Source organism: Plecotus auritus, assembly GCF_963455305.1.
Source record: "Plecotus auritus genome assembly, chromosome: 4".
Taxonomy (NCBI): Eukaryota; Metazoa; Chordata; class Mammalia; order Chiroptera; family Vespertilionidae; genus Plecotus; species Plecotus auritus.
Genome location: NC_137775.1, coordinates 144384177 through 144456265, shown reverse-complemented (window position 1 = coordinate 144456265; position 72089 = coordinate 144384177). Strand labels below are relative to the sequence as shown.

The window sequence follows — 72089 nt, the reverse complement described above, 5'->3', positions numbered from 1 at the left end:
ACACACACACACACACACACACACACACAAAGGCATTGCGCTCTGATTGTATATGCCAAGCCTAAATTCACAGAAAATGGCAAGAAATCTGATAGAGTATGTGCCTGTATCTCAATTGCATTGAAATTGTTATTACTTGCTCTGCCTTGCGGGCATACATCTCTAAAAAACATCTGGAGGCTTTTGTTTGTCTGTTTTTGTTTTTCTGTTTTTACAGCTATTAGAGCTATGCCAACTGAAAATGGCCTCTATAAAATATATCCTTTTTGTTGTTGTTAATCCTCACTCAAAGATATTTTTTCCATTGATTTTTAGAAAGAGTGGAAGGGAGGGAGAGAGACAGAGAGAAACATTGATGTGAAAGAGACACAGGGATTGGTTGCCTCCTGCACATGCCCAGACCAGGGCTGGGATGGAACCTGCAACTGAGGTACATGCCCTTGACCATACTTGAACCCGTAACCCTTTGGTCCATGGGCCAATGCTCTAACTACTTAGCTCAACCAGCTAGGACTGATTTATTTTTTTTGAATGTAAAAATTTTCTACTTTTTCCCTAGAAGATTTAGATTATTATTTCCAATGAATGAGATTATGTATTGACTTGTATTTTGTGTGTGTGTGTGTGTGTGTGTGTGTTTGCCTGTGTAAAATAACTTTAACTTATGATCTACATATAATCCAAAGCTACTTATAGTTAAATTTTTCATGGTTCAATATTTTTTCATATCTGTATTTTAATTTGTCCTAGGAAAACCCTTAGTAAAAACAAGATTTCCCAGAGAAACTGTGATATCTGGCAACATGTGATACTGAGTAAAGAAAATGGTTTATGAAGAAAGATGAGCTTTTTTCTAAATTCATTGCTTTCACATTATGCAGATCCCGGATATTCATCTTAGGGCTTTGTAGATTTCTGTTCAAGCCTCCACTTAGATTTGAAGTAACCTCCAACACACACATTTCCTTGAGAGCACTCTTATTGAATCCACATTTCCAACTTTTATGTCCCTGGTGTTAGTGTGCCTACAATGCTGGCTCAGGATCAGGAATATGTCTTAGATATCCCTGCCACATTTTCTGAATGAATTCAGGGTTCCAGTTGTAGCTGCGTTTTCTCTGAACTGTACACATATTCAAGAAAGACCATGCCTGATAGTCAGAGAACAGGCACCAATGTCCTCTCTTCTGACAGGCACACTTCCATGAGACATAATTCATATGCCCAGTACTACTATGGAGGCTTCTGGGTTTATCAATCCCCCGGCTTGGTAAGGAGGGCAATTAGCCTTCATTCCATACCACATCCAAATGTGTAAGTAAGTCCCCAGAAGTGTTCCCTCATGGATACAGGCACAAATAATTTACTAAAGAAGAAAAGTGAGAGGGTAGACACCTGATTGGTGCTGCTTTGTCTCCATATCCAGGCTCTCTTGCCCAAGTTCAATGTAGCATTGAACTTCACATTTCAAATATCAATAATGTGAAAAGTAGGCTTCAAACACCAAACATAAATCAAACCAAAGAATAAGCTGTACACTGCATTTCTGTATTTTTGCAAAGCTGGTTTTTTTGTTTTGTTTTGTTTTGTTTTTGTCTTCACCACTCTAGCATTGACTCAACAAAAAGAGGCCTCAATTTTACTCCAACTATTCATCATTTGTGTTGGTTTCTTTCTGTTTCTGCTCTATCTGAGATGGCTTTCCAATGTGTGTATGGGTTTTGACAATACTTGTGACATATGAATAGGAGCACACACATTTCAATTTTAATTTGAAATTAAATTCACCATATAAAACAAAATTGTCAAAATAGTTTTTTAAGCCAGAAAAACTTCTGTACTTTGGAATGAATTTCAGTGTACTCCATATGTAGATAATTATTAAAAATGTTCAAGTACTTGTCATAGAAGTTTATATCTCTAGAATTCCAAGAGTTACTTATAGTTTTATAATATCTCCTGAACATTTCTATCATGGCCATTGTAAAAACAAAACAAAAATAAATTAGTACCCTGTCTTATAGAAGATTGTATTTTAAAATCCATACTTAACTTGATAAATTCAGAACCTTTACTAGAAAAAAAAACAAACAATGATCCATCCATAATTTAGGAAGCCCAAATTCCATTTCTATTAGTTTTGCTATCACTGAACTGATCATCCAGAGGGTATCTACATATTTACATTTTATTGTGGGAAGAGATAATATGGAGTATTTGCAGATTAAGAAGATTTCCAGGACCAAAAGAATTAAACTCTAATAGTGCCATTTATGAAACTGGTGCTGGCAGTTGGGCAGAGATGGTGGCAGTTAGTACATCTGCCCACTGCAAAGTTCACCCATGTCTGTTCCTTGGCAGAAAGGACTGGTTTTTTCCCTACCCCCACTCCCATTCCATAGAACCAGAGCCAGTTCCTAGGAGTCTACTAGACACTTAAAGAACAATTTCTCCATTATTATTTCAGTAGGCCACTAGCCATGAATCTAATAAATTTAAAGAAGATTTTTCCTTGGATGTATTTTAGTTCTTCCAGACTTAAACATAGACAGACAAGTAGAAATGTAGACAGTCCCCATTCAGCTAGAACATGCATGTCAAACCACAGTGAAGGGCCAGCATTGCATTCCTTTTTTGTTTGTTGTTGTTGTTTAGTGTTTTTTAAATTTATCTTTATTGTTGAAAGTATTATAAGATGACTCCTTTCCCTCCCCCATTGACCCCCTTCACCCCACACCCACCCTTCCCAGGCCTTCACCACACTATAGTCTGTGTCTATGGACTATGAATATATGCATATAGATTCCCTGGTTAATCTCTTCCCACCCATCCCGTCTTCCCTCTGAGACTCGTCTGTCTATTCCATGCTTCTATGTCTCTGGATCTATTTTGTTCATCAGTTTTTTGTTGTTGTTGTTGTTCATTAGATTTCACATATGCATGAGATCATGTGATACTTATTTTTCTCTGACTGGCTTATTTCGTTTAGCATAATACTCTCCAGGTCCCTCCATACTGTCTCAAATGGTAAGAGATCCTTCTTTTTTACTGCTGCATAGTATTGCATTCCTTTCCTAAGGGGAGCACAGGTTGGAAGACAAAGTCACACAGGCAGACACAATCCTGCCCAATGGATGCCTGATGAAGAGGTCTAACTTCCAGGCTAAAATCCTGGGAGTGACTGCTTTCTCCTGGTGCTTACTCAGCAGAGTAACCAAACTCAAGTTATGTGATGAGAAGAAAGGAGTGCTTGGTCAGTTTTAATTTATGAATATATTCATGTAAATTGAGGATGACAAAGCTATCCAGAAGGAAAAGGATGCCGAGGTTCTCTTCAAATAGGAAGGATGTGTTTTCTCCCTCTGTAGAGACTGACACAACAATGAGATACAGCATGGTAATAACCCATGGTTCAGCTTCCAGGGAGAGCCTGACTGTTTTGTCTGCCATTTCTGGGCCTCCCGTGGGGTACTTTGATGTTAGCCGCTGTCAGAAGCTAACCACATTTGATTCTCAGCAACCCATTAGAAGCGTCAAGTGATCCATAGTTTGTGTCTGTCTCCACAGGACTTGACTGTGCATGGGAGGGGCCAAGCTGCACTCGATATTCAGTTTGTTAGCAGCACGGGGCCCAGGGACAGGTCAGAAAACGTCCCCAGGTTCCCTGGACTCTGCCCTCACCCACCTTCACCTGCTGGACAGCTGTCAGTATTAATCACAGAAAAGGCTGCTTCTGAAAGGGCTTTTGGTGGAATCAGGAGTATAAGACTTCTGGATCTCCTGTGACAGGGAGATGCCATTCAGATTTCAGGGACAATGTTGGCTGTGTTTCACCATCCCACAGCTCCTCCTCTAGAATGTCCCGGAATATTTCCCTGTCCTCACTGGGCAGAGATCCTTGTATGCAGTCTAGTGGGACCTGCTGGAAACTGGGAGTTTCTATTGGCTCTCCTATTTTCTCTGAGGGGAAAGCACCAGTCAGGTTCTCAGGATAGTGGAGCAGATGGCCCCACCTTCAAGCCACTCACTGGGGCTCCCTGAAGCTGTTCAAACCTATAGGCTCGGCTTCTACTGCTGTCTCCTCTGTAGGAGTTAGGATGCAGGGTGTGGCAGGTGGGATTCCTGAGGGTAGGGGGAGCTGTATTACCTGGCGTAGAGTATTGGCCATATCTCTAGCTGAGAGGGGCCTGTGCCTCTCAGGAAAAAAAATGGCCACTTTGGTTTTGGGAAATACAACTTATTGAGGTCTCCCAGCCCCCACTTTTCCACATCTTTCCCCAATGTTTCCAACTCCAGACTCTCCTCAGGCAACTCCAGTCCACACTGTCCACTCTCCACCAAAGCCTCAGGAGAGTAGCTGCAAACAAAAATCCTGTGTTCTGGGTTTAAAGAAAAAATAATAATCTGTGGCTTTATCTGGACCAGCTCTGGTCTCCCCAGCAAATGGAAGCCCTGCTAACGAACCTCGCTTTTCCTACCAGTCTCCAGATGATTTCTGCCATTCCTTGTTATAAGTCTTCTCCTCAGCTGGCTCTCAGTTGGTAATTCCAGGTAAATGTTCCCCAATTTAGTTTGTTTCCAGTCTGGCCCTGGGAGGAGGTACAAGGAAGTTTTGCCTAGTCCACCACCATCTTCTCTTCTTTCTAGTTATGCCAGTTTCACAGAGAAAAGTATAAGAACCAGTAAATTTAAACCCTAGAGTTCTACCCTGCCTCAGTCTTCAACTTGCTCCCTCAAGACACAATCTATGGGTCACTTTTATAGGCCTGGTTCCTAAAGGAATCCTGACACCACCACCAATTTTGCATCTTTGCAATCTCTTTGGGAGCTTTGCAACCACTTGTTGTCTACATCCTGTCTAATAAAGAGGGAATATACTAATTGACCCTCACACCATCGCAAAGATGGCAGCACCCACAGCCAATAAGGAGGGAATATGCTAATTGACTGCCATGACCTCAAAGATGGCTGCTCCCACAGCCACAAGATGGCAGCGCCCAGTCCCCTCAGCCCCTCAACCTCTCAGCCGTTCCACGCGTCTGCCTCCAGAGTCCCCCAGTTCCCTCAGCGCCCCAGCCGCCCAGGGCCGGCCCAAGGTGCAGGCAAGCCTCGGATGGTGGCTGCCCAGCCACCCAGGGCCAGCCCGAGGTGCAGGCAAGCCTCAAATGGTGGCTGCCCAGTCAGCCAGGGCCGCCCGAGGCTCAGGCAACCAGGGCTGGTCGAGGCTTGCGCTGCCAGCAGTGGCAGCAGCAGAGATGTGATGGGGCATCGCCTTCCCCTGAGCACCGGGTCGCCTCCCACCCCTGAGGGCACCCGGACTGTGAGAGGGGGCAGGCAGGGCTGAGGACCGCCCACCCCCACCACCACCCGCAGTCCATGAATTTTCATCCACCGTGCCTCTAGTTCTAAAATAAAAGAAAAACTGGTAGTATCTTTCATTTTTACTTACATTGTAAATTTCAGGCAATGAAACAAAGATTCAGTTACTAAACTTGGTTTAAATGACAAGTTTAACTCAGACCTAAGTTAGTACGATATACAGAGTATGTCAATAATATTGTTCAGAATTAAGTCAAGTGGATGCGAGGGGAGTAGCACAAACCTTGTGTCTTGAACTAAATAGCTTTATAGTCCCTTGTAGTACATTCCTAATCCACTATACTTAAGTGTGATTGAAATGTCTCAAAATCCTATGAATTCTGCCAATTCTACTTCTTCATAGATTTATAACTTATTTCTATTCCATAATTAGAAAATTATAGTTCTAAATAAAAAAACATTTATCAATTTTCTTGTACCAAAATATCTACGTATAATCAAACTTCTTAGGCACCTCTAGATCTTTGCTAATCACATTAGTAAATTCTTTCTTGGTACCCTATCTTATTATGGCAACAGCATATGCTTCAAATTTTGGCCACTCAAAGTTATTTCTTGCAGGAAAAGGATGCACTGTAGATATCTAAATGATGAGCATATGTTAGCACACAGACACACACATGAACATACTTTGAGTCAAAATCTGCTAAAGAAATTATAACACATCTGGCCAATGAAAGTTATAAATGTACAATTGTTGGATAGCTATACTAATTCACATAATTAATAAAGCTTATTCAAAATGGCAGGCTCATATTGCTATATTTACTTACAGTAACTATATGTTAACTCATAAAGTCATTTACTCTTCCTCAATTCAAGTTGTGGCTTTCTGTCCCTTGAAAGTTTCAGTCTGAATCAATTACAACTTATGGTCACCATGCCCTTGCATGCTATAGCCATGGTGTCTTGATTTTTTCTTCAGATAGAGTTTCCTGAGATAGACACACACTCTTCATAGCTGATCCTGTGTGCATCTGTTCATAGACTGCATTCTGGGTGGTCTACCAATGTCAGCATGGAAATCCAAATTTCACCATATGTTTTTTTGCTCATATTGTTCCTGTTTATTTTTTAGAAATATTGATTTTTTTTTTTTTAGTTCAAGCAATTCCATTTTTGGTCACGTACCATTATTTTGCTTTAGTTGTGAAATAGGTCAGCTGTCCTCTTGACTAGTCTGTGCACACTGGTTTATGAGAATTCATCACTCAAGGTACAAGAGTACCAGCTTCCATTCAAATTGACTATGGGATTTCTAGACTCTACCTGGGTTACTCTCTCCAAGAATGAGCTGTGGCTCCATCCTGTTGTCATTTTTATCTGAGGAGGTATCTTGCTTCAAATAGGTGTTCTGGTCTTCTCATGAGAAGGTCAGGACAGGTCACCTCCTGATGCCTTGAGCCTGGATTTCTTCCTTCAAGATGTTGTTATTTTTTTCTATATTGCTTTGTCTTGAGTTTGAGCATAGTCCCTTGCTTCAATTCCCCAGAATGATGGTAAAGACTGGATTCCAACCTCTTGGGACTTTACTGAAATTTGGGGAACAAATAAGCAGAAGAAAGACTCAACAAACAACTTGTAACTATGACCAGTGGCTCCTGGACTAAGAATGGTGACATTACTACCCTGCTCACAGATGCCTATCATTTTGATTAGGCTATGTACCTCTCCCAAATGAGAATTTCTCCTGAAGTCCAATCTCAAAAACCAGGCTCCAAAACCAGGAAGAATAACACCAGCCAATTCCTTCTAGTTCTCTCTATTCCAGCCCAGCTTCTCTTATTTTATTAAATATATTTTTATTGATTTCAAAGAGGGAGAGAGATATAGAAACATCAATGATGAGAAAGAATTATTGATTGGCTGCCTCCTACATGCCCCCTACTGGGGATCAAGCTCACAACCCAGGAATGTGCCCTGACCAGGAATTAAACCAAGAACCCAAGACATCCTGGTTTATAGATCAACGTTCAACCACTGAGCCATACCATCCTGGCTCTCTTATTTTTTTTTAATGTTTTATTGATTTTTTTTTTAGAGAGAGAAAGAGAAATGGAGAGCTATAATAGAGAGAAACATCAATGTGAGAGAGAAACACTGATTGACTGCCTACCATATGAACCCTGACTGAGGATTGAACCCACAGGCTGGACATGTGCCCCCACCAGGGATCAAACTGGCAAGTTTTGGTGCATTGGACAATGTTCAGCCAACTGAGTCACACTGGCCATGACATAGCTTCTCTTGAACCAAAAACAAAAACATGTTGAAAGAGAAGCTAAAGTTTACTTCAAGTTAACCTCCTTATATGGCAACTCCTCCCTCTTTACAGGTTATCAGGCTAGAATTCTGGATTCACCTCTGAATGCTCCCTTTCTTTCAGAGACCACATCCAATGCACTTACAAATCTTGTTAGATCTATTTTTAATATATTTTCAGTATATCTTCTCCCAAACTACACTATTACCACTTGCATCAAGCATCTATTATCTTTGGCCTGGATTAATGAAAAAGCTTCCTGATTTTTCACCATTTTTATACCTTGCTTTCCTCACCACTAATAGTACATTTTTTACTTACTAGTTAAAGGGATTCTTTTAACATTTAGATACTATTATTTCACAACTCTGCTCAGAACCTTCTAAGTCTTCCCCAGTACCAGCCTTAGAGCCCAGGCTCTGGGTTAGGTCCTACATTTTCAAGCTCCTCAGCTCTAGTTTACAGCTATCTTCAGGGGCAGAAAAAAAAAAGCCAGAGTGTTCTTCTTTTACCTCATCTCCTTATCCACTGCAATTTGAGTACCTTGACCAGTAATTCTCTGACCCAATGGTCCCAGATTACTTCTCCCTCAGTGAGAGACTCTTCTCTGTCTATTATCTCTAAAATAAAATGTGTAGGACTTGCACACACCCCTAGCAAGCTTGAGGGATGGACAAGAGGTAGGGTTAAGGATGTGGCTATGAGTTTCTATTTGTCCTCTTGCCCTGGACCCAGAACTATTAGAGACTGGCCTGTGCTTCCTATGTCACTCAGAGAAAAGCCAAAGTCTTTCAAAGTCCTTCAATACCATATGGCAGCTGCCTCCTCCTTTGTCTCTCCAAGTTCATCTGTTTCAGGTCCTTCAGCCACTTTATGGTTCCTGGCACACTTAGATGACCTTGTATCTCTGGGCCTTTGCACTGGTAATTCCCTCTGACTGTAAGTCTCTTTTTTCCATCTCTTTTCCTACATGATTTTTCTTTACAGCACATATCCCCTTATAATATACAACCATAATATTTTATAAGAAATATACAGATAATGCCAATATACCGATAACGCTAATATGCAATTTTGAAAAATAAAATCATGACTCTAATACAAATATAAAATAAAAACTAGCCAAAGATTTTACTTAGTTCATTAACTGGTAAATGAGTAAGATGTTAAAATGGAATCACTGAGAATTTATTTTGCAAAGATTTCTATTCTTTACTTAACAAAATTCATTTGCAATGCCATATATAGGAAGCATTTGCATTGCTATGGGTAGGAGACTTTAGCATTCTTATCAGCTTCTACAACTTAAATTTATTCCTGCAGAGTTGTAATATAGTCTAGTCAATGAAAAACAATCAGATGCACAATTTATAGATTCAGATTATCTCTTGAGCCTCTTTTACACAAGATATTCCACTAAAAGGACACCCAGTGTGATCTCTTTTCCCCATTTTCAAGTCTTAAACACATTTAATCCTGCCAATAACTATATACTTATATTCCATATTAATATACTAACTACATAGTATATGTTCATATATGACTATATTTTCTTACTATGTTATTAAGTTCCTTGAAGGCAAAGAGTTTTACACTTTCTTTCACTGATGAATCTCTTGTATCTAGAATAATGGTTAGTCCAATGTATTTATTGAATTTTTGTTGAAGACACAACTACACTAATACATGCAATAACTGTATAAGCATAGAGGAGTCTAAATTTACATAGAGAAAAACAATGGTTAGCCCATAAAAGTAATACAGTTTGCAGAGATGTGGTTTACATATTTGCCCTCAGTTTATATTATTAAGTAGAATGCTTACCTGCATTTTGCAGCCTTCTTCAAGACTGCAGTTGCATTTTGTTTACATTATGTTTGCTTAATACATATACCCTAGTGTTGTTTGACCATATATGCGTGGTTGGGCAAAAGTAGGTTTACAGTTGCTCATATGGAAAATTATACTAATTAATAAATAATAATACAAAAATAAATTATATTTTCTGTAAGCACAACTGTAAACCTACTTTTTCCCCACCCTATAGATATATGGCCTCCCAAAGGTAAATTTAAATTTGCACCCATTGGAAACAAAAACTGCTGGCTTAGTTTTTTCTCCCGCATCTTCAAATATCTTGGGATTTAGATGGTTTAAGTGCCTAATTACATATATGCTTTTTACAAACTTTGGTGGAATTTAGGGACACAGAATATTTTCCATAAAGACACTTTTTGTTTTTTTCCTGCAGCTACCATCCTACACATTGTTGGCTATTCCGGAGGTAGGACCCATTTTTTCCTCTCTAAAAAGATGATTTAAAAAAACACACAATTCTAGTTTTTCACATATTTTATTTCTTATGAGAAGGGCTCTTCAGTTCAATTACTTTTCCTGGTCAGACTTTCAACAGATCTTTTTCCCCAATGCTTGGGTTGTCTCTAAGATATACAAATTTTCTTTACAAATCTCATTAGTATTTTTTATAAAGAAAGCAACAAACTAAGCCCTGCTTCCAAAAGCTTGTCAATGCTCTAAAAACCTCACAAATTTTAAAATCATTCCTAAAAGAAATGGTGACAGCAAATTCTTCATTCAACCAAATTGCTTGTTCATTCATTGGGTGCTACACTTAGAGATCTAGTTAGTTAAAATACTACTTTAAAAGAAGGAAATCTGGGGAGAAACCAAGATGGCGGCATAGGTAAACACCTGAACTGCTGCCTCACACAACAATTTCAAAACTACAGCTAAAAGACAAAACGGACATTATCCAGAACCACAGGAAGGCTGGCTGAGTGGAAATTCTACAACTAGAAGGAAAGAGAAAAACACACTGAGACTCACATGAGCTGCAGAAGGCAGAGGTATGGAGGCACGCACATGGAGAGGGCTGGCAATGAGTACTCGGCTGGCTTTCTCAATCAGGAGGGCGACAAAAGCTCTGAACTCCAGTTCCGGGCAAGACTCTGGGGACCCAGACTCATTCGGGGAGAAACTGGACTGTCTGGCAGCGGGCGAAACTCGAGGTCGGCTCTCTCTTAGAAGTGCTTGCAGTGATTACCGAGGGACACTGAGACCCAGGGGCCTCTTAGGGCAGGGCTGACGGGAAGCCATTGCTGTTTGCTCCATCCTGAGACTCCGCCCCATCCAAGCTGAGTACAGAGGCTTTTGCGTATGAATGGCCTGGTCCTTTGAATTCTAAACTTACCTAACAAACTGCAGCTGAGTCAGTGAGACCAGAACATCCAAAAGAAGGCCCAAGGCTCTGAAGCAGCTTGCATTGCTTCACAGCTGCACCTCATCTGGGCACCTCCAAAACCCAAACAAAGAAGAGGAATCTGCAGATCTCTCCATAGCTCCTGCTGGGTGGCCTCAGGCAGTGGCTGACTTTGCACCTCCTTGGAGACCCAAGAGCCAGTGTACCCAGGGGTCAGAGTAGGACCATCCTGATTACAACTCCTCAGATCCATAAGGGACACACTCAGGGGCAGACTCAGTGAGCACCAGACCCCAGTGAAGCAAGTCTTGTCTCATAAGGGTGTCTCCAGCACAGAGGTTCTCCCATCGTAGACACAGCTGATCCTCACAGCCAATTGGCCTGCAGGTCAATTCCTCCCAGTGATACCAACAACAATCAAGGCTTAACTACAACAAGACTGTGCACACAGTCCACAAAGGGGTGCACCAAGAGTGTCCACCTCAGGTAACTGGGGAGGCTGAGCCACTGGGCCCTATAGGACCCCTAGCACACAAAGCCACTCTATCAACTCAGGGAAGCAGCCAAAATGCAGAGACATAGAAACAGGTCACAAATGAAAGAAATGGAGGAAAGCAAATTACTGGATATAGAGTTCAAAACCACACTTATAAGGTTTTTCAAGAATTTTCTAGAAAAGGCTGATAAATTTAGTGAGATCTTCAATGATATGAAAAAGGACCAACTAGAAATTAAGCACACACTGACTGAAATAAAAAATAATATACAGAGATCCAACAGCAGACTAGAGGATCACAAGAATCAAGTCAAAGATTGAAATACAAAGAAGCAAAAAACACCCAACCAGAAAAGCAAAAAGAAAAAAGAATCCAAAAATATGAAGATAGTGTAAGGAGCCTCTGGAACAACTTCAAGCGTACCAACATCCAAATTATGGGGGTGCCAGAAGAAGAGAGAGAGCAAGATACTGAAAACCTATTTGAAGAAATAATGACTGAAAACTTCCCCCACCTGGTGAAAGAAATAGACTTACAAGTTCAGGAAGCACACAGAACCCCAAACAAAAGGAATCCAAAGAGGACCACAACAAGACACATCATAATTAAAATGCCAAGAACAAAAGACAAAGAGAGAATATTAAAAGCAGCAAGAGAAAAACAGTTAATTACCTACAAGGGAGCACCCATATGATTGTCAGCTGATTTCTCAACAGAAACTATGCAGACCGGAGTGGCAAGAAATATTCAAAGTGATGAATAGCAAGAACCTACAACCAAGATTACTCTACCCAGCAAAGCTATCATTCAAAATTGAAGGTCAGATAAAGAGCTTCACAGATAAGAAAAAGCTAAAGGAGTTCATCACTGACAAACCAGTATTATATGAAATGCTGAAAGGTATTCTTTAAGAAGAGGAAGAAGAAGAAAAAGGTAAAGATAATAATTATGAACAACAAATACATATCTATCAACAAGTGAATCTAAAAATCAAGTGAGCCGAGATCGGTTTGGCTCAGTGGATAGAGCGTCGGCCTGCGGACTGAAGGGTCCCGGGTTCGATTCTGGTCAAGGGCATGTACCTTGGTTGCGGGCACATCTCCAGTGGAAGGTGTGCAGGAGGCAGCTGATCGATGTTTCTCTCTCATCAATGTTTCTGACTCTCTATCCCTCTCCCTTCCTCTCTGTAAGGAATCAATAAAATATATTTTAAAAAAAATAAAAATAAAAATAAAAATCAAGTGAATAAAAAATCTGATGAACAGAATAAACTGGTGAATACAATAGAATCAGGGGCATAGAAAGGTTGTGGACTGACAATTCTCGGGGGGGAAAGGGTGTGGGGGGTGCGGGAAGAGACTGGACAAAAATCGTACACCTATGGATGACAGTGGGGGGGAGGTAAGGGCAGAGGGTGGGGTGGGAACCGCGTGGTGGGGAGCTATGGGGGGAGGGAAAGAGGAACAATTGTAATAATCTGAACAATAAAGATTTATTTAAAAAAGAGAGAGAGAGAAAGCAGGAAAAAAAGAACTGGGAATAAAAGATCTAAAGGAATAAAAATAAATGAAGGAAATCTGAGCTTTCTAAGACTCTACCAAAACTAGAAATTGGCACATTAATTCCAAGAAAGATATACTGAAGACAATAAGTGGGAGGAAAGAAAAGAAACAAACATATGTTTATTGAGTGTTTATTATGTCCCTTACATAGCAATTTCAAACACTATTTCATTTTATTTTCACAATATTCCTATGATATAATTATCATCCTCCTCCTCCATCTCATCACCATCTTTACTATTATGAAGTTGAGACTTAAATATCTTGGCCAAGGTCACAGAACTGGGGAGTAACAAAGGCAGGATTCAGAACCAGGTGACTCCTGTTTCCAGTCCATTATTTCACTGCAGCAGGCAGACTACAGCTCAAGTTATTTAACTCTTTTCTGCTTTAATCTGTGTTTGTAAGTTAGTAGTGAGGCTTAAAATAGTGCAGGAAGAATTACATGAAGGACAAGTTTTAATCATATTCACAGTTAAAATACAATATTCATAATTAAAATATGTATTTTAGAGTATTTAAAAATGATCCAGTGTAGATGTGTAGAAATGGTATAAGGTGAACTTCAGACTAGAGCTATGAAGTGTTTAATGGGTGCCATAATCAAAGGTTTCCTGCCTGAGGATTTCTTAATTCCTCCTTTTCAATGGAAAAGAGGAATTTGCAATTCTATTGAACTTAACCACTGTATAAAGAAGGTTCTTGACTCTAAAGAAAACAACAATGTGGCCTTGGGCAACACTTTTCTGTCATGTTTAATATTATACTTCAGTCACAGGGTAATGTTTTTTTTTTTTTTTAACCTGGCCTCACTAGGCAATTAAAAGGATATAATGAGGTAGGCAAGAAGAACATGTATTCAAATACCTGATAATAAGTTTATTGAATGATATAATAGTAAGATGTGATGGAAGACAAAAATCAGTGTTTTGAACTTGTCCTTCTCTTCAGTGGACTAGCTCTATCAGCAAGTCCCTTATTACTTACTTCCTGCAGTAAGACAGTGGTCATAAGTGAGCATAGGACTTCCTCCATCAACCTGCACAAAATCATTGAGAATCCAGTACCATTCCCATTTTCTAGGTGAGAGATCTAAAGGCCAGAAATTTCAAATGACTGGTTCAAGATCATTAAGATTAGATTCAACTTTGTATCACCTAAATTCTAAACTATATGCTTATTTTTCCATATATCCTGTGTCTCTGGAGAGTACAGGGGTTTATTCCACCCATCTATGTGTAGATAGCCTCACCTAAATTTCAGGGTTTGGAGAGAGACCCAGATGGGAGACCACCCTCCAGAGCAGTCATGCATCAAAGGTAGAGATCCCAAGGGTCCTGTAAAAGAAATTCTTTTCATTTGGAAGAGACAGCACATCAAATCTCAGGCCTTAGCTACTTAACTGAAATCAGTTTATCTTGCTTACCACTGTCTTTAAGGATAGAAAATGGCATATTTAATTTTTAACTAGCAAGAAGTTCAGAAAGGCCAGAATTTGCAATCAACTCTGAACCTCATCCAACCTTTTCTGTTACACAAGAGCCTGTGTTTACTCCTAATCTTATTAATTCATGATTGTGAGAGATGAATGCATAGGAAAACCCATGGAGAAAGAAGACTACATTGGACACTTACTGAGAGTCATTTAGTATAGACATTGAAGAAACTTTAAAAGTTGGTTTGGATGAAATCAGCTTCAAGTCTCTCTTTCCTTTATTTAAACAAATGAGTTACATGACTTAACAAGTATAGGGTCTCTAGTCATACTGGATATGCTTAAGTGTGATGAGACAAAAGAAAAAATACTATGAGTTGAGATAAAAATTTTTCCTTTCATAAAAATTACAGAGGAAACAAAGGAAAAGGAATAAAAAGCAGTTGTGGCCATTTGAAAATTTGGTTTATCTCTAGTGCCTATTCTATAAAACCCATATTTTAAAATAAATCTGAACATTTACCCAAGCCTAAATTTAGGTCCTCTATTATTTGTTCTTGCCTGTCTTTATCATGATTTAAGCTTCATATTTCATTGTGTGGAAGGAGTATGTGGCAGGCTAATGGCCTAAATACCTTAAGTCTCATTTTATAAATATTTATTGCCAACTGATGTGTTCCTTTCTTTGAAGTCATGTGAATGGCTCACTGTGAGCCTGTGTGTCCCCCCTCTGCCTGTGGAGCATAACTGCCCAGCACTTTGTTTACACGAGGATTGCTTCAACAACAAGTTAATTTTTTTAATTTACATCTTCTCACATCACTCATCTTTGCTTTGTTATATTTTCTTTCCCTCCTTCACCTCACATCTCATGTAGTGAAGTCCAGAACTAATAAACGAATAACATGATTTGTGCTGCTGTTGAATTAAAGCAGTGGTATAGGCTGAGGTGACCATTCATAACCTACCAGGCCCAGGATAAAGAAATAAACAAAACTCAGAGAAGAAACTCAGAATAAAAGAGGTGAGCATGGAGGATATTGAACATGATCCCAGTAGCCACAGAGAGTTATTGAAACTGTTGAAACAGAAGAACCAAGTTAAGAAACAGGGCTTCAAGAAAATTAACCAAACAGTGTACATGAAGGATTGCCATGCACTGAGGAGAAACCATTAGGAGACAACTGTTATAATATGAGAGGAGACGAAGACCTGAATGAAAATATAGTTCCACTAATATTTAGGCAATGGATTATGACAGTGAAAATCGATAGGAAGGTGTTGACGAGAGAGATATCAGTGTCATTCAATTGTTAAATTTGGGTTTATTAGATACAGGGCAAAGGTGAGTATAAAATATAGTAAAAAATTGACTATAGGGCAATGGTTCTCAACCTTTCTAATGCAGTGATCCTTTAATACAGTTCTTCATGTTGTGGTGACCCCCAATCATCAAATTATTTTCGCAGTGGTTGCGACCCACAGGTTGAGAACCGCTAGCAGGGTGGCCTAAGACCATCGGAAAACACAGATATTTACATTAAGATTCATAACAGTAGCAAAATTACAGTTATGAAGTAGCAACGAAAATAATTTGATGATTGGGGGTCACCACAACATGAGGAACTGTATTAAAGGGTCACGGCATTAGAAAGGTTGAGAACCACTGCTATAGGGAATAGGAAAATGAGGGTGACATTAACTAAAATTCTAATAAGGAAGAGAAATATGATTAGAACAGAAGATGACATGTATTGTTTATTTTTGAACATTATAAAATTCAAGTGTTACTGCAGCTCACATAAAGAGACATCCACAGAGGCAAGGAGTGAGAAAGGCAGGCGTGAGTTATGTATTTGGGTAGCTGAGACATGGCAGGTGAGGGAAAGAAAGGCATATAGGAATAGTTTCTGGGTTTTGGATTGGATAACCAGGATAGAATGAAAGAAGAAGGGATGTTGAAGAAAAGGGGAGGAAGCTTATACATTCATGTAGAATTTAGGTTTCTGTGGGCTATCCAGATGAAAACATTCAGAAAGGTGAACTCACCTGCTTAGGGCTTGGTGGGATAGTCTACTTGAGCAATCTAGATTTAGGAATAACAAAAACAAAATTTAAAACATTGTTTGGGAGAGCAAAGTTCCACTTCTGGGAAAATGGAATAGACATATCTTGCCCTATTCTTCTCACTAAGTAGCACTAAAAATCCTAGACACTTATTCTTAGAGGTAAGAAAAAGAAGACAGATTTATTAGGACCTTAGGATGAAAGAAATAGCATGGTGGTGAGTTACTAGGTTTTTGTTTCCTCCTATATCTCAGACTTGGAGCAGGAGAACCTGGCAACCTGGAAACCACAAACAGACAAAAAAGCCTGCTCTTTCTAGTCAAGGAACCAGGAAAAGGGCAGCCTAGAAAGCTGGGAACTTTTCAGACCAGGCGTCCTCAAACTACAGCTCGCAGGCCACATGCGGCCCACCAAGGACATTTATCCGGCCCGCCGGGTGCCGCTGCCTGTCCTGCTTAGCAGCCAACTCGTCCAGGGCCCACAGTGCGCATAGGAATTTGTTCATAGTTTTTTTTTTTAAACTATAGTCCAGCCCTCCAACAGTCTGAAGGACAGTGAACTGGCCCCCTGTTTAAAAAGTTTGAGGACCCCTGTTTCAGACAATCACTGCTCTAATCCACCCAATAAATCACCACAGAAGAAACTGCCCCATCCATGTAAGACCAAGTGAGGCACCTAGGTTTTTACCTTTATGAGGCTGTAACAAGGTGCCTCAATACGCCTGACAGGGTGGGGTAGGAGAAGGCCAAAGAGGGAGCCAGAACTCTCATCCCCAACAGCCAGTGAAGAGCTTTCATCCGGGCTTGTGGTGTCAGTGGACATTGCATGGGGAGCCTGGACATTCAACCCCACCAGGCAGTCGTGTCAGAGGAACCCTAGTGGAGAGTGAGGACTGTCTCCATCACCTATGGTAACAAGACCACCCCCACTGCAGGATCAGTAGGTAGCTCCCCTTCCTCTCCTCCGGAATTGGTGTCAGCGGAAGCCAGAAAAAGCAAAAGGTTTAAATAAGATCCAGAGCCTTATAACATAATATAAAAGTGTCCACATTGTAATTGAAAACCATCCATCAAACTAAGGATCAGAAAGATTTCAAACTAAATGAAAAAGACAATCAACAGAGGCAAGCACCAAGATGGCAGAGATGTTAGAATCACCTGACAAAAATTTTAACGTAGCCATGTCAAATAAGCGTCTGACAAAATTCACCACCTATCTTGATAAAACCCTCTAAAAATCTGAAAAGAGTGGGAACTTACTGAATTCAGTCAAGCATTATCTAAACAACCTACAGCTAACATTATATTTAATGGTGACTGAATACTTTCCCCTAACATCAGTAACAACACAAGAATGTTTGATTTTATTCACCTCTAATTCTACATAGAGCTGGAAGTTCCAACTTAATGAAATAGGCAAGTAAAGAAAAGAAAAATGCATACAGATCCTAAGGGAGTTCAAACAACAAAAAAACAAACAAACAAAAAAATTATCTTTATTTGCAGATGACATGGTTGTGTATGCAGAAAATCCCAAAGAATCTACCAAAATAGTTCTAGAACTAATAAGTGTGTTCAGCAAGGTCACAGGATACAAGATAAACATTCAAAAGTCAATTGTGTTTATATATAGTAGCAATGAATACATAGATAATGAAATTAAAAATACAAAACTATTTACAGTCTCTCAAAAAAATGAAATGCTTTGGTATTAAATATCATAAAACCTGCACAGGACTTGTGCAGAGGGAAAGATACACGGACAAATGAAACATAACAGAGAACGCAGAAATAGACCCACAAAAATTAACCCAACTGGTTTTTAACAAAAGTGCAAAAGCAATTCAATAGAAGATAAAATTTTCAACAAATGGTGCTGGAGGCTATCTATAGGTACTATTCAACCTAAGCTTTACACCTATTATACCAAAATGGATCACGGACTTCAATGTATAACACAAAATTAGAAAACTTTTAGAAACAAATATGAGAAGATCTTCAGGATCTAGAGCTAGGGAAAGAGTTCCTAGACTTGGCACTAAAAGCATGATCCATAAAAGGAAAAAATTATTATTGGGCTTTACCCAAATTAAAATCTTTTGTTCTGTAAAGATCCTATGAAGAGGATGAAAAGACAAGCTACAGTGTAGAAAAAAAAAACATTTACACTACACATATCTGACAAAGGACCTCCAAACTCAAAAGTAAAAAAAGCTACAATACAATTCGACAACATACATGAAGAAAAATTTCATTGGAGCAGATATACACATTGATAGACACATTGGAAGATATTGAAAATTTCTTTGAAATAGCCATAAGAAAAATGCAAATTAAAACTGCAAACCTATCAGAATGGCTGTAATAAAATATAATAATAACAAATACTTGTGAGGATGCAGAGAACCTAGGTCACTCATATATTGCTAGTAGGAATGTAAAATGGATAGCTACTTCAGGAAAATAGTTTGGCAGTTTCTTAGAAAACTAAACATGTGACAATCATACAACAATTGCTCTCTTAGGAATTTATTCAAGAGATTTATCTTCCCACAAAAGGCTATGCATTACCATTTATAGCAGCTTTATTCACAACAGCAAAAAACTCAGTAATAACTCAATGTGCTTCAATGGGTAAATGATTAAAACACGGTGGTATATCTACACAATGGAACAGTCTTCAGAAATAAAAATGAATGAACTGTTGACCACACAATAACCTGGATAAATCACCAGAGTATGAGGCTGAGTGAAAAAAAGCTAATCCAAAAGTTTACATATGTGCTATGATTATACATGCATACATACAATTTCATTCATATGACATTCTTGAAACGACAAAACTGTGAAAATGGAAAAGAGTAATGGTTTCCAGGATAAGGAGGAGTAGGAGTGGAAAGGAAGTAGGTTTCACTTAAAAAAGCAACAGGAGGGATCTAATGATAAAAATGTTCTGTGTCTTGACTATACCCATATCCATATCATCATTGTGATAGTGCACATAGCTTTCCAATACCCTTGAGAGAAAACTGGGTAAAGGGTACATGAGATCTTTGTATTATTTCTTAAAACAGTATGTGAATTTCCAAATATCACAAATTCAAAACTTTAAATGAAAAAACAATCTGCAAATCAGGAAACAAAGTTGTGTGTTACCTGGATATGACTCATTGTGTGATGGTTACAAGTCTCTGGTAAGGAGTGTAAAAGAGAAGACACTTATGTGCAGAATCCTGAGAAACCCCAACTTTCCAGAGGCAACTAGAAGAGGATCCCAAAGGTGACTGAACAAAAATGTCTCTCTAATGTGCACAGCTAAGAAACAGCCAAAGAGAGAGGCTCTTAGAAAGTGGAACTTAAGCTTATATTGGAAGTATAAAATGGTCAATAGCTTACATTCAGCAATACCCCTCAAATGTCCCCAAATTGCCAATGTGTACAGATGTTTAACTAAGTCAAATGGGCCGAGTTTCCAGTCTGGTCAATTCAATGATAACCAAGGGAGTGGAGAAAGAATGAGATCAGAGCCAGAGAAGAGCATGGAATATAAGTGATCAGCACCACACACTCCCCACATTAATCGCCACAATCACATGAAAACGGTTTTCATGTTTATCTTATTTTGCTCTCAAGAGGCAGGGAAGTTCAAGCTGAAATCCGGGTTAAAACTTCAAATTGCTAAAATGTCTTTTAAAAGGCCATCCCTCATTTTCTGCTCTGCTTTTATAACTGTCTTTCCCTCCCCTTTATAGTCAACCTCATTGAAATGACACATCCGCTGTATTCTCCCCTTCATTTTCCATGAACTGTTTACATCAGAATAGTCTGATTTCTGCCTCCACTACTCCAGTGAAATGACTCTCCCCAAATTTACAGATGACCTCCTTCTAGCTAAATCCAACAGGTATTTTTCAGTCAATATTTTTCATGGTCTTTTATTTTTGCCAGCAATTGCCACTTTTGAGCACTCCTTTCTATATACTTTCCTTTCATAACTTCTCTATCATTCTTTACCAGCATTATTCCCACATCAATAGCCGCATCCTTAGATTTTATGTCCTCTTCTTTTCTGCTCACTCCTTCAATTTTCAAGTTCTTTATCTCTCATTTTTCTCCTTGGAATTTTATCCAAATCCTTGATTTAATTACTCCCACTTCTACATTGGGCCAAGACCTATATCTATAGGTTCAGACCAATATATCCAACGCAATACTGGACATCTTCCTAAGATGTGCCATTTAGTAACTTATTTATTCATTCATTTACTCAAGTATTGGTTGGGCTTTTTGGGTCAGTCTTTGGTATTAGGGCCAGTGCTCTACACCAGCTAAACAGAGCCTCTGCCTTCAGGACGGTCATACTCTAGAGGGAACAGGGCACTTATTGCATGTCATTTCTGCTTCTCACTTGGATATATAAAAGTGCTTGCTCTCCCTCTTCTTCCTTGATACCTCATTAAGGTGCTGCCCTGTCAGGCCCTCCCAGAGAGAACTATCTCCTCCAAGCACAGCTATCCTCACCCTTGGTATTACAGAGTGAACCTTGGTTGCTGACCTAGTGCAGGGGAGGAAAAGTCCTCTCCCAAATTCTGTACCTCTGACATCAGATGCCTCTGTCCCAAGTCTTGAAGAGTTTATCAGCCCATCCAATACTTTAAGTGCACAACTAACTTTTGTCATATTTTAGAGGATATTTTAAAAAAAGCAACCCTGAAATAAACCATCAATCTCCTGATACTCAGCTTACAAGATCAAGTAATCATTTAGCAGCTTCCCTTGGGCTTCCCATGTCATCCCAGTCCCTTCCCTTCTTTCAGCCTTTTCTCTACTATCTGACTGTTTTGGTCACTACATGTCTTACTGCCTCACTTAATTTCCACCTCACAGTCAAGATGGGCCTATAAAACTTTCTACCAAACCCTATCATGTGTTTTGGCTCAATTTGAACAACTTTCCTAGCCCTAACTTACCTCACTGTAAATCTGGTAACCCCCCAGACTCTGGGTTCAAATCCACAAGAAGGTCCTGATTGGCCTTTCTCCTAGTGATATATATCAAGATCTTTAACCATGTTGTTAATCAGAACCACTCACTCATGTCACCACATATGGTATCTCTCTTCTTGCAACCATCCTCCTGCCTCCCATCACTCTACCCTCTTCTTTATTCAAAAGCCTTTCTAGCATGGCATTTTTTCCATTCATTTCACTCTGAGTTGATATGCACCATATTTCTCTTCCCCTCTCTCTCTCTTTTTATATAAGTATACAATTCCATAGAGCTTGCTTTGTCCTTTAGTACTCTGTCTTAAGTTATAATGCATCCATTTGGCCCCATTGGGGATTCCTTCCTTACAGAGGAGGAGAATTACAGATTCCTACAATCCACACAAATGTATAGCAAAAAGAAGAAAAATTTACCCAAATTTCCTATGGGCATCTGTTTACACTTGTGGGCAATGGTATAGGATGTAGATAGATCTGTTTTTGAATCCTATCTGTGCCATATATAAGCTGAATGGCTCTGGCAAGTTTAATAATTATATCAATAGCAATAATGATATCAGTTATGATTGAGGACTATTTCTTGTCTTGATCTTTATATATTTAATATATAAACTCCACAATAACTTGCAAGGAATGTGTTACTATCTAAAATTTATAAATAAAGAATGAGACTTAAAGGAACTTCAGTTCCTTACCACATGTGCTTTTTATGAGAGAGCAGCTGGCTTCCTCCAGAGCCAATGATGCAAAAGAGAGAGAGAGAGAGAAGAGAGAGAGCCAAAGACTTTTTATAACTTATCTCAGAAGTGACATACTGTCACCTCAGTAGTATTCTATTGGCCAACCAGACCACACTAATACAATGTGGAATGGGAGAGGGGATTACACAAGGGTGTGAATACCAGGAAGCAAGGTTCGTTAAAGGCTATGTTGGAGCCTGGCTATCATATGAGCAAAATCACTGCTAGATGTTACTGGTTAATAGTTTAATATTTATAAGAGTAAAATTGCATGGCATTTAAAAAATCAGAAGTAATAAGCGTATAAAGCAAACCATAATGTCCTTCCTATATGTGCTTGCCACTCGTAACACTTCCACTTTCCAAATATATGTGCTTTTTAACACTTTAGTTTTTATTTTTTTGAGTAGTTATTCTAAAGTGCTAAGCAATGTACATTTTAATGAGTTTTCATTAACTTTGGTCATTGTCTTGCTACTATGGATGAGGATTTAGAATTCTTACTCCTGTAATCTAGAAACTGCCTTCCATTATGTACATGTACACACCATTACTATCTCATCCTTCTAATAGACCAGAAAAGCCTTTTTGCTTGATGTGTGGGTAGATGTTTAATAACAGAAGTTGGCTAAAGAGGGTAATTATGCAAAAGGATATATATTTTTAACTAGGTTTTAACTTAAGGTGCATTGTTATACATTCGTTCACCAGGCTTTTTATATAGGGCCAAGGCCTTTTCTTTGAGAGTAGGTCTCCTGATTGGAGGTTGACATAATTTTCTGTTATGAACCAAATTTATAATGTATCTTTTACAATTTTCAGTTTGAGATTGTTTAAAGTAGAACAAGAATTTGATTGCTGTAAAATTTCATAAATGTGGAATCTTCCTACATTTTATAATTTTTCTTCACTCTTTTGCAGTTCTCTCTCATGGCTAATTTAGCCACAAATGTTTTTAGTGATTTTCCTTGAACTCTATGGAAACAGTTTGTTTGTTAGCTTTGTGTGTTTTTCCCTCAGATTTTAAGTGTTTATGTAATACAAACACAAATACAACTGGCATAAGCAGGTTTGGGAACAAAAACACTTGAGTCTTAATAAGTATATAACTTGACCAGTGAGAGCAAAAATGTATAGTTATTGTACAGAGTGACCTACTTACCTATGTGTATTTAATATTCTGAGAGCATCAGACAATAAATCAGGAAATAATGATCATCCATTAATCCCAAAATCAGTTATGTGTGATCCATTAAGAGATATTCTGCAATATTTCCTCTCATAGCAGAGTTGGGCACTGGATGTCTGTGTACCACAGCACCGGGAGATATTAGCATCACAACAACTGAAGAGATAAAGCATTTGGAAGAGTAGTTACAAAATTCAAGAAAACCAGGAACTCTCTCGCATATCAATGTTTCTCTCTGTTTCTCTCCCCCTCCCTTCCACTCTCTCTAAAAATTAATGAAAAATATTCTCGGGTCAGGATTAAAAAAAAAAAGATCAAAGCAGAAATAAACCAAATAGAAACTAAAACCCAATAGAAAAGATCAATGAAACAAAAGCTGGTTCTTTGAAAAGACAAACAAGATTGACAATCTTTTAACCAGATTCATCACAAAAGAAAGAGAAAGGACCCAAATAAACAAAATGAATAATGAAAGAAGAAACCTAACAACTGGCACCAAAGAAACACAAAGAATTATAAGAAAACACTATGAACATAGTATATATGCCAACAAATTGAACAACTTTGGTGAAATGGGCAAATTCCTAGAAACATACAATCTTTGAAAACTGAATGTGGAAGAATCAAAAAATCTGAATAGATAGATTACAACTAGTGAAATTAAAGCAATAATAATAATAATACTCCCAAAAAGGAAAGTTCTGGACCAGATGACTTCACAGATCATTTTACAAAACATTCCAAGAACTAACACCTATCCTTCTCAAACTATTCCAAAAAATTCAAGAGCAGGGAAAACTCCCAAGCTCATTTTATGAGGCTAGTATTATCCTAATTCTAAAACCAGATAAAGACATTACAAAGAAATAAAAAATGGACATAAATGCTCAAATCCTCAGCAAAATATTAGCAAACCAGATCCAGAAATACATTAAAAAGAACGTACACCATGATCAAGTGGGATTTATTCTGGGGATGCAATAACTTCCAATCAATAAATGTAATACACCATATAAACAAAAATAAAAATCACATGAGCATACCAATAGATGCAGAAAAAGCATTTAATAAAATCCAGTACTCGTTTGGCATAAAAACTCTCAACAAAGTGAAAAGACAGGGAACATAACTCAAAGTAATAAAGGCCATATATGACAAACAAACCTACAGCCACTGTCATACTCAAAGGGCAAAAATTAAGTGTCCCCTTAAGATCACGAATAAGAGAGAGACGTCTACTTTCACCACTCTTATTCAACACAATACTGTAAGACCTAGCCACAGTAATCAGACAAGTAGACACAATAAATGGTATTCAAATTAGAAAGGAAAAAGTAGCCGAAACCGGTTTGGCTCAGTGGATAGAGCGTCGGCCTGCGGACTGAAGGGTCCCGGGTTCGATTCCGGTCAAGGGCATGTGCCTTGGTTGAGGGCGCGTCCCCAGTGGGAGGTGTGCAGGAGGCAGCTGATCGATGTTTCTCTCTCATCGATGTTTCTGACTCTCTATCCCTCTCCCTTCCTCTCTGTAAAATATCAATAAAAAAAATATATAAAAAAATTAAAAAAGAAAGGAAAAAGTAAAACTGTCATTTTTGCAGATGACATGATACTGTACATAAAAAAAACACTAAATATTCCACCAAACAGGTATTAGAATCAATAAACAAATTCAAAAGAGTAGCAGGGCACAAAATTAGTATTCTGAAATCAGTGGCTTTTCCATACACAAATAATAAACTATCAGAAAGAGAAACTAAGAAAGCAATCCTATTTACTATTGCAATAACAAAACAAAAAAAATAATAAGGCACCTAGGGATAAACTTAACCAAGGAGGTAAAAGACTTGTACTTAGATAACTACAGGACATTGAAGAAAGAAACTCAGGAAGATACAAATAAGTAGAAGCATATACTGTGTTCATGGATTGGAAGAATTAACATTAAACTTGTCCATACTACCCAAATTAATCTAGATTCAATGCAATTCCTATTAAAATACCAATGGTATAATTCACAGATCTAGAACACATATTCCAAACATTGATATGGACTCAAAAAAGACCCCTAACAGCCTCAGTAATCTTGAGAAAGAAGAACAAAGTTGGAGGTATCACAATACCTGATATCAAACTATACTACAAAGCCTTGGTATTCAAAATAGCCTGGTACTGGAATAAGAGCAGGCATATAGACCATTGGAAAGAACAGAGAGCCCAGAAATCAACCCATGTCTCTATAGTCAATTAATATTTGACCAAGGAGGCAACAGCCAGAAGAAGAACACTCTACAGAAATAAAGAATAATAAAAATAAAAATAGCAAAAAACAAACTCTCTTGGTAGAGAGTGAAATAAAAAAGAGGTAGGCTCTAGTCAGTTTGGCTCAGTGGATGGAGCTGTGGACTGAAGGATCCCAGGTTCAATTCCGGTCAAGGGCACATGCCTGGGTTGCGAGCTTGATCTGCAGGTAGCAGCCAATCAATGATTCTCTCTCATCATTGATGTTTCTATCTCTCTCTTCCTCTCCCTTCCTCTGTGAAATTAATAAAAAAAATACATATTTTTAAAAAGGTAGAAATCCAACGGTATGCAGAGTGAAACACAATTAAAAATATCCTCTATAATAAAAGGCTAATATGCAAATCGACCAAATGACAGAATGACCAGTCACTATGATGTACACTGACCACCAGGGGGCAGACACTAAACGCAGGAGCTGCCACCTGGTGGTCAGTGTGCTCCCACAGAGGGAGCACTGCTCAGCCAGAAGCCAGGCTCCCAGCTGGCGAGCACAGCAGCAGTGGCCAGTGGTGGGAGCCTCTCCTGCCTCCGCAGCAGCTCTAAGGATGCCCGACTGATGCCTTAAGTCTGCTTTTGTGAGGAGCAGTCCTAAGCCATCAGTCGGACATCCCCTGAGGGCTCCCGGACTGTGAGAGGGTGCAGACTGGGCTGAGGGACTCCCCCTCCAGTGCATGAATTTTCATGCACCAGGTCTCTAGTAAAAATATAAGCAAAATGTAGCCAGGTAGGCTAAAGACATGAGATGCATAAAAATATATGTCATGTAGCCAAAACTCATCTCTTTGGTTAGATCTTTTATTTTTAATGTTTATTTTTTAAAGACTTTTTAAAAAATATGTTTTATTGATCAAGCCCACAACCCAGGCATGTGCCCTGACTGGAAATTGAACCAGCAACCTCTTGGTGCACGGGTTGATGATGCTCAAGCACTGAGCCACACAGGCCAGGCATGACCACTTCTTTAAAAAGCAACATCAATAATTCTGAAGTAATTCTTCTAGCCAGTTTGAGTGGTTTTGACAATTATTTTTTCCACAAGAAGTAATTAAGTCATGTTTTACTGTTGTTGCTTGCATAACAAAAGCACTTATTAGAGCATCTAAAACAGAATGACAATCAATTGAATAAGTATGTCTCATGATTAGGTAGGTCCTTGTGGTAACATCTGTTACAAAGGGAGATGAAGGTACTTTGGTCAGAAGATACTTGTCTAACCTATTTGGCCAGTTTGAATTTTAGAATATTGAAATTGAAAAGCACATAAGAGATTCTAATGCATTTCTTTTTACAGACTAACACAATGAAACCCAAAGATGTAAATGTAACTTAATATGACAAAATTACTTAGTGACTGAGGCAGGCTAAAGCTTGGATTTCCGGACTCATGGTCCTGAGTTCTTTTCCTTTCCACTACCTGCTCTGCAGGATTCCAGCTAAAAAAGTAGTTGGTTGTATCAGTTATAAATATGCAATTTATATGTAGAGGTGAAAGAAGACAGTTGTGGGGTACCAGTAGAATTATGAGGAAACAGCAATCGTGCTCTTGGTGGAAACGTAGTAGAACATATAGATGAGGGTGCAATGGCTGATGCAGAACTTTCCTGGGTTGGAGCCCTACCTCTATTGCATCCTAGGCATCTCACCTTGGATGAGTTACTTAACTGCTCTGTGCCATAGTTTTCTTACCTGTGAAAGAGTGGATGTGGTCCATCTTCTAAAAGGTAGAAGCAAAAGCTCTACCTCATAGACTTCTTATAAGGTGTACACCATTCAGAATTGTACCCAGAAATAATACCTTTCTAGGAGTTTGTTAAATGTGCTGTAAACCATTCATATTGTAGGTAGTTTCTCTCACCCTTGCATAGGAAGGACTGTTTCCAAGTCTGCCTCTTGCTTTTTCTAAGTATTTCCTTCTAGTTATTCATAGATATTATTTCATAGGCTTCATTTTTTTTATTTAAAAATCTGTCCCAGTTTGTCAAAAGTAAGTTGCTTTTAGAGATTTTTCATTAGTAAGATAAATACTTTTGTGACTTGTTTGAATTTGGATTCAAATATTTCCTGTGGACACTTTTCTGTGTCTCCATACACAATTCTAATGTAAATTGTGTTTTCTCCACCCTTACAAAGCTGTAAGATCAGAGAGGGCTGTACTAAGTGAAATAAGCCAACTTTCATTAGCTCTTGCCCCATCTTCTCAAAGATGAAACGTAGTGGTAGACTCCATCGCCCATCCCTAAACTTCATTCAGTTGTGCTGGGAACTCAGGCATTTCACACATGCCCATAAAGTGCCTAGTCAGCTTCAGTTCCTCCAAGGCCTCTCTAGGTTCTTCCAAGCCTCCAATGGGGATCCATCACACTGCCGCTGCCTCCAGAGATCACCTTGCAAATGCCAACATCTGGTGAGGGTCCTATTTTTTCATGGCTCCCAAAACAGTTGACCCATTTTTATGCAGTACCCATGATGCTGTTTTCAAGTCATAATTGTGGATAATGATTTTTTCTCCCATATACTATGACAGTGTGTTACTTGGGAACCAAAGGAGTGCTCTCTCTGCACAGAGTCCTTTATATAGTAAAGGTTTCTTTCGCTTCTGCCTGTGGCTGTTTTCTTCACTGATATAGATCCAAGTTCTTCTGACAGGTGGAGGGTGCAGCTTTTCCTACCTTGATTCCCCTAGGCACCTGTTCTTCCTTTAGGAAAGCAACAAAAAGAAGCTTCTAGCAATTTGATTCCCAGAGGCCAGTACATGCATTTATCAGATTACTTCCTGCTAAATCTAAGTCACAGCTGAAGCTAGAGAGAAGCACCTGACCTTACCCTTGCCACACCTGGGTTTAATCTACATTTTCCTCATTTTTTATCACCTGGAAGGTGTTTGTTTTATTTTACAGTGATTCCTTTTCCATACAATTTAATTTCAGTGCTTAATCCATGTACTTCCAATTCTGGTCTTACCATGTACTTTGAAAATCAATTTTCCTGATAATGAAAGGATCTAGTCAGAATTGTTACTGGGGGCTTGTTCAATATAAAATGGATTTAAGATTGCATTTACTGTTTTGTGAAATGTTTAAAGTGCAAAGATAAAAGCTGTGTACGATCACCCTACAATGTCTGGTTGCAGGAGTAAGCTGGGGTAGCCCCAGGTACTGGGGTGCGAGCTGGCTCTCTTAGGAAAAGAAATGCATGCTTATCTCACTTCTCTGTACCTGATGACATTTGACTTGCTAGCTAGGGCATTGATGGGGCCATCTAGCATTTGCTGTTTACTCATCTTTCAAGGAGTCACAGGGCTATCCTACCTACTAGGCAGGGTTGAGCTTGGAGAAAACTCTTGAGTCCTCTGCTTTCATATAGTGGCTAAATAAATGATTAGGTAAGTCCAATTAACTAGAGTTTTCGATGTAATTCATATCTTATTACCCCAGTCCAAAAAGAAGGAACTATATTTGCTTGCTCCATGTTTCAATCTGTAACTTCATGGCAACATGGGCCAGTCTATGAGACCATAAGGGTTAGTTGATTTCAGAATTGTAAACCCCATAATATTTGGCATAATAATAGCTACTAAATGTATTATGGCATACCATATCAAGGTATTTCATGTAGTTGGCAATTTAATCATGTTTGGGATATGATTATTCAAATGAAAAATTAGCTTTATCTTTAAAAATATCCTATTTAATAACAATTTTACTTAGAATCTTTGAGGGATAAATAAATTGACCATGAAACACAAACATTTGTTACTGAGATCAATGGTGAGAAGGCTCCCTGGTTCCATTTAGAAGGGTTTGATGATTGTCTTCAAAGTGCTTGGAAGCTCTAGCACAATAAACACTTTGAAGCCCAGTGCTTTGTCATCCTCCTGCCCTAGGCCTGCTGTTTCTGGCATAGATTAGCAGTGTTCAGTTTTCTTTTCTTCTTTCTTTCACAATAGAAGAATTTCTCCATAGTGACTGCCTTTATCCCATGTGAGTACTAAGCTTTCAAATGGCCTAGGCTGTGGTCCTGAACTGTGTTGGGACAACCTCATTAATGAAAGACATATTAGATGGGGTCTTTGTTGCCACATTACAGTATTTGTCTTACAGTATGTCCTCCCACATGACAGTGATGCAGGCACTTCCACAACCATGGCAGCAGGAATTACAGCAACAAACTAACTCTTACCCTGGGTGGCTTTGTCAATGTTCTTTTCTGACAGTGACTGGCCCTTCTCTCAACATTTCCTCTAACTTCTCCCCCACCAGAAATCAGTTTTTTAAAAATTCATCATTTTTATTTAGTTGGTCTAATATTTTCCAGAACCATTTTCAGATTTTAACTGCCAAGTTTTGGGCAAGAAAAGTATTTTTCTGTTGTCCCTCCAGTGAATCAAAGTCATGGTGGAACTCCTAGGAGTACAGGCTCTTCTTGAAAGTGGGCATAGTTAAGTGGAGCAGATGGTCTATTTCTAAGAAGTTTTGAAACAGATCTAAGAAGTCTTGAAACAGCTCTAAAAGGTCTTGAAACAGCTCTAAGAAGTCTTGAAACAGCTCTTGGTTCTTTGCTGGTGGATAAACAATTTGCCTTTCTTATTTTAATTACTGTAGGCACTAATTAGATGACATTTAAAGCCTGAAAGGGTGTAATGACGAATTTCTAATGAATTCTGCCTTTTCATGGACCAAGAGAAGACTCAAAATTGGATCAATGCAGAAACACCAGAATTCTTTTAAAGAAGCTGGTACTTGATTTATGCAAGCAGGAATTTTTGCACTGCTCTAGTCCTTTTGTTTGGGCACATCCCCAGACAAATGTGTTCTTGGAAAGGATTAAACTTCTATATGAGGATTTATATTTTCTTTTAAATGATGACATATTCTCTCTCTATGTCATATATGTTAGGCATGTAACATATATAACATATACACATTGTGTATTATAAATAGATAGTCATAAATTTTTCTGTACCTGACCTCAACTGTTTTGTTATTTTTGCCTTAATTACAATAACATCCATATAAATTTCCTAATAATATTACTCATTTGTGATTCAGTGGAATTTTTACTTAGTTCCTAAAATGCATTCATTTTTAAACTTAGCAGGAAATGATGTTTAATTCATGTGTTCATGCAACACACACACACACACACACACACACACATACACACACACACACACACAGTGGGCCCATAAAGTAAAATATTTTGGACAACAGGTATCCTCTAGAAAAATATAAGAACAGAAAAATAAGACAAGTTAATAAATATAAAGCAAAACTATAACAACTCCATTTTCTTCTTTTTTAAATCTGGAACTTTTCTACCTAAAACAAATAAAAGGGATTTAGTATGAATTTACATGAATTTGGCAGTTCACTTGAGATAAGTACAAGTGAACTATCTGGTGAATATAAACTGTTTGTGTTAAAAAGTTAGCAGTATGTTCAACACTCAACTCTTCCCTCCCCTCCTTTTTTTCTCAGTAGAAATGAATATTATCACAAAATGGAAGCATGAAACAGCAAAAAGAAAATTAACTTCAGAATTGAATATAGAGCTGACTTAGAATCCTAGTTCCTATTAATGTTACTTCATGCCTCAGATACATCAGTAAAAGGAGGAATAACAATATCTACTGTTCAGAGTAGTTAAAACGATGATATATGAAAAAAGAAAAAACTGGGCACATGTTTGGTTCATCTGAGCATTTATAAATTTAGTTTTTCAGTAAAAATCTCTGGGATAGGCACAAATTCTAGAGAAAAACCTATAGAAGAGAAAGTTGACCAATCAATTCATTATAGGCTGTACTGTGATTTCAAATTGGTTCTGTTGGTCCCAGTACTTTTTTCCCTATGCATCTAGTTCTCTAGCTTTAGTTGCTCTCTTGTATAATTCCAGATTTCTAGCCAGAAAGGAAATGAGGAAGAAATAAGAGAAGGAAGGAAGAAGGAGGGAGAAAGAGGTGGAGGAAAGAGGGAGGGAGGGAGGGAGGGAGGGAGGGAGGGAGGAAGTCTATTTCATGTTACTTGCCACTCCAGTTTGAGAAATGGGAAATTAACAAAATGAATATAAATATTGCTGGTCAAGCATCTGCAGCCCATTACAAATCTCTGCATAGCAATATGTATTCTTTTTCTATATGAGCTCTCATTCTGGTTTTTGTCCTTTCTCTCCCATTCAATCTGTTTCTCATACTCTTTCCATATAATTACAGTAGAAACAAAATTATAACCCAGAAAAGGATGTAGCAATATGTGTGCAGAGTTGATCTTGGAAAACCAATAAGACATAAAATAAAAAATAAATCCCAAACAGGTCTTTTTTATTTAACATAAGGCCAAAGAAGCTATCAGGCGTTGCTGAATACTGTCCACTAACTGTACAAAATATTGACTGCATGCCTTGCAAACACCAAAATATCCGCTGGAATGCCATAGAAATAAATAACTTCTGCTATAAACACATGAAAACATATCAAACTGTTATCTCTTTAAACATATTGTAAATAAAAAATTACCAGTACTTCTACACAATAAATATTAAGAAACCATTGACATAGTTGAAATGCACTCATATAAATTAACAACTTTAATTACATTAGCCAAACAGACATTGGTTAAAGAACTGCATGTAGTATGTCAAAAAAATAAACAAAATAAAAACAAACAAACAAACAACATCAACCACAGAACATAAAAACTTTTATAACAAAACAGGCTTCAGGTTATCTTGGCTTTCATAATTATATTTTTCTTTTAAAGAAAAATATCAACCCATTGTCAATGCACTGTTTTTTCAAAACATTTAAATAGAGGGTAAAACCCATTGGAAATAATACAGAAGAAATGATTCACTCTATGCATAAAAATAAATAATATAGCTGAGACATGTGGTTTGTTTCTGTTCTTGAAGATGTGAACAGCTTCTAAGCATTCATTTTCTCTGACCCATACAACAGCTTCTCAGTGACAAAGGGTTTAATTTAAACACATACAATGTCCACCCCCAAACCTTCTGCCCACATCTACAAGTTTCATTTATTGTGTAGGTTTTCAGGGTGACTAAGTTTTTCTTTACATTGCAAAGGGAAGTTGCCAAAAGGCCCACAGGAAATATTTTTTTCAAGTGAACATGATAATTTGAATCTAAGCTCAGTACAACTGAGGCATTTTAGTTCTCATTTTTTTTAGAGTCACCTCAAGGTCCAATCCCATGGGGGTGAAATAAAAATTCCCTTGCTCTACATAAGAGGAGAATGCAGGCACTCTCCTTGAAAACAGAGTGTGGAATCAATCTTAAATAAATAAGAAATTGATTGGTCTTCAGGGACAAGAAAATTCCAACTCAGTGTGCTGAAACTTGTCTTACTTTTTAGCAAAAGAACAAAAGTTTCAATACAATGTACAAAATAGTTACCATTCTTCAAAGATATTTGGTGACAAATGCTTTTCAGAGCTTTTAAAGTTGGTGTGGGTAGATTTTTTAAGAGCCTAGAAATTAGCTCTAGAGAAAGAATGGAGAGATGCTAAGATTAGATCGAGGAAAACATACTATGAAAAACCCAATACGGTAGAATTTTAAAAGTTTTTTTTGGTCTCATGCTGCTACATGAAAAGTATGGTGGTTCACAAGGCTGCATATCTTCCAAGATTATTAAAGGTATTAGCAATTTATAATTCTATTTCAAGGCCATATAAATTTAATGAAATAGGTTAAAGTTTACAAGTGTGTGATAACCTAATTAATTAAAATAAATCATCCCATTAAAATATTCTCATATGGAATTTCATTTTGCTCTGCTTATAACTACTGTGGCCACCAATCAAAACTCCCTCTCACCCCCAATATGTTGAGGACTTAAAGGGCTTAAAAAGATGGCATATATATTTGATATGGCATATATGTCAACTGTTTTTGTCACCTCTTGCTTTATCCATGGCCTTGGTCATCTTTGCTATTGCATAGTGAACTAGCATTTGATTCCCCACTCTATTTTTGGTCCAGTACCAAATAAGAGGCAGTTCAAAAGGCCCTCAACGTTCAACTTTTTTAAAAAAATTTGTAAGATATGAACATTGACACCTACTCCCCTCCTTAAAACTTTCCTCACCACACCCACCTTCCCCACCTGACTGATTTCCTGGTGAGTGGTTAAGAGGGAGGAAGTAAGTACCAATTGTGCATGCTCTCCCTCTCGTAATTAGAATCCACTCTCGTGCAGTACATGTTGTTTCCTGCATAAGAAATAGTAAATGTCTACAGTGTAGTAAGTATATCTGCCAAGTAATGACATTAAAGTGATTTGCCTACATACAGCCTAGTGTTACCATACACTGATTTAATACAACAGCTAAACCACCTTTGGTAACATTTGGTTTCTCACTAATATTTTATTTTCCTACAGCTAATTATTTTTTAAACCTATGAACTGACAGAGGGCTGAGGTTTCAATATTATACAAAACATTAATGACTGTAGTTTTCCCCAATTATTAGAATTTTTAAATTTTGGCAAACAAATCAGTAAAAATAAGGCTCTGTATTTTTTTTAAAAGCACATAAATGATTAACTTGGAGATGTTTTAGGCAAACTAAATACTGTTAAATAAATAACAATTTAGCTTTAAGCATGTACTTTGATATTTGCATCTGAATTAATACATATCAACTTATACATCAAAAATTTGGGCTACAAATTAAAATACTAGGGATTTTTACTCCTGCTCTCATTCCTGCCTCCTCTTAACTATTCTCTTCCTTAATTCTACTCTCTTAACACCCTTTACCAAATTATTTATCTTTTAACTAGTGACAACATTACTTAGCCCAAATATTTCTTACAATCAGGCCTTAAGCATTTTAAAAAATTGCACTTAACTCTTTTATTCTGGACTAAAATTTAAATATTTTTTCTGAAAAAGCTTCTGATTTAAGATTGATTCCAATAGATAATAAATATAAGCTGCAAAAAATAAAATCAGCCTAGAGCTTTGATGAACAGGAGTTTCCTGTTTTTCCAGCAGGGAATAACTTGTAGGATGGGAATGGGGGACAAGGAAGAGGAGGGGATTGGATCTCTATACATTGAAAGAGGGCCTTGCTGAATATTCACTGGAATTTCCAGGCTTTTTCCCATCAAATTTTTTGAAATGTGCCCACCTAGTTCAGAGTAAAAGCAAAAACTATAACCTCTCCTTCTTAAAAATACTGTGTTTTGCACACAAACATTCATTTCTTTAAAAACATTTAAAAATGACAGCCTGAAGTGCTTAAAATGTGTATGGACATGATGTAATACATGTATATATACACACAGATATGCATATGCACAAGCAATGTATATATACATATACAAGCATGTAGCATTTCATGAATTTGATTAAACTTGATATCCAACAGTGTACAACTACTGTACATCCAGTATGAAATGTCCTGTTTCATGGATATAAAAGGAGTCAAAAATCAAACTTCTCAGGTCTTTTAGGCCTGAACACAATCTACCCTACTCAACCTTGAATCTCAACCCCTGACTCATTGATGGTGAATGATAACCAACCACAGACAGACTGTTTAAAGGCTCACACAAATGTCTTTGGTGTATGTGTCTATTTTTAAGGTACAAAATAATAATAATAATTATAATAATAAAAATAGCTATTTTGTGTGCTGTAGCAGTTCTTTTATAGCTCACATTAAGTGCAGCTTTTAACCCTCCCACCCCCACCCAAAGAAAATACTTGTTAAATAAGGATTGGACAGGTCAAACACCATTGTAGTGCAAATAGTAAACGATAAAAAAAAAAAAAAAAACACAACATTTACAAAATATAGAAATGTTTGGATCCAACACATGGACAAACATATTCCTTTCAAGTATCTCTCCTTGAAGAAAATAAAAATTAATCAGGTTACTTCCAATACAAAAAAGTCTCTCTTTTTGTTCTCTCTCAGGTAAACAGTTTCAAACCTATTAGGTTGCATAGTTCTAGGATCATAAGCACCTTAACGAAATATAACTTGGTATTCTTTTTTCCTTGATCTTTTACTCTTCTAGTCTTGTTCTCAATTTTTTTGTTGGCTTTTGTTTTGTTTTGTTTTGTTGCAGAAAAAGGAAGTGTGACCACCTGCACACTATTGTTCTTTTACCGGTACATGGATGTATGTTGGTGTGTAGAAATGCCTCTGTGTGTGTGTCTGGGGAGGGTGTCTGAGTGTGCGGGGTCTGTGGCATGTGTGCATGTGTGTGGGGGGGGAGGGTAGCACACTGCTATACACAGAGAGAGGGTCACGCAGACATACCTTACAACCTGGGTAACTGGGTGGGAAAGTGCCTGTAACCGGCCCTTTCAAATTCATGGCTTTCTATAGATGCTATTTGGGTTGTGCTAGCCCACATTATTGCAGACTAGACAAGTTGACTTCCGGGCTCACCCTGAAAGGGAACTGAAAAGGAGAGGACAATGCTCCTGTTCAAAGGACTGGTATCATCACTTTGATATCAGAAGAAATGAAGGATACTCCGTTCTGCCTTTCCTTCTCAATTCCCATCTCTTTCACTGCTGCATCTCTGAGCCCTGGATAGGGAATGTCTCCACATCTTCCTTTATCTGTTTCAGGTTTTGTTTTTAGTTTATTATTTTTAAAATTTCTTATTTTTCTGGTTTTTCTCAGAAACCTTAAACATTTCTTCATTTTGCCACTGTCCTCTCTGGACAACTCTTGTTCCCATTCCCCCTGGGCTGGGCACTCTACGAGCACCCACACTCCTCCACTATCATGTTCTGAATGTCCTTCTTGATGATGTTTTGCCCATCATCATAGTACAACATGGACATGGGTCTCAGCTTGGTGGGCACACAGCACGACTTGAGGTTGGAGAAGGGGCTGTACCCCCGCATGCGGTAGTGGTTGATGACGGTTGAATGAAAGGAAAGCGATGACCCCGACGTGCCTGCTATATGGCTTGGGCACTCACCCTCGCAGTAGTTGGCATGATAGCCAGAGGGAGCGATGATCCAGTCATTCCAGCCAATGTCCTTGAAACTAACAAAGAACTGTTTCTTACAGCAGATGTTGACCTTGCCATCACACTCCAAGCCCCGCCGCCGTCTCCGATGGGGGTGGTCTTCGGATTGCCGGGCCTGCAGCATGAGGAAAGGTCTATGGGACTGCTCCTTCTCCTCGTCTCCTCCCACCGCTCCTTCTCCTCCGGCCTTTTTCTTTCCTTCCCCTTCCTCTTCTTTCTTCTTCTTCTTGCCCAGGAGCACGAGGCTGGCACCAGTCTCATGGCACTGCTCACAGGCAATCCGAATGTCCAGGGAGCTCTTGCCCTGGTCCAGCAACCGCTGGATGCTGCCGGAGACAGGAAAGATGTGCCAGGTGCTCTTTCGAGCATCCACTGCCTTTTCCGATATCAACAGTTCACTCCTCTCCTCCATTAATCCAACGGCCTCAGGCTCATCCCCTGTGTCCAAGCTGCCCTGCGGATGCTTCAGCTGCTGAAAGAGGCGGATAGTGACTTTGGTCCTGTTCCTGTTGGCCTTGGGGACTTTTAGGAAGAGCCAGACTTCTGCACGCTCCACCACTGACAGGTCACTGCCCTCTTTGGAAATCTCAAAGTGCAGGGTCTTCCTGGTAGTGCCTGAGAATGAAACACAGCGAGAGAGAGAGAGAGAGAGAGAGAGAGAGAGAGAGAGAGAGAGAGAGAGGACATTGTTAGTTCCTGTGTTTTCGGCTACTCACTAATTTCAGGCCCCCATGGGGCCTCTGTTACAGACCATCTGGAACAGGGATCAACAAAGTATGGCCCACAGGCAAATTAAGGCCCACAGGTTTTGACACTTTTAAATGATTGAAGAAAAATTGTATTTTGTGACACGTGAAAAATATATGAAATTTAAACGTCAGTGCCAATAAATAAAGTTTTATTGGACCACAGCTATGCTTATTTCTTTATAGGTTTGTCTGCAGCTACTTTTGCACTTTAATATGAAGTTCAGTAGCTACAACAGAGACTGGCCCACAAAGCTAAAATATGTATTCTCTGGCCCTTTACAGGAGAAGCTGCTCAACTCTTGCTCTAGAAAGAGCATGGCCTAGAACTGAGTGTATCTGGGGGCTGAAGGGGTCTGCATCTGTTGATTAATTGCTTAATCTCAGTTTCATCTTCTATCAAGTGGGGATCACATATGACATTTGACCCACTCTCCGATAGGTTTGGGAGGATCCAATGGAATAACACAAATAAAAACACACTGTAAGCTCTAGCAAGCTGTGGATATATTATTCCTACACAAATATGCAAAGAACCCCTTAACCCCAACCCCAGCCCCAGAAGTCTGTGTGGCATCTAGCCTCCTACTCCCTAGTCACAACCTGCTTCACTCCCCATCTCTTCTTTGCTGGGTCACAGCATCTGCTTGCTCTTTAATCTGCCTCTCCAGTGGGGAACCAAGCCCTTCTGCAATCTTTTCTCCATGAAATGGGGAGAATAATCTTTTCCAAGGGTGGGTCTGATCATGCCACTCATTCTTTACAGTCCTTTTCTGAGTTTCTATTTCCCTCAGTTTAAAACAGGAACTGCCCAGGACACTGCACTCTGGCTGAACTGCTTCTGCCCTCGTCCTCAGCTCTCTCTGTGTCCCATCCTCTGCAGTCCAGCCCACTGTGTTTGTTTGAAGTTGTGAGCATCCCATGCATCCTTTTACCCCTAGGCAGTGACACGCCTGCAGTTCTTTCTGCCTAGAATACTCCTCCCAACACACAACCCTCAGTGGATGCTCTTAATGAGAACAGATTGCAGAAGAGACAACACCACTTACTGATCATGCCTTCTCTAACATCTCCTGCCAGTCTAATCTAGGATGCCTGGGTCTGAGGTCCTATCTATTGTGCGCAGTGTTTAGCAGAAAGTAGGCAATTCATTTATTTCTTTTAACGGGTGGCAGCATCCTTAGCATTGAGTATTTTATATTAAGAGATCTACCTGCTACCTCTGAATCCCCCATTTTTGTCTCCTTCCTTTAATGCAGCTTAATAAGCACCAGTTATAACAACTGCTCTAACAGAGGAAAAATCCCTACATAGGTGGAATGATTGGATTCTGCAACCACTCAGTTCTTGCCTAACTCAAACATAAGAAAGTCACCTGTTTTCTTCTCTTTCCACTAGCACCTGTCTATTTATTCATGGGCAACCGGTACTCTAAGGGACAGGTGTTCAGACTAGAATTATTGATTGATGACGTGTTTTTCCTCACTTCCACTTTACCATTGGGTAGTATATGAAACATGCCCTCTTTTCACAACCCCCTCCTGCATGTACCTGCTTATAGCTGTCTGACATACATGCATTCCGTGTACAAATCAGAGAACAGCTTTAAATAAGTTCATCTCAGAACTTACGATTCCCGAGGAGGGTCCTCTGCCTGGATTTCTATAGCTAACGGAAATCCGGCCGTACTTATCACTCTCCACCCTGAGATGTTTACGGCTCCATAAATTCTAGGCACAGTTTCAAGTTCCCTGCAGCAGAAGGCAGCTTTTCTGTGCATTGTGCACTGCAGATTCTGTTCTTAATTTAACACACTCAGCACACGGTGATTATGATAGTGGTAAATTCCCTGAGGTCAGGGCCAAGGAGGGCTGCATATGAAAGGTTCTCAGGCATCTTTGTATAAACTTGCTAGGACCCTGGCCTTGATGGCGTGGTGAGGAGCGCTCTTTTGACCTCAGGTCGCTGGCAGAAGTTGAAATGAATAGAAAGCTGGGTTTATGGTTAGATTACCAGAGCGAGGAGCAGTTAGAGGGGAAAGCTGTCTTTTTTTTAGGAAGCATGATGACTTTTTAAAAAAGTGAATCCAGTATTCCCCTTTGCTAAAAATTGGTGGGTTTTTGTTGTTGTTGTTGTTCAGTTTTGTTTTGTTATTTTAAGAAAGCAAAGAGAAGATTCCAGGAAGGAGAGCATAGTCAGTTAAATTTAAGAGGAAAATCAGCAGCTGACTTTAAGGTGGTGGGTAGGGTTTTCCCAAGACCAGAGGTATAGGCTGCCAAAGCCTCCCACCCTCTAAAGACCAGCCCACGGGAGTGGCAGGCTCCCCACACTGAGGCCACAGGTCCTGCTATTGGAGGATGTTAACAAGCCCCTACTGCTCTCCCTTCTGCTCTAAGCAAGCCAGCTTCTGAAACCCTAAGCTGTGTAGGATGCCACTCCAAAGACAGAGAGATAGTAGCTGCTAAAATAGAGGAGCCAGAGGGCACACGCTTGTGTGTTTTTCTTCTCTCTCTCTCTCTCTCTCTCTCTCTCTCTCTCTCTCTCTCTCTGTGTGTGTGTGTGTGTGTGTGTGTGTGTGTGTGTGTGTGTGTGTGTTTCTAGGAATGAGTTTGAAACTGAAGCATCTGACCTGTTCCCAGGATGAGAGCACTGGGTTTCAGATAACTCATTCCCACAGGTTCTGCTCTGCTCTGACCCATGCTTGCCTGGAGGGGCTGAGGGTGGAGGTAGATGGCCCTCAGGTAAGAGAGGGGACAGGTGGCAATTTGAACCAACACATTGGACTTTCCATGAATAAAATGCAGAAATTTTTAAGGATGCTGGGGGGTGGGGGTTAGAGGGAGAGGGGTAGAGGGAGGGCTCCTTGGAGGTGAACCAGTGACAGTGTATGCAAATAGATTTATAGAGCCCCATGCTGCTTACTTCCAGCAGCAGCCCACAGGACAGCTTCTCATTTCACAAGATCAGGTTTCTAATGCATGAGATAGCCCCACCCCTTCTTCACAGGCTGCTGTACTTAGAAGCAAATGATTTTGTGTTCCTGAGAGAGGATTGTACAAAGAGAGTACTCATTAGAGGGGACTCGATCTGTCAGGTGCTGTTATATTAGGATCAGAGAGTCATCAGAAAATGACTTTCATCCTGGTCCTGGCGGATAAGTAACTGCATGGCATCCCCTGGTACTGCGGAGAACAGCAGCGCTGATTTATGCACTGGTTTCATTAACTGAGCTGTAGACCGTTCCCTGTATTCCCATCCATTGCCTGCATGCTGTATCTCTCCCCCATATTTCTGACATTTGGATTTTCCCCTCACTAATTGACATGCCTGTCGCCTCCTTCTCCTGGTGTCCATTTCTGGAACTGCTATTTGTATATTGCATGATATTTTGTCAGGAATAAAATAAAACTGAGATCCCATTTCGTGAAAATGCTGTTGCCATAATGCTCAGGAGAACAGGGGGAAGAGAGAGAATCAAGTCTTCTTAAAATCTACCTTATATGCAGGTACATTTTAAAAGTTCTATTGTGTTCTGACTTATTAAACAGTGCATTTTTTTCTTTTACATTTAGCTTTCATTGCAGAAGGGGGTGGGGAGAATGAGACAGCTAGAAGCTGAGATGAAAATAACATTTGTCAAGATTGTAGGTTTCAGAAAGGAATTACAGCCTTCCTATTTCTTAGGTATGAAAAATATAACTAGCTTCTTGATTCTATTCCCTTTATGTGTATGTTACCTGGGAGAGATTGCTATACTGCAGCGATGCTTTCAGAATGGTTCACTCTTCAAATCTGTGTGCGTAACAATTTGAAAAATAGAAGGAGGTTACCTAAGGCTTAGGTGTTTAGGATCAATTACTAATCAGTTTCAGGATTGACTTAAATATCTCCTGCTGTAAGATCCTGAAATGGAAGCCTTCCCATGATGCTTTGTGAGCAGGTACAGCATTTTAGTTTCTACAGGTGCACACTGGGTTCCTCCACTATCACCTATTTAATAAGATACCGCTAGTGGCTTTGCTAACCTTTCATTACCTACTCTGATAATATTCTTTTCAGCCTCTGTGCTATTTTTTTCCTCCCTGACGCTTGTGAGCAAGGCTTATATCACAGCCTGCTCTGCCTGAGTAATTCACTAAGAGAGTCCCACACAAATCCATGTGGGTGATAATATTTCATCACTTAAACCTCAATGGACATATACCAAAGGGAGATCTTTAAAAAATGCCTAAAAATGGGTAGGAGAGCTAAATTTTGCATCTTACAGGGAACACCTTTGAAATGTTGCCGGTGGGAGGGATTAGAAAAAGGGAAGACTGTGGGAGCTGGAAGTAAGGACACCTGAAAACAGACTGTCCTCTGCTTTCAGGATTTTTCAAATGTTTGTAGTATCCCCATCACAAAAGGGTTCACTGCCCAGCCCCTCGTTATTCCCTTCCCCCACACCGGGATGACGCTCATCCCCCAAATCCAGTAACTCAAATCTGTGGGTGGAGGGCATAAGAACATTTCCAATGAATTAAGCAATACACTCAGTGTTTCCTTTTTGTTTTGTTTTCCTCACCAGGGTCCTGTATAAAGTATGATGCCCTTCTATCTGTGGGCATTATGTCCAGTGTTAATGTGGAAAGCCTTGTTGTTTATAGAGGATTTAAACTCATCTTGTGGGCAAGAGCCTCACTGTAAAATATGACTGTTAATTTAATGTTCCATTCTTCACCAGGGTTTCACTGTGCCTAGGTATGGTATAGTCACTGGTGGGGGCAGACAGAGCCACCAGTGACCGCCTGTGTGTTTTCTGAAGCACTAACTTTGCATTGGGACTGCCTCCAGGGGTTTCTGCATAAGCAGCCAGTGAGGACAGAGCGCTTATGCCTCCTTTCACCTGCCGTCAAGAGTCCTGTCCATAGCAAAACTGCACGTTTGGTCATAAATGGTCTTGATTGATTTTTCAGCCTTAATATATTTGCTAAGGACATGCTATGGAATTGTCAATGATCACCCACATTCCTGCACTTTAATTTAAATAGGGATGAAAAATAAACCAGTTAAATATTTAGAGAGAAAGGGGTTTGGGGTTCCTAAAAGAAGGAGAAGAATTTGTTAAGGTTCAACTCGCAGACTTTCGGAAACTCCTTCCAAAGATGCTGGGAACTTTTACTCTTGATTTGAGATCTAGGACCCAGTTCGGGATAAAGAATTCTAAACTACAACTCATAGAGCAAATCAAGTATATTTTAGCAAAAAGGGCCAAGACAAATAGGTGTGTTCGTGAGAAGTGCCTGGGAAGGTATTACTCCCAGTTCTCGGAATGTTAAAATTGAGTTTCTACCCTGACATCCTCCCCCTCTCTAATACACCTCCTTCACAGGCCCAACCTCTGTTCTCTCTCGCCTCTTTCCTCCACCATTCTCTCCACACTCTCAGTTTGCAAACAAACACATCCTCTGAAACTGCACACTATGTTCCCACAAGGTGTTAAATAAATAGGCTTTATCCCCCTTGTTCACATCCACTTGTCATTTGTCGTGTGTGAAAAGCATTGATAAGACAGGCAAATGAGGCAACAAAATCAGGGGACAAGGAAGATGTTTTTTGCAAGAGCCCAGGCAGCCGTATTATGGGGAGATATGTGAGCAAATCAGTATGGCTGATGATTCATGGTCACATTTCTCCACGCACTGTTTTGTTTGCTTCTGAAATTTATCATCCCACTGTCTTCCATAGAGCTTGGGAAAGTTCACATGCACCACTAGAATTCCCATTCCTTTTCCTTCTGTCTCATTTAATGTATTACAGGTAGCCATGTTCCTCCCTTCTTATAAAATCCTAACATTTCCTGGATGAGAGGAAGAAAGCAGTAACTGATAATCACTAAGATTAGCGTGCTACAGACTGGGCCTTCCAGGAGGTGAAATTGTGTTTCCCTAAAAGATTAACTGGTAAGAAGCAAAAGTCTTTGGAATGCGCCCTCTTGTGGCCCATTATTTCCCATTATTCAGAGAAGAAAGTGTAAAAACACTCTTCAGTGAGGGGTTTTCGAAGAAAAGTTCAGAAGACTGGAATAGGATGGTGGAAGTCAACTCTACCTTAAGATAGCTTTCTTGGGGTGGGGGAAATAGTCACCCCAGCAAGCCTTGTTTGACCCCTGTTTGGGAAGTGTACATTTCAAACTCATCTTCTGTAACTAGACTCTCCAAAGGGGAAGAATTAGTGTTGCTTTCAACCATACCTGACTATGTAAGCATTTTCTAGTTTTTAATGTTTCATTTGTCTTTCTTTGATAAATGCTATCAATTGCCAACTTAATTACCAGAACCAGCCTATCAATTTGGCAGCATATGGAGACTCAGCGATATATTGTCATTATACATTGACTGACAAGCTTTTGTCACAAATCAAAATATGATACTAAGATATAGCAGTCAAGAAGGCCACTGACTTTAGTTTCAATGACAATCGTAGTGAGTGTTGGCTTGATATCTTCCTTTCCTTTAAGGTTTTAACGTAAACACCGAGGGTTCTGTGCCGGCCATGCAAAGAATGGCTGAGCAATCTTGGGTGACATAAATAAAAATAACATCATTTTTGTTGGTTGGAATACATTTCAGAGAGCTTGAGAGTGATTCCCAGCCACTTACTCAATAACAACTCACATCAGTTTTACAGAAATGGGGCACTTTCTCCCTAAGCACAGTGGGACAGAATCAGTTCAAAGAGTTCTAAGCACTTGAACTTTTGCAGTTCTTCCACTGCTGTGGCCATGTCTTGGCTTTATTCAACCATCAAAGAGACTAGAAGCAAAAACTAACTATGAGGAATCTGGTAGTTGAAAGGTGCATCTATGGTATGCATCTGAGGCATGTGTGCAGGTGACACTTATTGACTGGAGTCTATGCTATACAAAATAGTTTATAAGGGAAAGAAAAATAAATGTCCCTTGCTATTCTCCAAAAACCTGGACATTTGACATACTTTGGATTTTATTAAAGTTGAATTATTCCAAAAGCAATAAAACGTTTTCAGATATTCACTACAATCATTCAGATGGTAAATCTCTTTCCCAGGAAAACAGCAGCAAAATACTCACATGGTGCTCTCTTTGGAGAATAGATGTTCATATAGCAATCATCAAATCTGTGAAATCAGACTAATACAACTTGAAGTTGGTGTGTGAAACTTCTCATATGGGAAAAATAAGCAAGTGCAATAAACCTTGTCTAGAATCCAGTAGCTCACCCAAAATTGAGTTGTAAACTCAACCAGGAGTAGTTTTCCATTACTAAACTTAAACTTTAGTCAACTTGTGAGCCAAATGAATCACCTTTTTTAAAAAATAGCTCAATTTCTTTCTAACTAAACACCTAATAGAAAAGTTTTAAGCCCTGGCCAGTGTGGCTCAGTTGGTTGAGCATCAATCACCCCATGCACCAAAAGGTCACTGATTCGATTCCATGTCAGGGCACATACCCAGGTTGTGGGGTGCATAAGGGAGGCAATGGATCAATGTTTTTCTCTCACATCAATGTTTCTCTCTCTCTCCCTCTCTGTTCCTCTCTCTCAATTTACAAAACACTTAAAAAAAAGAAAAGTTTTAAAAAATGACAAGATTTCATATAACTTAGAAAAAGAGTGGCACTGAGATGAAGTCAATAAAAATATATATATATAAGGTCAATTTCTCTCACTGCACAATTTCCCAATGCCAAGAGAGCGGTTTGCTATACAAGTCAGCTAAGTGAGAAAGCAGGACATCTTGCTAGCACCAGGTGTATATTAAAAGTGGTCAAGGGCATAGGTATAGTTAGCCATACGATGTGGTAAAGGCAATTGAGGAGGAGCTGCAATTAAGGCTATCATGTGTGGCAACTGGCATATAAAAACACACAGGGTCCCTCTGAGTCAGGACAGGGAGCAGACCTCTGGACTGCTGGAATCCATTCCCTGCGCAGGACCCAAAGCCATCAAACACTTTCTTTCCTACCTTGCTTGCCACAGGAAAGGTTGAGGAAAATTGGGTGGCAACTTGAAAACTCCAACCTGACTGACTTTCCTCAGAAAGCCTCAAAAAATAAAGTCCTAATCACCATGTCCTTGGGGGCTCTATCCAGAAAGAGTTTTAGGGAAAGAAAGTAAGACCTTTAAAAGAATTTTGCTCTGATGAGAGAGCTAAACTACCCTGCTGGGAAGCTTGCAGGACACCAGGGCTTCTCCAACGGGGGAAGCCAGGAAGCCAACAGGCTGTCTGCTCCCCCAAAAGGATGCCCAGGTCTTGGAAGGTTTTCTTGAAAACAGAACATCTGAGTCAACAGGTTTTCAGGATTGGAAATTCTGAGTGTTGCCTTTAATGTTTACACTGCTGCGGCAAACTTTCCAACAGAAATGCTGGGAGCCCCTGCACATACTTTACTGGCCATATGCGCTACCAAACAAAACAATGGCATTCCTTTCAAATAGGTTTGCCAAGAGATATGATTCCTTAGCCTGGCCTTACCATGAAGGTAACATGGCATGAACATATCCATGTGCCCCGGCATGCATGGGCTGGTAGGCATGCAAAAGGATCTGTGTCACAGAACTAAAAGTGACCTGGCTCCGGATCTCCGCCTCCACTTTTGACAGGTATTTTCTATTCAGCTACAGGTTAGTGTGGTCCTGAGCCAAAGATTAGAATCTATTATTAAAGTTCTTCCTCTTCAGGACTGAGTGAGAGTTCAGTGTAGTATCTGAGAGCACTCTGTCAAGGTTGCATTCCTTGGCAGAGAGCGCTTAGTAACTTTACAGAGAACAAAACTCTTTTTTTTCCTTTCTTTCTCAGCTCAGAAAGCAAAAGTCAGTGTTTTAAAAGTGACTGCCGGGTCAGTGGCAACTGTCCCCTGAAGTTGCTCTTGGCTGCCTAGAATGAGACGCCTGTACTCTTATAGACAGACTTTCTGAAGGTAAAAATGAATGTCACTCATAGGTTTGCCCTGCTTCTCTGAGGTGGCCCCTGACTGGACTTTTAAAGGGAAGATTTGTTTTAAGACAGTGACTTCATCTGTGCCGGACCACCCCAATCCTACACTCCCCACCCCGCCCCTGCCCCCACACAAACTTTGGATGGGGTCCCCCGAAGCCTCCTGAGTTCCTCCAGCACCCTGACGTGCCCCAGCTTCCTTCCATCAGGCTGCTCAGACCTGGTTTCCCAGACCAGGCAAGGGAGCCTCTCCCAGACCAGCTTCAAGCCTCAGATTGGCCCCGGAGCTTCCTCCGGGTGACCCGATGAAGACAGCAAGTGTAAGCTCGCCATCAGGAGCCAGGCTCCAGAATTCCATTTCTCTGAAGTCCTCTCCCCCTCACGCGCCCCCGTCCGCCTGCCTGCCACCTCCACCTAATAACGAATGACCCTCCCAGGCAGTGTACAGCTGGAGGGAAAAGAAGTTGCTCCTAGGACTGTGAGGGAAATACACCCCCACCCCCACCCCCGGCCCCCGTGCCAGCACCCACCTGATTCCGCGAACGTGATGATCTCTGAGGTCTGCTCCATCAGTTCATTCATTTCTGCCCTCCTTCCGATGTCATCCTCTATCTCCACGTACCCGTTCTCCCCCACTTTGCCCACATGGAGCTTTTTGATCGCGTTCAGAAGCGCCGCCTTGGGCACCGGCTGGGTGACCTCGGGTCTCTTCTTCAAGTGCAGCATGTTTAAAATGTGCTTTTTGACGGCCTCCACCATCTCCGGCTGAGCGCTGGGTACATCCTTGGGCAGGGTGGTCAGTGCACAGGACGGACAGGCAGGGTCCGCACTGTGCCCCTCGGATCCCGGGGTAGGGGAACTCCTCACTATAATCCAGCAACTCGCCAACAGAAATCCTCGCAGCCAAAGCAAGGGCATCCTGGCAGCAAAAGTTGTTGTGGTTGCCTTTTTAAAGGCCCTGCTTTTCCTCCCCCCTCACGCACAGGTTTTTTGTTTGGTTTGGTTTGGTTTGGTTTTTTTCCTTCTCCTCTTCAGCAAATTCTCTGGAACGAGAACAAAAAGTTTTCTGTGAAGTTTTCTTTGCAGGTTCCCTCTCTGAATGCAGTCAGTGCTGTAGGTTTGTGGCTGTCAGGGAGGAGAGTTCTGACTGTCTCCGAGTAAGAGAAGGAGGGAGGGAGGGAGGGAGAGAGGGAGGGAGAGAGAAAAAAAGGGAGGGAGGGAGAGAGGGAGGGAGGGAGAGACAGGGTGGGGGGGAGACAGAGACAGAGAGGATGGGGGGGAGGGAGAGACAGGGAGAGCGGAGAGAAGGGGACAGAAGAGAGAGGGAGAGAAGAGGGGAGAGGGAGAGAGAGGGAGGGAGGGCAGGAGGGAGAGAGAGAAGGAGAGAGGGAGAGAGGGAGAGAGAGAACGATTGGCCCTAAGTGAGTGAGTGAATGGGAGAGGGAGGGAGTTTGTGAGTAGAGGCTGTGATTAGGAAGGGGAGGGAAAGCCCGTTTTCTGACAGGCTGCTTCCCTGCTGCTCACTGCTCCCTCACACACACCTCTCTTCAAATATCTCCATTCTCGGGAGTTCCACTTTCCCTTCTGAAAGACATTCTCCTAATTGGGTTCTACTGTTGTTTTTTTCTCTGCCCAGTCCCCTTGCTTCACCTTCTTCCTCTTTTGGAGAGGAAAAAATACCCCAAGTAAAGGCACTGTCTCAATCAGCAGGGATGACTTCATTGAACAGGCTGCCCCCACCGCCCTGCACTCTCCTAGCCACAGCCTTGGACGACTCCCGGCTCACTGGCCTCCAGAGTGGGCTCAGGGTGCCGGAGGTCAGGGGGCAGGCGGGGAAGGTCGGGAAGAGGGGTAGGGGACTACAGGGCACAGGGCCAGTCAGGAGTTCCAGCCTGAGGGAATCCCAGAGATCTTCCCGGTTCCCCATTCATTCATAGTTAAACGTTCAGGATCGTCAACACTGGCAAGCGATCTGACAGGAGCGAGCGCAGCAGAACTTTTGTTTGGGGTCATATAATACACTCTACTTTTCCCAACTGCAAAATGCGGCTGGGCACTTTGCAGATCCACGGGCAGGCAGGCAGGCAGGCAGGCAGCATTTTATGTGCTCCTGTCATCTGAGGCACTTTCCCCTCTCCTCAGCAGCCACCCCCTCCTGCCCTGCACACACACACACACACACACACACACACACACACACTGCAGCCCACCACCACTTGCCCTGACTTCATAGAGAAAATGCACGATTCACTTGGCCTTTCCCACATTATGTCACACAAATAGTACGCTCTTACAACTTGAATTACTGGTCCTATGGGGGGAAAAAAATCTCTAAAATACATTGGCAAGTTATTTTTTTCTGTCATGTGGGGTTTTTTGCAGCCCCCACCCCCACCCCACCCCATCCTGGACCAGTGTGTGCGTGGACTGGCCCCCGCGGCTTCTTTTTCTCTCAAAGGAGCAGCACAGATGAAATCATCATGGATTTCAGCGTTCACAGTCAAAGAAAAATGTGAATTTTTAAACAATGCCTCTCTGAGGTTGTTGTTGTTTTTTTTATTCTCCTCCCTGCCCCCGCCCAGCCCCTTTTTTCATTTTCTGTCTTAATGCTTTTATCTTGCAGAAGTATCTTTAAGAGGTCCATCTGTTAAAGCTTTCCTTCCCTCTGGGTTTCTTTCCCACACATAAGCCCTCTCAGTTTCTGTAGATACAGTCAGCTTATATCTGACACCTAGCGTGTTCAGAGCAGTATAGTCAAGCATGACAATTTGGGAAAGGGGAGGAGAAAGTTAATAAATGCCATTACTATATGCTTAAGATCGGAGGGCAGGGGAGGAGGGTGAGAAAGTTGTGGCACTAAGTTAAAATGACAGTTTGCACAAGTAACAACGTTTTCCTGAATTGCATACACTGTCCCCCTTTCCAAAAACAATTACTTGCAAGACTTTCTGTGTTACAAGCCCTTTATCACCTTTGGAGTTTCACCTCCAGGAACATCAGTTACTCTGCTAATATTGTTAAGACTGTCAACATTCCCTCAACAGCCTAATTTTTTAGTGAGGGGTGGTGAAAAAATGGGGAAGGGGACATTTGCATTATAATTGTTTAATAAAATAGCTTTGCAATATAATACATAATATAATCTAGCTATTTGGCATTACAGATACAGTATCCAAAGCATTTTGTAGTCCAATTAAGTTTTACAAGAGAGTCTGACATAGAACTAAAAGTTGAATGACTCCAAACAACACAAGAATCCTAATAGTAGCATTTAGATAGTGCAATTTATCAGCATCAGGATTCTCTCTGCGGGGATGTGTGTGTTCCCTACATTTGCTGCTTGTGAATGTAACTCTTAACAAATAGCTTTCTCTTTGGCGTGTGTATTCCTATGCATGTGCTAAATAGGTTGTATAAACACATAATCTATTTGCATGCTGTCCTATTAAAAGCTGTGTCAACCTGCCTGAATAATATAAGAAGGCACAAACCATAATGTGCATGAAGTGCCAGTCAGTTGTAAAATTCCTTCTAACCATCCTGACTATGACTGTGTAAGCAGCTCACAAGTAAGAGTTAAAAAGCATTACCTTTCCGGTGCTCTCTCTTTCACCAGCAGCCTCTTGTATCATGTGGTTAGAGCTGTCTGAGTTCCTCTTCATGGTATTGGCTCTGTGAACTTTTATACTGTACTACTTACTTGTACACTCACACATTGGTACCACTCAAACAGGAGGGCTGGGGCTTTGTTTGGGATTGGTTAGAATCAGCATGACATCAGCAGATGACTAGTTTTCCAGTGTGAGGCATATTTCATAATCATTATCTAATGGAAAGTCTTTCTTAGCTGCTTTTGGGTGATCCCTGAGGCAGGAAACCTCTGGCTGACTAGACTACCTTAAAGAAAACTACTGGAATCAAACAGTTATATCTCACTGAGTATCAACTTCCAACTTTTCTTTTACTATTTGCACACACACACACACACACACACACACACACACTTCTCATTATATTCAGGTTCAGTTTTATGTCTTCACATAAAACATCTATTACTTCATGAAGTTACCTCTATTTACAAAGTATTTTATTGTTTCTTACAGGCAAGAAAATTCACAGTGCCCTTTATAGGGATTCTAATTTTACTTTTTTAAATAAGATATTCCATTGGAAAAAAAAAAAAGAAAATATGTATACTTATATGATGATGGTCTCCCCTGACCTGTCAACCCTATTATTTTACATCATGAAATTGAATGCCTGCTTCATAAATCATTTATCACCAAGAACTTTGGAAATAGTCTTTCTCTGCAGGTAAACATTTTAAGTAACCTTCCCAATCTTTAAAATCCTCCTCCCTCCCCCCAAAATAATCTCGTATATTATCCTTCTTTATCAGATCTTGAAGTCTTATGATTTCTAAATTGTTACAAACATAACAAGAGATTAATGAAAAGAAATGAACATTTCTCCTATAGGGATTAAGTTGGTTGGGATTGTCTTTTCGGGGGGTGGGGGGGTGGGAGTGGCGGTGTTAGCAAGTCGGAAATAACGTAGGAGGAAGGAATTTTCAGACAAGGATGGTGGAGAAGGGTAGTTTGGAGTATAGCTGAAGCATAAGCTGGGTCCTCATCATAAGTTGAATAAAATGTGCAAAATTGGGAGCTAATGAAAGCCATATGACCAGATATGTTGTTTTGTATGCAGGATTTAACATGCATAAAATAAACTTTTCACTGTGCCCACCAGCAAAATCTAGAGGCTCTGGCCTCCTGATGTATAACTGAAGCTGGTTCCTTTAGGACACCATCAGTTTTCTGTGTAAGAGGATCCGCCTTGGCCAAACACAGAGAAAGTGTGGATGCTGAACTGTATGTGGGGGTGGGGAGTATTCTAAGAACTGCATATGCAGAAATAAAGTAGGAAATTAAATCATTAGGTTGTACAGGAACAGAGGGAATCTGAGAAGGAAAGATAGAAACAGGAGCAGTGTTGGCTAACTCCACACCTGACCATCAGTTTGGAATTGCATGGACTCAGACTCTTCCTAAGAAAGGAACTTCCCCACCCTATTGCATGAGCCCCTCATGGAGAGCAATGGCCTGCAAGGCATCTGAACTCACCTCCTCCCCCATGGGAGAACCTGCCTGTCCCAGAAATAACCCATGATTTTGAGTTTGGGGGCACACAACCAACCTGGATGAGACCCAGGTCCCACTGCATACTGACCACTAACTAAGGCCGCAGTGTTCTCATCCATAAAGTGGGATCCATTCCTGAGATGCCTTTGTAAACATTGGTGTCACAGGAATCTACAGCGCCCTGCCTCGAGGAGCCACCCCACATGTGTGACTCAGACCGGGTAGGCTATCAGATGCCCACCAGCTGTGATGTAATTCTCTACCTGAATCCCCCAAACTCAGAGCTGAGACACACTGGAAATGCCTCCTCACTCCGTGGAAATTAAGGTGGGGGTGGTAGGGGAAGCGGGCATGTTAAAATAACTTCTCTGGAATATTCCAGGCTGGGAGTGATCTTTTTCCTTCCAAACTCCAGGGTCCAAAGTAAGCGGGTCAGCCCAGCTTCTGTCAAGCATCTCCTCTTCCTTCCTCGCTTTGGTTTCTCTTTCACTTCCTGCCCCCTCCCCCAGCAGCTCCCCACCCCCGGCCCTGCTGCCGGCGGCTCGCTGCTACTGTACCTTGAGCAACACCTGCTGGCAGCTCCCGGGGATCACGCTGCGACGCGACCGCCAAGCCCTGCAGAGCGGCCGCCTCTATTTTTACCCGGAGCACCAGCAAGGGCAAGCTCTTTTCAGAGCAGCTCTTGATTTTTGCCCCCTTTTGGCAGCTAAAGAATTCGGGGAGAGGAGGGGTGGAATAAGTGTTCAGTGATCGCAGCTGGGAATGTCTGAATCAGTGCTCAGCGCCAGGGCCGAAAGCACAGCCAGTGTCAGGGTCCAGGCTGGGGACCCGCAGGCTGGCTGCTGGGCAGAGAGAGGCGCGCCAGGAGCTTTGACGCCTCCTGTGGCGTTGGGCCCTAGCAGCTCCTGTGCTAGCCCGTGGCCCGCTGCCACTGCGGGGCCCACCTAGGGCAGCCGGCCTGATTGGCCGCTCCACAAAGCGCCCAGCTCCTCCCGGGAGCATTTGCAAGGCTCCGTTCTGGCCTAGGGGAGCTGCCCCTGGAGAACCGGCTGAGCAGCTTGCTGAGACAAGGAGCTGGGAGGGAAACGGTGGTACCTTATTTCACTGTAATTGCAAAAGGCAGGATGTGCCAGAGATTTATATTTAGAAGTTGTATGTTTCTACTTTTATGTAAATGGAGCAATTAGGGCTTGTCTTGCTGCTGCTAACTCCAAGGACTTGTGCCTTGCTGGGGAGCTGGTGTGTTCAATCACAATGAGAGAGTTGGTCAAAAACACAGTTCCTTTAAGGATAAGGGCTCAATGGTGCAGCCAGGGGAGAGACCAGTATCCCTGTGGTCCTCCCTGTGGTCTGTGGTGACACACACCTTAGGGCCCAGGTAACCTGTAGCGGTGTTTACCTGTGGCAGCCGCTGTCCCCATGTGAAGTTAGCATCGAGCAAGAAGCAAGAATGTTCATTTTTCTTCCCAAGCAAACCTTATGTCCTTCCGTTTCCACCCATGCTATTTATTAATTGGTCTCTTTGCTCACTACTTCTGCAACAAGGAAACGGCCCTAGAAAAGGGGGCTGTTATTTTAGCTGTAGCACACGCAGTGCTGTTATTCAGTGAAATATACACGCCAGGAGACGTGAACATCCCTGGCAGGTGACTGGGAAGTTGTCCTCTGATTCAGCTGAAATAGCACGAGGCTGGGGGTTCAGAGCACGGACTAGGCTGCTGACAACTCAGGGTGTTTTAGTTCCTTCCCATGAAAAATCTGTTTCCAAAAAAGCATGATTTCTGGTTCATCCTTTCTGGGAGACAGAACATGATACGTGACTATGGAGAGAAATAAAAAGGACTCGAGGTGTTCACAGCAGTTGACGTGTTATTCTAGGCTCAAGGAGGGAAAACCTTACCTAGGTGGGCAGCGGTGACTCCCTCGAGGGGAAGCTAAGAATCAAGAAAACGTGGGCAGAGCCAGAGTGATATTTGCTGCAGGGAGATTTGGGGAGTCTCATCAAATGCTTTAGGTTGAATATGGGATTGGCAAACCCTGCCTGTTTCCTGTGCAGCCGGCTGTATATAGAGAGTTTGGGGACAAAGAAGGGTCAGTATTTCACATTCAAAAGTGAACTGGGAATCTGTTTGCTTTTAAGTTAAAACAGTGAATGAATAAAGCTAGAGAGTGAGACAGATCGAGAGAGAGAGAAAGATGGAAATTCCCCCAGAATTTAGTAGAAAACAAGAGTCAGAAATAATTAATCAAAATTGTCTTCCTAACTTCACATTTCCCTGAGAATCACTGGGATATTCCACAAGGTCTTGTGCTCTGTCTAAAACTTAGACTCTAAGTGCTCTGTGTTCAGAGTATTTGGAAATGCCTTATCGGAACAGAGGGAACCCAGATGCTAGAACTAAAATGATTAGGGAGAGAAAAAAATGTAAACTGTTATCCTTCAGTCTAGAGCAGTGGTTCTCATCCGGGGTAATTTTGCTTCCCAGAATTCATCTGACAATGAAGACATTTTAACTGGGCCTAACAAGATGGTGAGGCTCCTGGCATCTAGTGGGCGGAGACCAGGGATGCTACTAAATATCCTATATGCACAGACCAGCCTGCACAACAGAGAAATTCGCTGGCTAAATGTTGGGTGCCTCAGAGTTGAGAAACCCTGATTTTGAGTTATGATTTTAAAGTTTCACATAATTCCTTTCCTATCCATGCCCCAGAGAGCCTTGGCAATCATGAAAAATAATTCAAGCAATTCTGCCTCCTCCTGTGTTTTGTGCTTCCTGATTAATGAAGACCCACACCACACAGCAGATACTACACTGTAAGCATACTTCTTTGGCAACATTGTTGTCTCCTCCCCCCCCCCATCCCCCACCCCCCCCACCCCCGCGACCAATTTTCCAGCATGGCCTTGGTACATTTCCTGCTGGCTTTGGGTTCTAACAAAAAGAAGAATCTTGGTGACCAGCAACAAAATTAGATGAGCTGGTCAACGCCAAGTTGTTAGGAAGCAACAGGCTTATGGAAAAGAGTAAGTGAATGAGGAGTTGAGTTATTCACTTCAGCAATTCAGTAGCAGATAAATCCATGCAATAGAGAATTCTCAGAAGTAAAATTCACAAAGGTGAGATTGCCATGCCTTTCTCCCAGAGCAAACAAATATGATGTCGCTTGATTTTATTTGTTTAATACATTAGGGGAATGACACACCATGTCCAAGGAGAGAAGACAGAGAGCTTTGCTAAATCCTAATGCATCTTCCAAGCAAGATGGTATTCTCCAAACTTCCTCTTTAAAAGGAGGTGGGGTGCCTATTGAAGGAAGGCCATGCCCTTGCAGGTGTTGTCCTATTGTGAGGACTGGGGGAGCTATTATGAAGGATCCCATATCATGGGAAATAATGATAATAATCAACAAATGTTGGTGAAACACACAAAAAGGAATTTGCCTGGATCCAACGTGCTTAGATGTGAAATGCCATCCCCTGCATGATTAGGCCAACTTCCCTGACTCATCACTTAGTCCCTGAGTGATTTGGATCATCCAGAAGGAGACAGCCGGTCAGAGACTGTTGCAAGATGAAGAGAGCCATGGGGAGAATGTATTAGACACTCCAAGGCCATCTCATTAACTCTGGCATGTGAATCAGACTCCTCAGGTAAATGGTCATTTTGGAACCAGACACTTCAATCAACCTCCCAATGATTCAGAGACACCTGGATTTCTTCCCAAGAACTATTTAGTACTTGTAAAAAAACTCAATATGTGGAGAGAAATAGTCACAAATAACCTCTGCAAAAGAACATATATTGTGTGTGTGTGGGGGGGGGGGGGGAGTGGGGAGCCAATACTAACACTAACTCAAAAGGATAACTATGTCCTCAAAGTTTTTCCTGACCAACATACATTTCGAAATTGATTATCATAGTTCAGTTCTAATGCAATCAACAAACATCTGCCACAGCAGTTGACCGTATATTGCCCCAGACAATTATGAGAGGTACTCACAAAAGAACATATAACAGCTATTGTAAGCGTTATTCTCACCTGGATCCTCTCGGGTAATAAGTTCCATGTTGCTGACTCGAGGACATATAGGTTTAGCATCTAGATTCCATTGGACTTAGAGCAGAAATCCAGGTTTGTCTATCCACAAAGATATCCCACGACCTGTTCCCAAATTGTAGCTTCAGAGGAGAAGACAGAATAGGCTGGGGGCAGTCCTATGTGTATTTTTTTATCAGTGAATTGCTGTCTCCCTTGTGTGCTGATAGAGAGTCCAAAGGTTCTGCCCTCTGTCGAAGCGCCTCTGAGGCATGTCCAGGCCCGCACGGCGGAGCGCCGTTGTTCCAGACTCTGTGTACTTTCATGTACATGACAGTGCGCTCTGGCAGTGGCTCAGCTCAGTGAGTAAATATGTCTAGGTGCCCCACTCTAATTTTAGGACGGTCAAGTTTGTAAAGGTGAAATAGCAAGCAGGACTTCTGTTCATTTTTATCAGCTTGCAAAGCAAACTAATTAAGCCCAATATTCTAAACGTTGAACTGGAACCACTGGATTCTATAACTAGTCTTGAACTTTCAAACACACACACACACACACACACACACACACACACACACACCACCACCACCACCAAAAAAACACTTATGGCCACCGTCCCTTATCTTAATACTCACTGATTTCCTTTTAAAAGATGAGATAGAATGATGAATGTAGGAAGAGCCATTCTATTAGAAAGCAAAAGCTTCAGAAAAACCTCCTTCCCAAAGATCAAGAGTTAATTTGTGATGACTACATGAAGAGGGGCAGAAAGCCAATCATGTAATTTTGGCCAATTCTAACATCATTTAACTATAAAATAAGAATAATTAAAATGGTGCTCCCTGTAGAAAAAAAAAGTCCACTCAATAAGTTCCCCAAATTTCAAGGAGCTTTTGTTTCATTAGATGCTGTTAGCTTCATGTTAGTCACAGGGGGAAAAAAATGCCCACATCCACACGCACGACTAAATGTAGTCAGTTTGCTCAGCTGCTGATGATGTCACTGCTGCCCACTTGGAGTGAGTTACTGTAATAATCCCCCTTTCATTAATCATAGACTGGAGGAAGCAGAAAGTGGGTGACATCATTAGGCAAAGGACTGGCTAACTCATGCTCCAACTTACTCAGCTTTATTATAACATTTCTCAAGTGTCATATGAAAGCGATTACCATTTCACACTTTCCCTCTCTGAGCAATCATCTCTAACCTTCAATCCAAATTCTCATTAAAAAAAAACTAAGTTTTCAGATGGAGGCGTACAAAGGCCAAACTTCACCAAGGGTCCTTGTCCCAAGAAGACAGGTCCTCCTCAGAACAGCTTCCTCCTGGACTTAAAATGAAGGCAGTCTTTAGAACTGCCTCATCCCAAATGACTCCTGCTTTACTCTGGCCCTGGTGGCTTCTAGCTGAAGAGGACAGCCTGTCGTCAAGACTCCCTGAATAACGTGGGTGGGCACAGCTACCTATGGCCTCGTGGTTACTAAGGGCGCAGGCTCTGCATCCCAGGGGTCTGAAATAGGAAGAAGTCCATTTGAAGCTGTGCTTAAAGTGTGTGATTCTGCAGCTCGACTACCTGGATTCAAACTCAGCATTTATGCTTTTCAATATCAGATAAATAGCTGAAAAAGTAGCATCTCCATAATGTTTATGTATCAGGAGAAAGACTTGTTTTTACCACAGGCCGAGCTATCTTTCATCCTCTTAAATTAGCAGCTTGCAGTCCTTGCAAAAGCAATTTTATAGATGTTTTCACTCATCCCTTTACGTGCAGTCCCATTCTGAGGGTACTTTAAGGAGTCAAAATAAAGCTTACTTGGGTGTGTGTGAGAGACTGAATGGCAGACCAAAAGAGAAGGCTGGGTTTTGTAATATTTGGATAGTAATGAAACTGGCTCAGCTAAGGCACAGTGCAGTAATTACACAGGGTAATTTATTACTTGGGTTCACCTTTACTCAGTATTGAATTATAAACACTCTAGCAGGTGAGTGGCTTGGCTCCCCAAAATGATCGGCTAGTGCAGGAAGGAACTGCCAGACCATGTGACATGGTAAGTAAAATATTAATACAATGCATATCAACTTCAGGATCTCCAAACTGGAAGCTTACTTTAGACAGCAAAAGATGCCAGGATATCTGCTGCCCCCTAACAGACGCCAGAAGAATAGCATGTACTTTAAAGAAGCAATGTAGGGATTCAGGTAGAATTGGTGGTTGTAGTAGGTTGTAGGTGTAAATTTGACCACTTCCATCAACCTGTTTGTTGTCAGTAAAGCCAAGTTACTGAATTGAGTGATGTTTTGCCCCACTCTTCTCCAGTGAAGGGGAATCCTGATATCTAGCAGCTGCCTAGGTGGAACCAGGGCAAGGAATGACCAAGCAAAAGACATCAACACTAGCTGTTGGTTAAGAGTGTGTCCAAAGGAAATTAGTACTTGGGCATTTAAAACTAGATATCCTACTTCTATACAAATGTCTGGGGGACTCAGGAAAGTAATATGACCATTAGAGAAAGTGAGACACCTCAAGTTAGAATGCTATTGACTTACGGAGCATTCATGACCAAGGTGAACAAGCTATTATGCAAGTAGGAAGAGGTTGGGGTGCATCAGCACAGAAAGAAAAAGGCAGCAATAAGGGGAATTCTTGCCCTACCATAATTATTGCCTTCTGAATGGCATCCATTCTAATTTTAAAACTAACGCACAGTTTTTAAATAAAATGTAGAAAGTATAAATGAATAGTAAATGGGCATAGCCACCATGGAAATCATTATGGAGGTTCCTCAAAAAAATGAAGAATAGAGTTACCATATGACCAAGCAACCCCTCTTCTGGGTATCTACAGGAAAAAATTTGAAAACATTTATTCACAAAAATATATGCACCGTTATGTTCATTGTAGCATTATTCATGGTGGCCAACTAAAATGGCCTTTGATAGATGATTGGAGAAAGAAGATGTGGTACATATGTACAATGGAATACTACTCACCCATAAAAAAGATAAAATACTGCCATTTGCAACAATATGGATAAATCTTGAGAATATTATGCTAAGTAAAATAAGTCAAACAGAAAAAGTCAAGAATCATATGATTTCATTCACATGTGGGATATAAAACTGAAAGCAACAAATGAACAAATAAGAAAAGCAAACAAACAAAAACTCTGACAATAGTATGGTGGTTACTAGAGGGAAGAGGAATGGGGAAGTAGTAAATGATAAAGAAAGTCAAATATATGGTGACAAAAAAAATTTGACTTTGGGTGGCAGACACAAAATATAATATATAGATAATGTACCATAGAAATGTACACTGAAATTAGTATAACTTAATTAAACAATGTCACTCCAATAAATTTAATTAAAAATATATTTAAAAAATGATTTTCTAAATAAAAATTGGCAATAGGATGAATTTATTGTGAAAGGATTGTAATTTTGACTTATACAGTATTGTTGCAAATATACAAAATTTAAAAGAAAGTATTAATATTGTTATTTTAAAAAATATAAATCAAATATAATCATTTCTCCCAGAAATGTTATCTCTTGTGGTTTTTTTTCTATATAAAAACCATTCTAACAGGTGTGAAAGCTATCTTATTGTGGTTTCATAAAATTAAATTTAGCCTAACCGGTGTTGCTCAGTGGTTGAGCATCGGCCTATGAACCAGGAGGTCACAGTTCGATTCCTGCAGGGCACATGCCCAGGTTATGGGCTCGATCCCCAGTGGGGGTGTGCAGGAGGCAGCTAATCAATGATTCTCATCATTGATGTTTTTATCTCTGTCTCCCTCACCCTTCCTCTTTGAAATCAATAAAAACATATTTTGCCCAGCCAGCGTGGCTTAGTGATTGAACATTGACCTATGAACCAGAAGGTCACAGTTCGATTCCTAGTCAGGGCACATGTCTGGGTTGTGGGCTCAATCCCCAGTAAGGGGGCAGTGCAGGAGGCAACCGATCAGTGAATCTCTCTCATCATTGATGTTTCTATCTCTCTCTCCCTTTCCCTTCCTCTCTGAAATCAATAAAAATATTTAAAATATATATATATTAAAAACAATTAAATTTATTGGGGTGACATTGGCCAATTAAATTATATAGGTTTTGGTAAAAGATTAACCAAAGAACTTATATACACATATGCAAAACCCATGGACACAGATAATAGTGCTGTGAAGGCCTGGGGAGGGGGAGGGAGTGGGGAGGCAGAGGTCAATCTAGGGAAAAGGTTTTAAGAATCATAGACTCTGTTCCCAGATACCAGCTTTAAAAATTATTCCACAGAGGTCTGTGTCACCCTCACTCTGGCATCTGATAGTAATCTTGTATCTTGGCCCCCGAGTTAGAATTTCAATTAAAAATAACAACAACAATTAACTAGGAACAGTTGTTTTATAATATTGCTTGAGTAAAAAATAAAATTCTATTGATTTTGAGGCATCATATAATATTTGGATATATATTTCTTACTGAAATTACCTTCTGAGGAGAAAACAGAGCAGACGAGAAACAGAAACTTAAGGTCAGAGTCTTAGGAAGCTTTATATTTTAGAGGTGAGTGGAGAAAGAGATGCCTGTGAAGAACTCCGAGGAGGAGCCAGATGTGCAAGGGAAAAACAAGGGAGAGAATTTCAAGAAAGCCAAGCGAAGTGAGAGTTTTGAAGTGTCAAATTATGCAGGACAATCAAGTACAACACAGTAACCTCCAGTACCTCTGACAATTCAAATTGGTGCTGGTTCTAGCCCAAGCAGGTTAGCGTCATGATTCTGGGCAAACTTCAGTGGGAGGACTAAGGAGATTCAGCAAAAACAAAGAGAACTGGAAAATACAAGAGAAGAGACAGAAGCAAGTGTCTGCAATAATAAGAAAGTATAGATTGATTTCAAAACAGACCCATATTCAGAACATGTCTTGTCACCTCCACCACTGCTACTTTGGCCAACCCACCCTCCCATTGATCTAAATGTGCCACCACACCTGAATTATTGTAGTTACTTTCTAGCAGATCTTCCTACTTTCATCCTTGCCCCCATGGAGATGAGAACTCAATATTCAAAGTGACCCTTTAAAAAATGTAAGTCAGTTGAGGTCCTTTCTCTTAAGCACTCCTATGGCTTCTCAACTCACTCAAAATCCTTAGTGTGGTAAGAAAGAAGCTGTAGAGTCTGCCTCTGTCCCTGATCACATCTTCTCCGTTACCTTTTGCACTCTGTAACCCACCCACATAGGCCCCCTTGGTTGGGATCCCTCTGATACACTGAACCTCCACCTGCCCCAGAATCTTTGCTCTTACTACTTTTGCCAGAAAGTCTCTCAGCAAACTTCCTGACTTTCTTGTCAGTTGTATTCTCCTCTATTATAATTTATTTTCCCAATGAAAAAGAAGGTAAGGTCATCTACTAATAGTGATGAACCTTTATGTGGTGGGCATGGTGGGATGATAAGTTTGAGAAGATAGTTGAAACTTTGAAATGCTGGAAGGAGGTAGGAGATGAAGCTCATTCAGAACAGCTCCAGGCAGCCTTAAGGACTATTGAGGTTGACCACACCGAAATTTCACCAACACATAGTTGTTTTGTCTTAGCCAGCAGTGTTCTTCACCCCAAAGTGTAGAAGAGAAAAAGTTAATTGTTTAGATAAAGCATTGCTGTCCAGTAGAACTTTCTGTGATAATGTAAATGTTCTATAATCTGTGCTGTATAATATTTGGACATTTGAAAAGTGGCTATTCTAACTGGCCACCATAATGGACAGTGGGTGCGGAGCAATCCAGAGTCAGGTTCTGGCAAAGCCAAAGCCACAAAAGGGCAACAAAGAATAGGAGTAAGAGAAAAGTCAATAAAGACATGGCCGGTGAACTTGGTGAAGAAAGAAGTGAATCCAGGAAACAACTGATAGTTTGTGTGAAATATAATCCTCCAGGAATTAGAAACATTAATGATGTAAAATGCTGTGTTTGGAATGAGACACAGAGAGCTGACAGGAAGTGATTCTCAGAGAGTGAAATAATTGAGGGTTAAGCTTTCAAAAGGCAAACAGTTGTAAATGGTGAAAAATGCAAGGTATGGCCCATGGATAAATTTGTTATGTGGAGTGGGTGTGAAAGTCCTTGGTGTTAAGGAATTCAAATGCCTATAAGAGAGGGTTAGATAAATAAAAAAAGCTGAGGCAGTATAAGGCATACAACATGTACAATTAGATAGCCAAGGCCTCAAAGCCTTGTCTTTATATGAGAGAGACAATGTGATGAAGATGATGCCATTGTTATTTATCAATTAACAAGCACTCATCTCTTCTAGGCATGCAACAAGTGCTTGGTATAATCTTATTTAATCTTTGAGCAACCTTTTGAAGTTGGTTTCTTATCTAGGATGAAGCCACTGAAGCTTTGAAAGACCAAATAACTTGTCCAAATATTTATACTGAAGGTGCAATTGAGCTAGGATTTTAATTTAAATAGGTTTGCACTAAAGCTCAAACACTTTAGCTCTAAACTCTATTGCTTTCTTATTTAGAGCAGCAGTCAGAAGCAATAAGACTCTTTAGAGGCTCCTGTCCACCTCCATCCTCTCCAGGATCTGAGAGCTGCAGGAAAACATGCATGCTTGGTTGAGCCCATGGAGGACTCAATGTCAGAGAAGATTAGATGGTGGAACAAGCATTGAGGGTGAAAACTGAGACTGAGTGGTAGCTTATTTATGGTGAAGCAAGTGGAATATTAGGAAGGGGTGCAGCCAGAGGAAAAAGAATGATGTCACAGAACCCACTGGAGGGATTTACTGGAAAAGACATATTCTTAGAAGGCCTTGGTTGGGGATATTGCAAAAGGCTGACAAGCAAACATTAATTGACCTTGAACTTTTATACTTAAAATACAATATATATGGCATATATATACTCATTTCTAATACCATAAGAAAACTTTTAAGTATAATGATTACATGTATTGTAGATGTTATAAGAGCACTAAAGATTTAAAAATTTTAAATTTTGGAGTGCCTCCTTTACATAATAGAATTTAACTGGTTCTTGCTACACTTGCTCTCATGAGGATTTTACAGAAAATAAAAATTTCAGAAGGCTTGAAGAGAGTGGGTATGAATCTTAATCTACACACAGGTGGTAAGAATAGGTGACTTACTTTGTTTTTCTATAATTACATTACTTCTTTTTTAAAATATATTTTTTATTGATTTCAGAGAGGAAGGGAGGAGAGAAAGATAGAAACAGCAATGATTAGAGAAAAATCATTGATTGGCTGCCTCCTGCACGCCCCCTACTGGGGATCGAGCCTGAAATCCCAGGCATGTGCCCTTGATCAGTATTGAACCTGGGACCCTTCAGTCTGTAGGGCGATGCTCTATCCACTGAGCCAAACCAGCTAGGACTATAATTATATTACTTCTATATGAGTCTTCAATATGCTAGCAAATGAACCATACTCCATTTAGAGTCTCCCAATTTTCCCCAGCACCTCAATTCTGGTACGGCAAGGGTGATGAGGGAGTTAGAGAGCTCACCTAATTCCGCAGTTTGGGTGGGCTGGAGAGCAGAAGGTATGATCAGATTATATCTTGCCTATGTCCACCCACATATCTTGGTCTATGAAGATCATGGCTAAATGGTTCCTCATTCTTAACTGTAAGACCTCTTAATTGTTTTTGCAACTTCTGGTCAGTGTAATAAGAGAAGAAATAAAAATAATGAGCAAAGCCCTAACCGGTTTGGATCAGTGGATAGAGCATCGGCCTGAGGACTGAAAGGTCCCAGGTTCGATTCCGGTCAAGGGCATGTACCTTGGTTACGGGCACATCCCCAGTGGGGGGTGTGCAGGAGGCAGCTGATCGATGTCTCTCTCTCATCGATGTTTCTAACTCTCTATCCCTCTCCCTTCCTTTCTGTAAAAAATCAATAAAATATATTTTTAAAAAATAATGAGCAAAACTCAGAAAAATGGAAACAAAATTACATTTATTTCTTGGTAGATGGTACATGTGCTGTGGGTATCAGTGGAAAATCAAACATCTCTGTTACAATTTTGGCCTTTCCCCATTCCAACATTTTCTAGGTCTTAACCAAAAGAAAGACCCTCTGTTCATGGGTCCTCACTGGCTAGTGCTGGGACACCAGTGTCTTGGCCACAGGTCCCAGAAGGACTGAGACTTTGCTGCTTTGTCAGACACTGTCCAGTCTTCTGCAAGCCTCCATTGCTCCTGGGAGGTGGGTACTGCCTTTTACCCACCTTTCCTTCTCTTCCCATGGTCATGTCCACCCACCCTGTCCTATTCCTGATACCCACTATTGCCTTTCCAGATTTAGGAAGTCTGACCTGAAGAAGTCTACCTATCATATGGGGAAAAGAGGAAGCTAGGCAGAACAAACCCAAGCCAATATTAAAGCAAATTGTATTCACCATTATATAACCAGACAATCTTAACTTATCAAGTCACATACTAATATCAAGTCACACACCATTATATAACCAGACAATCTTAACTTATCAAGTTCAGCCTGATGACAGAACACAAATACTCATAAAATAATATACCATTCATAATGAAAAATGACTAATACCTAGAAATCATTTTAGAGGGTACATGCTTCTTTATCTCCCATTTTATATATAAAAGAAAAGAAAATGGCGGAAACAAAGTGACAGGTCCAAGTTTACACAATTATACAGTGGCAGAGCTAAACTAAAAACCCAAATCTAATCAGGTCCAAAAGCCATGCAACCAGTCAATCACTATGTATCCTGCATTTGTTGAGCACCTACTGTGTGTCAGACACTTTGCTAAATACTCTACACGCACTAATATCTGCTGACATAGGCATTATTCATCCATTTCACTCATGAAGCAGATGAAGAACTTGGATCCATTTCTCATTCATTCTTCAGCTATGATTTGGCTTGTTCCCAGAAGGTCATTAAAATTGTTCTGACAAATATTGCCTACTAATCCTCTGCATCGAAAATTACAGAGCATCTGTTCACATCCTTGGCAACTCCATCCCCACCTGACTTGTCCCCAATTCACCGCATGCTCCTTCTCGGCCTCTCCCTCGTCTCCCTTCTCCTTGGCCTTCTGATTTACTCTGTCTACACTCAGATTCTCTTTAAGTAATTGTATCCAATCTGGCTTTAACTGATCTGTGGGTAATTACTAAATCTCTCTTTTGACCCAACCTTTTCTCTGAGCTTCAGACTCATGCAGCCAATCTATCTATTGATTGATTGTATCCATTAGGCTATCCTTTAAGCACTTCAATTCAACCTATTAAAATTGAATACATCTTCTTTTCCACAAAAAGCAGCTCCTACTTTTGCATTTCTGATCTCAATCATTGGTGTCCAAGCACACAAGAGTTACTCCTTCACTGTTTTCTCTTCCGCAAAACTAAATAGAATCAATTACCCATCATAATCATTTATGTTATAAATATTTCTCTGGTCTAGCTTCACAGCTCTATTTAAAAGTGGTAGGATAATAAAACAAAACATTGTGAGTTAGGACCTTAGCCCAGGTTCCAGCACAATAATAACTCTCAACAAATGTTAGCTATTATATTTACTAATACATAAACAATAACAACCACCACAACATAAGCAAACTGTGCCTCCACACCCATGAATGTTTATTAATCAGACTAGAGGCCCAGTGCATGAATTTGTGCATGGTGAGGTCCCCAGGGCGATGGGAGGTGGGGGGAGATGTGACCGGCCCTCCGGGCACGTGATGGGATGCCTTTTTCGGCCTGAGATCCATATATGTCCCGCTGACATTCATGCCAGTTGTCGGTTGTCGGGAGCCACCTGGCAGCTGCTTTTATATTGTTTCTTCCTTGCAGAGCAACTAGAGAGGGGAAGTGGCTATGGTGCTCCAGGCCAACTTCCAGGCTGCTGGCAGCACTGTCAGGATTGTGCTGGTGGCACTGGTCCTCCGGTGCCTGTCCCATTCTCCAGAGATTGGACCTGCAGGACTACTTAGGGAGTGAGTGGCTACCGGCGGGCTGGTGGGCGGTTGGGAAGGGTCTCAGCTGAGGAGTGGTGTTCCCACTGTGGGAGCGCACTGACCACCAGGGGGCAGCTCTTGCATTGAGCGTCTGACCCCTGGTGCTCAGTGCATGTCATAGTGATTGGTCATTCTAGTCGTTTCGGTCGTTCAGTCGCTTAGGCTTTTATATCTATAGATGTGGGATATTTTGGATTAATGTTCCTATTCTTTCCTTCTCTTTTTATTTTATATTTTCCATATATTTGCTCTTTGTTCTGAGAGACTTCCTCATGCTTTGCCTTCCGGCCCTTCCTTTACTTTTATTTTAACTTATATTCTTAATTTGTAAAAGTTTTTGTAGTGTCTCTATTTCTTTTGTATCTTTGAATTTAATTTCTTCTAAAATAGTTCTAAGGACACATTTTGAAGTACCCTTAGAAATGACTCCTTCAGTGACCTGAATAGTTTGTTTTCTCCATCAACAGTTTTTTCTGTTTGTTCATCTTCCATACACTTGGTTTTCCTCCTGCCTGATAATCCTAGGTTGTCCCTTCATGTTTAAGATGAAGTATGTCAATTACCATACCTGGCATGTTAGTCACCAGAGCTGGAATGGATGGCCTTTGCAGTAGTCTAGGTAGGTCTGTTTTCCCAAAAAAAAAGCTTCTCCTCTAACTCTAGGAGACATGAGCACATGATTTTGTTTGGTTTCATTCTCTATCTTAAACCCTAATGCCTAGAATAATGCTTGACACATATTAAGGATCTAAACAGTAAGACCCCATTGTTGTTGTTTCCATACTGTACTTGACAAGACTGTTAGTGGATGCCAGAAGCCAATTCCAGCATGTCAGCAGGGCTGAATCATCTGGGATGGCTAAAAGGCATTTCCCCAAACCTGAATAGGATAATCATTTGCTGCCAGACATCTTAGGGTATCTTAAATCTCATATTATTGCCTCCTGTTGGCCAAACACCTGAACAGCTGTAGTCTATTCCCCAAACTGACAATGCTTCTGTACCCTACCCTTTGAAGTGTATTATCTCCATCTTGCCTTAGGACAAATTTTGTTAATAAATAGCATGGGGTCCTTAGACAAGGGGTAGTCTTTCAGTTCCTTTAGCTGAAGCTCCTCTGACCCCCAATGCCTTTCAAAATTATCTTTCGTCTTTGGACTCCTTCTCGAATCTACGCGCAGCTCCTTTCTCCAGATTGCTGAACCCTTTATAAGGCTGGAACAAGAACCCCAACAAGTGGAATTTAAAGGAAGCTTCTAATGAAACATAGACACTAACCTAACCCTGGGAAAGAGAAGATGAGTTTATTTAAGCATGGTCAACTCTCAGGCCAATTTTCTTTTTTCTCTTATTTTTATTATAGAAACTACCTAAAATTAACTCAAAGGAACAAGAGGCAATGCTAATTTGATAACTAGTGCCCTCTGTATTAAGAATCCAAACATACAAATTCTGATTCTATTTTTATTAGTGAGATTTTGATTCACAAAACTTAATCTAGCTAAATCCTAGTTTCTCTAAATATAGAGGCCATAAATTTCAACTGCTTGGGTTTTCTTGGAATTTAAGTAAATGTGTCATAAAATTATTTCAGTTACCTTAGAAACAATATGTTTTACAAATACTCTCATCACCAGCCTTCATTCATAATTGTACCATAATTGTATCATAACTCATAATTGTACCATACCATATGTCTATAGGTAATGCTTTAAAATATGTGTAATAACATGTTTTATTAACTTACATATATCAGAATTTGATTGAATCAATTTCTCAAGCAGTAATTTCTCTTTTTTATGAAAGATAAAAAATTTTATTTAGTTTTCATTATAATGGTGGAGACAAAATTTTCTTTAAATCTCATAGACTTAAAATAACTTACATTTGATACTTAAGTGTACAAAAAAAATAAAACAAAACAACACAAAGTTAGAATATTAATGTTAACCAATGTCACCTCAATAAATTTAATTTTAAAGAAAGAATAGTTTTAAACAACAAATTGTTCAGCCCTTTATTTTCAGATGAAAAATGTAAAACCTGAGGTTAACAGAATTGCACAATAAAACAAGCTAATTTAGGCAATAGGTATTTTATCATGGTAATATATTATACAGTTTATACAGCTATAATAGATAACTGAGGTAATAGAATAAAATCTCATGAATTTATTATTAAACATCACAGGCATCAGATATTTGTTAATCATATTGCTCATTGACCTATTCAATTCTGGAAGAAAAACACCTTTTTTTTTTCTGATGGAGAATTTGAATTCTAAAAAAGGTCAATTATCAAATATTTAATTTTTAGTCCTCCTTTTAAAAATTCCTTCTTCAGAGACCCCCCCCCAAAAAAAAATAGAGATTTGCTAAAGCTCCAAGCTAATCACAACTATTGAGCATCTTTTTATATATTTATAAGCTACTTGCCTTTTTCTGTTTTTGGCAACCTGGCTCTATGTCATTTGCCCATTTGGGGGAGTAGGTGGAGGAAAATTGGTCTTCGAATGTTTAACTCTTCAAATAAGCCAATTACTTTTTTTCTTTGTGATACGTGGCAATTTTTTCTCCCAATGTGTCAGTTAACTTTGCTTATGCTGGCCTTTTTTTTTTTCTATCTTGTATGAATTTAAATTGAAATTCAAGTTGATGTCCAGCTCAGTTTTTATATTTATTTAGGGAAATGTGGCAGAATATACTCTAAAAGCAACTATTAGAGCTAGAGTTACATTGAAGTGTGCATGTTGTATACGTTGAGTCAGCTCCGAATCTTGTGGACCCTATGAACGAGTGATGTTAACAATGTCCTGTGCTCAACAGCCCTGCTCAGCTCCTGTAGACTCATGCCTAGAGCTTCTTTTGTGGAGTCAATCCATTTTTATTCTGTCTTTCTCTTTTCTTGCTGCCTTCTATTTTTCCTAGCATTATTGTTGTTTCCAAAGAACCCTGCCTTCTTATGATATGCCCAAAGTAGGACATCTCCGGTTCTTTGTTTGTTTGGTTGGTATTTTTTGTTTGCCTTCTGCTATGTTTCAGGCTTAATCTGCTCCAGGATCCATTTGTTTGTCTTTCTAGTGTTTTAGGGTATCCATAGAGCTCCCCTCCAACACCATATTGTAAATGAATCTTAGGCAGTAATTTCTTAATCTTAACACAGTTGATGTTATCTCTCCATGGCCTCTGTTTGCTTCTGGAGAAGTCTGAAGACAACTTGATTTTTTTGGTTGTTGTTCTCACAGTTAGGTTGTTACTATCTTTTCTTTTTCTTCATGCATGCTTATAAGCTCTGTTTTATTTTGTTTTTCTTTATCTTTATAATTCAAAAACTCATCATGATGGAATTACATGTGATTCTTAATATTAACATTTCCTGAAACCTGTTTAGCCTTTTTTAATCTGCACACTCTGGTGTTTTTGTTTTGTTTTGTTTTTGGCTAAAGAAAGTTTTCTTGCAATTAGTTTGGTTTCCTTTCTAGGGACTTCTATAATTGGCTTTCCATTTTATGAATACCATACCTTTCTTCTCTCAGTATGCATCTCTTGGTATGTTTCTTTTTGCTGGAAGAGCTACTAAAGTGAGTCACTCTAATCAGTGTTGTTATTTTATTTAATATAAATCTTGCCTAGTACCAATTTTAATTCTTCCATTACAATTTTAGTTTCTTTATTATCCCTAATCAATCTCATTTAGCTCTTTTTTCATCTTTTATTTCTTTTTAAATTATTCTATTGGTTTTTATCACATCACCCTTTCTTTTCAGGACTCTTTTTCTTAGTCTGCTTTAGGTTACCAGATTTCTAAAATGTTCTTCTATCCTATATAATAAAAGCTAATATGCTAAGTGTTCGGTCATCTGGTCTGCTGTTCAACCAATCAAAGCGTAATATGCTAATGATATGCTAAGGCTGCTCAACCACTCACTATGATGTGCACTGACCACCAGGGGGCAGACAGTCGACCAGTCCACCAGTTGCTATGACATGCACTGACCATGAGGGAGCAGACGCTGTGACCAGTAGGTTAGCTTGCTGCTGGAGTCTGGCCCATCGGGACCAAGTGAGATGGGCTGGACATGCCCTGGAGCCCTCCCGCAGTCCCTCCCCAGCTGGCCAACCTCCCATGACCCTCCCCGGCCCTAATCGTACACCGGTGGGGTCCCTCGGCCTGGCCTGTGCCCTCTGGCAATCTGGAACCCCTCGGGGGATGTCGGAGAGCTGGTTTCGGCCCAACAGCAGAACAACCGGTCACTATGATGATCACTAACCACCAGGAGGCAGACGCTCAACACAAGAGCTTCCCCTTGGTGGTCAGTGCACTCCCACGGGGCGGGCACCACTCAGCCAGAAGTCAGGTTCACGGCTGGCGAGCACAGCGGTGGAGGCAGGGGCCTCTCCTGCCTCTGCAACAGACGGACATCCTCCAAGGGACTGTGAGAGGGCACAAGCCAGGCTGAGGGACACCGCCCCCCCCCCCACCCCGAGTGTACAAATTTTGTGCATAGGCCTCTAGTTAGTAAATAATCATAGAAGAATACTTTTCCATTGAATGTCATATACCATGGACAGTTTTCTTTTTCTTATGTTGGCATAGTTCTTATGTTGGCCTTTTCATTTTCATCTTCAGTTACAAAGACAGCTATTCGTCTTTGATGGTTGCATTTAGAGTGTGTGGATTCTTTGGCTCTGTTCTTTGACTCCAATGACATGGTGAAATACCTTGAAAGAAATGTTATTAGTAATTTCTTGACTCTGCCAAGTGTCCTTCTTAATATGAAAGACAGTTTTACCAATGGGATGGTATTTCTAGGATTCAATGTGTCAATATCTGTCCTCTTTTTTCCTGGAAGTGACAGCCCCACAATTAATGCAAAAAGGTGAAAGGGTAGCAAAAAAAACAAAGAGAAAAAAAGGACAATATCTTAGACCCTTTGGAAAGCCTTGCTTATGCAGTAAAACAAGGGGTGCACAGTTGGCAAGCCAGGAGTCCAGAGTTGGAGAGGGATGAGATGTTCTCCTTTCTTCTTTCTGATGAAAATCACTGCTTTATTTCATGGATCAATGCACAGATTGGCCAATCAGGACCCAGTAAAATTAGAGCTAATAAAAAATATCCCCCAGCCTGGCCGCTGTGATTCAGTGGGTTGAGCATCATCCTGTGCACCGAAAGGTCACCCCTTAAGTTCCCAGTCAGGGCATGCCCAAGTTTCGGGCTCCATCCCCAGTCAGGTGCATGCGGGAGGCAGCTGATCAATGATGTTTCTCTCTCTCTCTACTTTCTGTCTATTGCAGATACACCTTTCTCCCTGTATTCATACGATTTTCTGTTAACCAGCCTTTTTCTATTTAAAACGAGGTAGTCAGTACACATAGTGACTTAGTTGCTATTTTCCCAAGTATAATTTCCTCTACCAAATACTCAGGAGAAAAGATATGTCTGATTAGTAATGTTTGAAAATATAGTAACAAGTAAAATATCACAGAATTCTAAGTGTATTAATAATTAGAGTTACCCTTAATGATCACTATAACAATTAATGTTTCCATGTTTATAACTAGCGTGAGCATGGTTTTCTGAACAGGAGGCATCTCGGAGTTTGTAAACTTGCCACAGAACCCCAGATTCAGCTAGTCAGCAGCATCTTCATGAGTCATGAGTTCCAACATAACCAGAGCTGCTGCAGCTCTTCCCCACACTTTTCACAGGAACTGGGGATGCCTCTGCATTTGGAAAGCTACCTTGTACCCTGTCCACACTCAATGCTGCTTAATAATGACAATGGGAATATGTATTCTATCGCCCTTTTATCCTAAAACCTTTATTTAGGGACCCATAAATATTTTCCCAAGTAATTTATCCCATTGCTCAATTGGCTGCCTAATCAAAAATTATTTTCCTACCATCTCCTTCAATGTTCCCATTTTCTTTTCAAGTCTCAGCCCGGTGCTTGTCTTGTACATGTATACTGCCCTGAACTGCACTGGTGGGTAGGAAGTCAAGGTAGTAGGACCATGTTTCAAATGTCTTATTTGACAAGCAGCCAAGTCCAAGAAGATGTTCCTGTATACTAGGTATAAGCTGAGTTTGGTATGTGTCATTTATTACTAGGAAAAAATTTTTCCACTTATTTTTTCTAAATATTTGAAGCTATGCTGAGGCAGGGATTGTTGATGCTGTGATTGCATGGTTGCTACCATCACTGCTAATAACAAACTGGTCTCCAGGAGAATTAGCTGGGTTTGCAAAGGTGACCCTCTTCCCAGGGCATGTTCTTCAAAGGTTCCCACTGCAATGGCATGTGTTTGTGCACATGAGTCCACATAGAGGGGATAAGTAAGCATGTCCTTGTGTGTGAGTAAATGCAGTATACAGGTAGTGGGTGTTTTAGGGAAGCACTAAAATGCCCATCAAGCAGGATCTATTTTATCCAGCATTCCTGTGCTTACTTCTGTAGAGTTAGTTTTTCCTCTTATAGCTGAGTAGAATCAACCTTATGAGA

The 72089-nt window shown here is 40.3% G+C and overlaps 1 protein-coding gene across 2 annotated transcripts; it reads right to left on the bottom strand.

Annotated features, from left to right (window-relative positions):
• Positions 1–35761: 35761 nt before the first annotated feature.
• Positions 35762–50073, bottom strand: INHBA (inhibin subunit beta A). Of its 2 annotated transcripts, XM_080663900.1 has the most exons (3): positions 49973–50073; positions 46913–47425; positions 35762–37295 (listed from the first exon to the last, which is right to left on the bottom strand). In XM_080663900.1, the coding sequence occupies exons 2-3, from the start codon at positions 47298–47300 to the stop codon at positions 36403–36405; spliced, it is 1281 nt and encodes a 426-aa protein (XP_080520026.1). In that variant the 5' UTR covers positions 47301–47425; positions 49973–50073; the 3' UTR covers positions 35762–36402. The 2 variants fall into 2 exon arrangements, with proteins under 2 accessions (XP_080520026.1, XP_080520027.1); XM_080663901.1 differs by lacking the exon at positions 49973–50073 and having other exon boundaries at positions 46913–47537.
• Positions 50074–72089: the final 22016 nt, after the last annotated feature.

What these genes read in the sequence shown, in the direction of transcription:
- INHBA (XM_080663900.1), bottom strand. Translation starts at nt 47,300, where the DNA reads ATGCCCTTGCTTTGGCTGCGAGGATTTCTGTTGGCGAGTTGCTGGATT. An exon ending in CATCACGTTCGCGGAATCAG is followed by an intron (nt 37,296 to 46,912) that starts GTGGGTGCTGGC and finishes TTTCATTCTCAG; the next exon opens with GCACTACCAGGAAGACCCTG.